Source organism: Zea mays, chromosome 6 (assembly GCF_902167145.1).
Source record: "Zea mays cultivar B73 chromosome 6, Zm-B73-REFERENCE-NAM-5.0, whole genome shotgun sequence".
Lineage (NCBI taxonomy): Eukaryota > Viridiplantae > Streptophyta > Magnoliopsida > Poales > Poaceae > Zea > Zea mays.
In genome coordinates, this window is record NC_050101.1 from 105,413,153 (window position 1) to 105,468,199 (window position 55,047).

The 55,047-nt window shown below is 44.5% G+C and overlaps 3 protein-coding genes across 12 annotated transcripts; 2 read left to right on the top strand and 1 right to left on the bottom strand.

Moving 5' to 3' along the window:
- The first annotated feature begins 10,148 nt into the window (after positions 1-10,148).
- Positions 10,149-14,917, top strand: LOC100272962 (uncharacterized). Of its 10 annotated transcripts, none has more exons than XM_020538832.2 (12): positions 10,149-10,383; positions 10,677-10,840; positions 11,877-11,940; positions 12,039-12,147; positions 12,246-12,399; positions 12,960-13,085; positions 13,248-13,371; positions 13,453-13,529; positions 13,631-13,683; positions 13,773-13,827; positions 14,327-14,508; positions 14,596-14,917. In XM_020538832.2, exons 2-12 carry the CDS (start codon positions 10,724-10,726, stop codon positions 14,630-14,632), a joined length of 1,098 nt encoding a protein of 365 aa, XP_020394421.1. In that variant the 5' UTR covers positions 10,149-10,383; positions 10,677-10,723; the 3' UTR covers positions 14,633-14,917. The 10 variants fall into 10 exon arrangements, with proteins under 10 accessions (XP_020394421.1, XP_020394426.1, XP_020394423.1 ...); XM_020538837.3 differs by having other exon boundaries at positions 10,167-10,441; XM_020538834.2 differs by having other exon boundaries at positions 10,172-10,383; positions 10,674-10,840.
- Positions 14,918-16,286: 1,369 nt separating this feature from the next.
- LOC100502196 (uncharacterized) lies at positions 16,287-18,096 on the top strand. Its single transcript, NM_001196673.1, has 3 exons — positions 16,287-16,423; positions 16,493-16,896; positions 17,394-18,096. Exons 1-3 carry the CDS (start codon positions 16,348-16,350, stop codon positions 17,877-17,879), a joined length of 966 nt encoding a protein of 321 aa, NP_001183602.1. The 5' UTR covers positions 16,287-16,347; the 3' UTR covers positions 17,880-18,096.
- Positions 18,097-50,560: 32,464 nt separating this feature from the next.
- On the bottom strand, positions 50,561-51,205 carry LOC103631258 (oligopeptide transporter 4-like). Its single transcript, XM_008652207.1, has 2 exons — positions 50,931-51,205; positions 50,561-50,714 (listed from the first exon to the last, which is right to left on the bottom strand). Exons 1-2 carry the CDS (start codon positions 51,203-51,205, stop codon positions 50,561-50,563), a joined length of 429 nt encoding a protein of 142 aa, XP_008650429.1.
- Between the last annotated feature and the right edge of the window lie 3,842 nt (positions 51,206-55,047).

A 55,047-nucleotide genomic window follows, 5' to 3' on the forward strand; every position in this document is an offset into this window, starting at 1 on the left:
GAAAAATGTGAAAAATTATCTAATGAGCTAAGCACTTGCCATGATACTATTGCCAACCTTAGAAATGAAAATGCTAAACTAATTGCTAAGGTTGATTCTAATATTTGTGATGTTTCAATTCCCAATCTTAGAGATGATAATGTTAACTTACTTGCTAAGATTGAAGAATTGAATATCTCTCTTGCTAGCCTTAGAAATGATAATGAAAAATTAATTACTAAGGCTAAAGAATTAGATGTTTGCAATGTTACAATTTCCGATCTTAGAGATAACAATGATATCTTACGTGCTAAGATTGTTGAACTTAATGCTTGCAAACCCTCTACATCTACCATTGAGCATGTTACTATTTTCACTAGATGTAGAGATGTTAACATTGATGCTATTCATGATCATATGACTTTAATTAAACAACAAAATGATCATATAGCAAAATTAGATGCTAAAATTTCCGAGCATGACTTAGAAAATGAAAAATTTAAATTTGCTAGAAGCATGCTCTATAGTGGGAGACACCCTGGCATCAAGGATGACATTGGCTTCCAAAAGGGGGGACAATGTCAAACTTAATGCCCCTCCTAAAAGATTGTCTAATTTTGTTAAGGGCAAGGCTCCCATGCCTCAGGATAACGAGGGGTACATTTTGTACACTGTCGGTTATCCCGAGAGCAAAATTAGGAGAATTCATTCTAGGAAGTCTCACTCTGGGCCTAATCATGCTTTTATGTATAAGGGTGAGATATCTAGTTCTAGGCAATCAACCCGTGCAAAATTGCCCAAAAAAACTCCTATTGCATCAAATGATTCTAAAATTTCATTTAAAACTTTTGATGCATCTTATGTTTTAACTAACAAATCCGGCAAGGTAGTTGGCAAGTATGTTGGGGGCAAGCACAAGAGGTCAAAGACTTGTGTTTGGGTACCCAAAGTTCTTGTATCTAATGTCAAAGGACCCAAAACCATTTGGGTACCTAAAATCAAGAACTAAATTTGTTTTGTAGGTTTATGCATCCAGGGGCTCAAGTTGGATCATCGATAGCAGGTGCACAAACCATATGACAGGGGAGAAGAAGATGTTCTCCTCCTACGAGAAAAACCAAGATCCCCAAAGAGCTATTACATTCGGGGATGGGAATCAAGGTTTGGTCAAAGGATTGGGTAAAATTGCTATATCACCTGACCATTCCATTTCCAATGTTTTTCTTGTAGATTCTTTAGATTACAACTTGCTTTCAGTTTCGCAATTATGTAAAATGGGCTACAACTGTCTTTTTACGGATACATGTGTCACTGTCTTTAGAACAAGTGATGATTCAATAGCATTTAAGGGAGTGTTAGAGGGTCAGCTATACTTAGTAGATTTTGATAGAGCTGAACTCGACACTTGCTTAATTGCTAAGACTAACATGGGCTGGCTCTGGCATCGCCGACTAGCACATGTTGGAATGAAGAATCTTCACAAGCTTCTAAAGGGAGAACACATTTTGGGACTAACAGATGTTCATTTTGAGAAAGACATGATTTGTAGCGCATGTTAGGCAGGGAAGCAAGTTGGTGTTCATCATCCACACAAGAACATTATGACGACTGACATGCCACTCGAGCTCCTACACATGGACCTATTCGGCCCGATTGCTTACATAAGCATCGTCGGGAGTAAGTACTGTCTAGTTATTGTGGATGACTATTCTCGCTTCACTTGGGTGTTCTTTTTGCAAGAAAAATCTCATACCCAAGAGACCTTAAAGGGATTCTTGAGACGGGCTCAAAATGAGTTCGGCTTAAGGATCAAAAAGATTAGAAGCGACAACGGGACGGAGTTCAAAAACTCTCAAATTGAAGGCTTCCTTGAGGAGGAGGGAATCAAGCATGAGTTCTCTTCTCCCTACACCCCACAACAAAATGGTGTAGTGGAGAGGAAGAATCGAACTCTATTGGACATGGCAAGAACCATGCTTGATGAGTACAAGACTTCGGATCGGTTTTGGGCTGAGGCGGTCAACACCGCTTGCTACGCCATCAACCAGTTGTATCTACACCGAATCCTCAAGAAGACATCATACGAACTCCTTACCGGTAAAAAGCCCAATGTTTCATATTTTAGAGTCTTTGGTAGCAAATGCTTTATTCTTGTTAAAAGAGGTAGAAAATCTAAATTTGCTCCTAAGGCAGTAGAAGGCTTTTTACTAGGTTATGATTCAAACACAAGGGCATATAGAGTCTTTAACAAGTCCTCTGGATTAGTTGAAGTCTCTTGTGACATTGTGTTTGATGAGACTAACGGTTCTCAAGTAGAGCAAGTTGATCTTGATGAGCTAGGTGATGAAGAGGCTCCGTGCGTCGCGCTAAGGAACATGTCCATTGGGGATGTGTGTCCTAAGGAACCCGAAGAGCCACCACAAGGACAAGATCAACCATCTTCCTCCACACAAGCATCTCCACCAACTCAAGATGAGGATAAGGCTCAAAATAATGAAGGAGAAGATCAAGAAGTTGAGCCACCTCAAGAGGAGAGCAATGATCAAGGGGGAGATGCCCATGACCAAGATGAGGAAGATGAACAAGTTCCAAGACCGCCACACCCGAGAGTCCACCAAGCAATCCAACGAGATCACCCCGTGAACACCATCCTCAGCGATATTCAAAAGGGGGTAACTACTCGATCTCATGTTGCTCATTTTTGTGAACATTACTCTTTTGTTTCCTCTATTGAGCCACATAGGGTAGAGGAAGCACTACAAGATTCGGATTGGGTGGTGGCGATGCAAGAGGAGCTCAACAACTTCACTAGGAATGAGGTATGTCATTTAGTTCCACGTCCTAATCAAAATGTTGTAGGAACCAAGTGGGTCTTCCGCAACAAGCAAGATGAGCATGGTGTGGTGACAAGGAACAAAGCCCGACTTGTGGCCAAGGGATATTCACAAGTCGAAGGTTTGGATTTCGGTGAAACCTATGCACCCGTAGCTAGGCTTGAGTCAATTCGCATTTTACTTGCCTATGCTACTTACCATGGCTTTAAGCTCTACCAAATGGACGTGAAAAGTGCCTTCCTCAATGGACCAATCAAGGAGGAGGTCTATGTTGAGCAACCTCTCGGCTTTGAAGATAGTGAGTATCCTAACCATGTGTATAAACTCTCTAAGGCGCTTTATGGGCTCAAGCAAGCCCCAAGAGCATGGTATGAATGCCTAAGAGATTTCTTATCACTAATGGCTTCAAAGTCGGAAAGGCCGATCCTACTCTATTTACTAAAACCCTTGACAATGATTTGTTTGTATGCCAAATTTATGTTGATGATATTATATTTGGGTCTACTAACGAATCTACATGTGAGGAATTTAGTAGGATCATGACACAGAAATTCGAGATGTCGATGATGGGGGAGTTGAAGTATTTCTTAGGATTTCAAGTGAAACAACTCCAAGAGGGCACCTTCATTAGCCAAATGAAGTATATTCAAGACATTCTAAACAAGTTTGGGATGAAGGATGCCAAGCCCATCAAGACACCCATGGGAACCAATGGGCATCTCGACCTCGACACGGGAGGTAAATCCGTAGATCAAAAGGTATACCGGTCGATGATAGGCTCTTTACTCTATTTATGTGCATCTCGACCAGACATTATGCTTTCCGTATGCATGTGTGCAAGATTCCAAGCCGACCCTAAGGAAGCTCACCTTACGGCCGTAAAACGAATCTTGAGATATTTAGTTCATACTCCTAAGTTTGGGCTTTGGTACCCTCGGGGATCCACATTTGATTTGATTGGTTATTCGGATGTCGATTGGGCAGGGTGTAAAATTAATAGGAAGAGCACATCGGGGACTTGCCAGTTCTTGGGAAGATCTCTGGTGTCTTGGGCTTCAAAGAAGCAAAATTCTGTAGCTTTTTCTACCGCTGAAGCTGAGTATATTGCCGCAGGCCATTGTTGCGCGCAATTGTTTTGGATGAGGCAAACCCTCAGGGACTATGGTTACAAATTAACCAAAGTTCCTCTTCTATGTGATAATGAGAGTGCAATCCGCATGGCGGATAATCCCGTTGAGCATAGCCGCACTAAACACATAGCCATTCGGTATCATTTTCTTAGGGATCACCAACAAAAGGGAGATATCGAGATTGCATATATTAATACCAAGGAACAATTAGCCGATATCTTTACCAAGCCACTAGATGAACAAACTTTTAACAAACTTAGGCATGAGCTAAATATTCTTGATTCTCGAAATTTCTTTTGATGTTTTGCACACATAGCTCATTAATATACCTTTGATCATGTCTCTTTTATATGCTATGACTAATGTGTTTTCAAGTATATTTCAAACCAAGTCATAGATTGAAAGGGAATTGGAGTCTTCGGCGAAGACAAAGGCTTCCACTCCATCGAAATTACTCATCCTTCGCCGTCGCTCCGAGCAACTCTTCGCCTTTGGTATAATCTTCACTCGTATTATGTTCGCCAAAGGGGGAGAAATTAGTTAAAAGGGCTTATATTTCACTCAAGTATCCGTTTTTGGCGATTCATGCCAAAGGGGGAGAAAGTATTAGCCCAAAGCAAAAGGACCGCACCACCACCTATTTTCAAAATTTGAGTTAAGAAAGAAAAAGTCTTGAAATGATGAATTTTTCAATTGATATCTTATTGTATTAAAAAGGGGGAGAAAGTAGTATTTTCAAATTGGTATCTTAAAACCCTCTTGAACACTAAGAGGAGGATTTTATTGAGGGGGAGTTTTGTTTAGTCAAAGGAAAAGCATTTAAAACAGGGGGAGAAAATTTCAAATCTTGAAAATGCTTCTCAAAATCTTATTAATTTACCTTTGACTATTTGCAAAAGACTTTGAAAAGAATTTACAAAAGAATTTGCAAAAATAAAACATGTGGTGCAAGCGTGGTCCAAAATGTTAAAAATAAAGAAACAATCCATGCATATCCTATGAGAATTTATATTTGCTCAATTCTAAGTAACCTTTGCACTTACAATTATGCAAACTAGTTCAATTATGCACTTCTATACTTGCTTTGGTTTGTGTTGGCATCAATCACCAAAAAGGGGGAGATTGAAAGGGAATTAGGCTTACACCTTTTTTCTAATTGATTTTGGTGGTTGAATTGCCCAACACAAATAATTGTACTAACTAGTTTGCTCTAGTCTATAAGTTTTACAGGTGCCAAAGGTTCACAATAAGCCAATAAAAAGACTAAGAAAGGGTTCAAACAAAGAGAGCAAAAGACATCCCAAAAGGCACCCTGGTCTAGCGCACCGGACTGTCCGGTGTACCACCGGACAGTGTCCGGTGCACCAGGGAATTCGAAGCTGAACTTGCCACCTTCGGGAAAATGGGAGGCCGCTCCGCTATAATTCACCGGACTGTCCGGTGCCACACCGGACTGTTCGGTGTGCCAGCGGAGCAACGACTACTTCACGCGCAACGGTCGACTGCAACGCATTTAATGCGCGCATGCGCGCGCAGAGGACAGAGCACGCACAGTTGGCGCACCGGACAGTCTACAGGACCTGTCCGGTGCACCATCGGATAGCCCAGAGGCTCCACCTGTCAGAGCTCCAACGGTCGAACCCCAACGGCCTGCTGACGTGGCTGGCGCACCGGACAGTGTCCGATACGCCATGCGACAGCAGCCTTCCAACGACCATATTTTGGTGGTTGGGGCTATAAATACCCCAACCACCCCACATTCAATGGCATCCAAGTTTTCCACCTTCAACACATTACAAGAGCTATAGCATTCAATTCTAGACACAACCAAAGAGATCAAATCCTCTCCCAAGTCCGGAATCACTCCAAATCAAATAGTGACTAGAGAGAGCGACATTTGTGTTCATTTGAGCTCTTGCGCTTGGATTGCTTCTTTTCTTTCTCATTCTTTCTTGTGATCAAACTCAATTGTAACCAAGGCAAGAGACACCAATTGTGTGGTGGTCCTTGCGGGAACTTTGTGTTCCGTTTGATTGAGAAGAGAAGCTCGCTCGGTCTAAGTGACCGTTTGATAGAGGGAAAGGGTTGAAAGAGACCCGGTCTTCGTGACCACCTCAACGGGGAATAGGTTTGCAAGAACCGAACCTGGGTAAAACAAATCATCGTGTCTCGCTCTTTATTTGCTCACGATTTGTTTTGCGCCCTCTCTCTCAGACTCGTTTATATTTCTAACGCTAACCCGACTTGTAGTTGTGCTTAAGTTTATAAATTTCAGATTCGCCCTATTCACCCCCCTCTAGGCGACTTTCAAATATCATGAACCTGTGGATCTGGAATAGCAGCATCCTAAAACATAATGTCATCCTCATCTAAGTTTTCCACCTGTAGACTTACTTTATCTAGAACTGAATGTTGGACATTAGATGAACGATTAGCATAGTACATTTTAGATTCTTTGAAAACAACACTTCTACTCAACACGACCTCCTTGGTTTTGGGGTTCCACAATTTATATCCTTTTACCCCTGAACCATAACCCAAAAAAGACACACTAAACTGCTCTAGACTCTAATTTTCCATTATCAACATGAGCATAGGCAGTGCAACCAAAGACCTTTAAATGTGAATAATGGAAGGTGATCAATTAATTAAATAACATTTTGTGGAAGCTGCTTGAGCCCAAAAATGTCTATCCATATCAACATTGAACAACATGCGACGAGCCTTGGAGATGATGGTCATGTTCATCCTTTCTGTTACTCCATTCTGGTGTGGGGTATATGGAATGGTGTGGTGCCTCATAATACCTTCCTATCTGCAGAAAGACTTAAAAGCATCTGAACAAAAATCCATGCCATTATCATTACACATAACATTTACCTTCTTCTCGGTCTACCTTTCTACCATAAATTTCCAATCTTTAAAAGCATCATATTTGTGTTTCAAAAAATAAGGCCACACCCTTCTCGAGTAATCATCAATAATTGTAAGCATATAACGACAACCACCAAGAGAAGTTTTCCTAGAGGGTCCCAACAAATCATCATGCACATAATCCAATGTCTTTACTTTTATTAATAGCATTATTAAATTTTACCCTCTTATGCTTACAAAAAATACAGTGCTCACAGAAATCCATATCCTTGCTGTTATATCCTTTGAGAAGGTATCTCTAGCTCAACTCTACCTTGCTAAGATCACTTTTCATATGCCCAAAAAGCATATGTTATATCTTAGAATCAATGCACTTATCAGACGTAACAACAGTAATGGGAAAACAACATCATCGGCAATATCAACATGTTTAGAAATATCAATAGCATCAGAAACGACAACAACGATACCAATAATAGTATCACCTCTGAGTACATATAAATTTGCTGCTTTCATATCACCTTTCAAAATAATGAGAGAGCCTTTTGATACCTTCAAAACTCCACCTGAAGTGGAGTACTTATACCCTTTGAGATCAAGGGTACTCAACGAGATGAGATTTCTGGACATGGTTGGAATGTGCCTCACATATGTCAATGTACGAATCATGCCATCATGCACTCTGAACTAAACAGATCCATAGCTAATGACCTCACACGCGGTTTGTCTCCCATTCGCACAACTCCTCCATTCTGCGCAGACTCATAGGTACTAAATATTCTCTATTAGTGAACACATGATATGAGCAAGCAGAATCAAGAATCCATTTTGAGGATTTACCCTGATTAGATATTTCACTAGCAACAAAAGCATTATCATCATCTTTAGATATGTTCCTTTTTGAGGATTTACCGTTTCTTTTTTCTTCGTTCTTCAGCTTCCAGTAATCTTCAATAAAATGATTAGTCTTCTTGCAGTACTTGCAGAACTTATCATTCCTTTGGACTTAGAATGTCATTTGCTTTTCCATCGATTTCCAGGCTTCGAACTTCTGTGCTCATCCCTACCCTGAACTGCCAATGCAGTGAACCATCTGTTTCATCTTCTCTTTCTGCGAAAGAGCCTCACATACTTCTTGTAGGGTTAGTTCATCATGACTGTATAGAATTTGTCGATGTTTTGAATTAGTACTGCGTGCCCTGGTTCAGATGGGTGATGCAAGAAGACACATGTTTTATCCTGGTTCGAACGAGAGAAGGCCCTAGTTCCAGTAGAGGGGGATGAGACTTATATTATCTTGCACCTAAGTGATTGTAGTAGGGTGTACAAGCTAGTCGGGGGAGGGAGTGGATCCCAAGTCCTTGGTGATGATTGAGGCGAGTGCCAATATCTGTTGAGGAGGGTGAAATCCGGTGAAGAGTTCTTCTCGTGCCGTTTGAAGCCCCAGACTCCCATTGTTAGTAGTCTTCGAGGAGTTGGTGGCGTCCTCTCATCGCTGTTATCTAAGCCGAGGCCAGGCTCGGGCGAACGGAGGTTCCTCCTGAGGCCTTGGTCGAGCCTGCGGGGCATGCAGCCGTGCAGCGAGGGGTTAGTACGGTTGTCGGAGTGGCCTCATGCTGGGTTTGCGGGGAGTTATTGCCGGTGCGGTTGACCGAAGTCGAGCTCAGGCGAGGCAGAGTCTTCTCCTGAGGCTGAGGCCATCTTCGAGAGAGACGGAATTCTCTTCCAAGGGTGAGGCTGGGCTCAGATACGTGCATGTCCCATCCGGAGTTGTTCGGGAACAGTGACCGGAGTGGGGGAACAATGTTCGTTATTCTTGGGCGTGCATCATCGTAGTTGGTGAAAGTGGATGGGACCGTGGTCCCATCGCTCCCTGTTTGACTGCGTGACGAATCGTCGCATTTAATATGCACGTCTCCACGGTTCCTATGACATTTGACTGAGGTTGGGCTCGGGGCTGTCCTCCTATCCGAGATGGGCTCAGGTGAGATGGAAACTGCCATTCCATGAAGAGGGGCCCTCGCGCGAAACGAGGATTTCTCCCGAGCGCTGCTTTCGCCCGAGGATGGGCTCGAGCGAGGCGGAGTTTTGAGCGACTGACGAGCGGGGTTTCGGGCGAATCGTGATTCAACCCTGCCTGACTGCGGGGGATGTGTCTAATGATTTTTAGTACTTAGGTGGTAATCATGCTTAGGGGCATAGACAATATGTTGTGGCAAAAGGATCTACACTGGTGAGTTCAACTTCCATCTTGTCAATGTCCCTCCCCCCGAAGTGGAACCTTACCAAATAGCTGAATCCAGCATCCACATCAAACTGCCATTGTCATGTTGAAAAGAGCATTAGATGTCTTTGATGCTGGCTCTGTAGGTGTACCATAGACAATATCAGGGGCTATCAGCTGAGTTGCTCCACTCTTGCCATAAGAAACCTCTTTGGTCACAGCTTGGTTCAACGAGTATTTTCGTTAAGTCACCCAGGTCCTCGAGAGGGTATCATTGTCACTTGTCAGGAGTGATCTTCGGACCACCCATGTTGACCCGACACACCGTCTCCAGTGGCTGTGTAGACAAACCACTGTACTGCTGAACAGGGTTGACCATCTGTGCACTATCAGCGATGAGATCACCTGGGATAGAGACCACGTCAATTGCGTTGACAAATGCTACTCGATTCGATGGCTTCAAGGAGATCACGAGCGTGTTGCGGCTCGCGGGTAATATTCAAGGAATACTCCTTGAAGAAGGGCGTGGTCTTGTCTGGCTGCTGATAGTCACTGAGCAGCAGAACAACTTGGACTTGAACACGGTAAATTTGGCAAGTGAAAAATGATCAATAGCTCTAGTAGGTGAAGGAGAAGTAGAACCCAGTCAGTCAAACTAACATTTTTTTTGAATAAGGTGAGACGATTAAACTTGCGTAAAAATACCAAACAAATTATAAATCAGCTCAGAGAAAGTATTAGTTATGCCCCCACATCTTCTCGGTCCTTCGATTTAGAAAAGGATCCCAAACTTCAGATACGTTCTCGATTCTACGGTGTAGGGATGAGTCCTATAATAGATATGAGTATATGACATTCATTTGCTCCCTATAACAAAAAGATACATTTGAATTCGTATCTAAATTTTACATCTATCATTTGAGAAGATACGAGAAGATATAGGACAAGTTTGAGATTTTATATTTTATGCTAAAAACAAAAAATATTTACATAGCATTTTTTTCTTTTTTAATTCAAAAAAGACAAAATATTTAACCTCCAAATAAATATCCGGATTAATCGCTACTGCTACGGTTTAACGATTGCCAAATTCCATGTAGTCAATGTACTCCTCACTGATATAGAAAAATATATGTTTATTAAAAATAAAAATGTCCGCTGCTTGCTTCGTCCCGTTCTGGCGTTCACACCTCTGGCTGCCTTCATTTCCTGTTGACGACTGAGCGGGCGAGCGCCGGCGCCCTTTGCCAGGTCCGTCGGCCCGTTAGCCGGCGACTAGCGCCTCCCTTTGCCAGGTCTTCGACGTCCCCTTCGCCGTCGACTGGCGCCCAGCAGCCAGCAGGTCCGGTCGCCCCTTCTCGTCCTTCCTGCAGTTCGAAAGCGAGCATCGAAACCCTAAAGCAAGCTACTTGTATTTGAATCTGGCACAATTGCAAGTGTACACATGTATTGTGCCTACTAACTTAAATTTTCTATTTTTTTGGGATTTCCTTAATCCGTTGCACAATTCATGCGGGTTGCTTCAATTTAGGTTTGTATTCTGCAGTCTGCTGCATACTTGTAGCAGTAGCACCATTGAATTGTTTCATGGTTTACTTTTGAAAATAATATGGATAGCTTGTTATTGAGCAGCAGATCCTTTTCTATCTGTCGTGTTCTGTCTGCCTGGTACATTTGGAAGAATGGGGGTTTACCTTAGCACTCCGAAAACTGAGAAGGTATCCGAAGATGGGGAAAATGATAAACTTAAATTCGGAGTTTCATCTATGCAAGGGTGGCGTACAACTATGGAAGATGCTGTAAGTTTCTATTCATCATTTACATTTGCTTCTTGTGATTTTCTTTGTTGCTTGTTCCTAGCCTTATGCGTCTTACCTGGATACTGACACACCGACACAAGTGATGGAATCCGACTCAGACTCGGATATCCAACTCAGCATGATTTTACTCAACTTCCCAATTGTGACTTGGAATCCAATTGGGTGTGAAGAGTCTGATTCGCCAAAAATAAATGTGCTTTCAATGTCCAGGTTACTGGGTGTGCTTATATGGAAACTTGTAGAATGTCCTAGGAAGTAGAGAATAAAGAACTACCAAATATTGGTGCAAAGTCTTTTCACAAATAGTACTCCCTCCGTTCTTTTTTATTTGTCACGGTTTAGTGCAAAAATGAACTAGCGGGCGGCAAATATTTGAGAACGGAGGTAGTATTGCTGTATTTTTTGAATAGAGTGAAGGGTACTGGTGGACAACCACATACATTATTATATAAATAGCTTAGGAGATACCTGGCTACTGACTGTAATTCATAGCAGAGCTATGCACCTGAGAGAAGTGGTGTCTTGTGTTTGTTGAATTTTGAACTAAAACGAATACTTGCCTTTAAGAATAAATTATTCGTTGAACTTAGCCGGGCTAATTCATGAGTTGAATGGTGAGTTTTTGTTTCTGTCTGTGATATCCTGTCCTGATGTTAAGAATGGCATAAAATGGATTATCTCTTTCTTTGTTTTTAGACCACCATATTCTTCAGATGTTGGATTGCTAATGCTTCATAATCTAAACATTGTGTTTGACATTATACTGAAAGATTGGCTATACTCCAACCTTGAAGGCTGGAATCAACTTAGAGGAGAAATTTTGAATGTGCATGAGATATCTTGTTGAGTATAACTGCTAAGGGAGAAGCTGTGACTTTTTTCTTAGCATAGTACTAATACACTTCTTGATATGATTTATCTGAGAGGTTGGAATCTCATAATTTTTTATTAGTTTATTATGATCGTGTTTGTTCAGTATCCTATGCAATTTCTAAGCCTCTATGCAATTTTCCAGCACTCGGCTTTGCTAGATCTCGACAATGACACTGCGTTTTTTGGTGTTTTTGATGGACATGGAGGTAACTAAATGCAAAGAACAGTGCCTTTTCAGCATCTATGGTTGATTCCACATCATACCAAAGTGGGCCATTGACTCCATATTGCTTTTTTGTCTCAGGAAAAGTAGTCGCCAAATTCTGTGCAAAATATCTACACAGAGAAGTTCTCAGGAGTGAAGCCTATGCAGCTGGTGACCTGGGTGCTGCTGTCCACAGAGCTTACTTCAGGTATAATAGCTTCTTTTTTAGCATGTCTACCTTCTGACCACTTCATTGGTAATTTGGAGCAAATGATGTGAACAGAAATTATGATTGTGTTGTTTCAGAATGGATGAAATGATGCGAGGTCAAAGAGGATGGCGGGAACTTCAAGCACTTGGAGATAAGATAAATCAGTTTAGTGGCATAATAGAAGGCTTAATTTGGTCTCCTAAAGCAAGTGATTCAAATGATAGACATGATGATTGGGCTTTTGAGGAGGTACTCGTGGAACTGGCATGGATCCATAATTCTATAATCATGTTACTATGTCATCGAGAGCATGCCATCTGCCTTTTGTATTAATTTGGCAGTCATTGTATTTCTTTCTGAAAGTGATGCATTACTGGATTATCATTAATAAAGTTTGTTTCTCTTTATCTTTTGCTAAAATCATTCATGTGAGAGCAGACTTATGATTCTTGAGTAGATGTGCAACACTGATGGTTTAGGATCTAAGAAGGGCATGCATAAGAATAATTGTTTTCTAACATTTAAAACTGATTCCTGTGCTGCCTAACAATGTTAACTCTTGATTCTTGAAAATGATATCTGTGCATAAGAAGGAAGTCTATTCGTGTAACACCTAAAATTGATGGTTGTGTTGCATAACAATGCTCACTCTAGAAGAGTGGGTTCCAATTTCCTGAATTGGAGTGTCTTGTGATGCTGGAAAGTAATTTTTGGCATTTCTCTTCTCTTTATTGTGAGTTCTTTTGTTGGAAATGGACATTTCAAGCACCCAGCCACCCAGGTAGTCTTATAGAAATTTATTTTATCAGGGACCACACTCTGATTTTACTGGGCCAAATTGTGGGAGTACAGCCTGTGTAGCTTTGATCAGAAATAAGCAACTCGTTGTGGCAAATGCTGGTGACTCCCGCTGTGTCATCTCAAGGAATGGTCAGGTCAGTTGTTGTTACTCCTTTTTCTTTTTTGAGGAAATAGGAGGGGTTACCACCCGACTAGCAGTTGCACTAAAAACAACACGGTACAAAGGTTGTGCTATATTTCGAAATAAAGTTCACGTGTGATCCTCTCATTTTTTTCACTTCTTCCACAAAACACAGGCATACAATTTGTCTAGAGACCATAAACCAGAGCTCGAGGCAGAGAGAGAGAGGATACGGAGTGCAGGCGGTTTCGTTCTAATGGGGCGTGTAAATGGAAATCTAAACTTGTCAAGAGCTATCGGTATTCTTCACTCGCTTCTTCTCGTTCGTACCTGACACCTTACCTGATGGTCTTGCTTGCATATGCCAAATGCCTTTTCAGGAGACATGAAGTTCAAACAAAACAAGTTCTTGCCCCCCGATAAGCAAATCCTGACTGCGAACCCCGACATAAACATTGTGAGCAAATTCTGCAGCTGTCTCGCACCCCTGCTATGCAGTTTACCGAGTTAGCGTTCCCTTCTTGTTGACTGTTATTCTGACTTTGTTCTTTCGTGCAGGTCGAGCTATGTGATGACGACGAATTCATTGTTTTGGCATGCGATGGCATCTGGTAAATTTCTCCCTGATAACAAGGGGTTCTTGCTTCAACATGATTATTGCTTTTGTCAGAAGTAACAGCAGTATCCTCTGGGTTATTAGGGACTGCATGTCAAGCCAGCAGTTGGTCGATTTCATCCGCGAGCATATAGACACAGTAAGTACCAAGCAGTTTAACACTATCTGCCCTTTCGAAAATCGTAAGCACCATCTTCGGATTGCCTTGGGGCTTTCTTTGGCAATTGCTCATGCTGATGCTGTCCTGGCCATATGCTTTCTGGAAACTGAATGAACTGCGTCCTTTTGTATGGTTGGTGATGTGATCCTGATGCTCCTGCGTGGGCATGTTACGGGTCTGTCTCTGTCATTCTACCTCCTGATTGGGCATGTTACTGTTTGCTTTCCTTGTTTATACTTGCAGTGATGGTGGGTTAGCTTTCCTGTTGGATACCTGAATCAGGTTGTCCACAGATCTGGATAAACTGTCGTCCAGCTGCCCCATTGCTTGTTTTTGGTGTTAGATCCTTTCACCTCGGTCTTGTTACGTTTCTAGAAGTTGCGGTTCGAACTTTGTTTTTCTGTTATGAAAGTAATATAAGTGGGGTCATCCTCTTATAAAAAAAAACCTACTCATGGAAAGAGGTTACGAAGTGCAGGAGGAAAGCCTCTCGGCAGTATGCGAGAGAGTGCTCGATAGATGCCTGGCTCCGTCGACCATGGGCGGCGAGGGATGCGATAACATGACGATGATCCTGGTGCAGTTCAAGAAGCCGATTGCTCAGGTCGAGGACGCCAGCGGTGCAGAACCAGCTGGAGACGCTGGGTGCTGTGAGACCCAGTGAGTCACCTCTGATTGTGTTAACTAGCGTTGTTTTTTCTTCACTACCGATCTTCCTTGGACGCTAACCAAGCCTTTTATGACCAGTGGGGCCCACGAGAACGGCTCTGGTAAGCAGGTGTAGCGAAGACGTGGCATGCATGGCTCTCGGAGTCTTGGACTCTTGGTACATATAGGCCTGACGCTGGACATGGGTAAAACGGGAGTACGATAGATGACACCCTCTGTTCCTCAATACAACCCGCTGTTGTGATTTTTTGGTTACCTGACCACCTATCTGTACATTTTTGTGGAAATGATGTTACAGTAATTATTGTCCGGTCAAGCGGACCCCTTTTGAGTTTTGTCATCTACATGTACTTACTCTCGTAGCAGAATGACTGCATGAGCTGACAATTGCACTCCTTTACCCTCTTAGACTCTCACGCTGTCTCCGGTAGGGCAGGGTGATGCGGAACTATAGATATAGATGACACCTTCTCTATCGATTCTTCATCCTAAATCCTTATGTTTGGTCCCTTTTCAGCCTTTCTCCAACCATTTTCTCTATTCAGCTCTTCTTATTTTCTCTATTCAGCTCTTCTTTTACCATTTATTTGAGCTATTTGAATTTTTTGTACATTAGTTTTTGGAGCTCTTCTTTCACCATTTAATTGAGCTATTTGCGTCAATGCGTGTGGGGTTGAGCAATGCATCCACCCATCGATTCCAGGTTTCGTCTTTTTCTGCGCCTGCCTCTGCGGCAGCACAGGCACACTGCCCTGGCAGCACCAGCTAGAGCAGTGCAGCACCGCTCAAAAAGTCGATTTCACGCAGCGCACAGGCACACTGCACTGCACTTCGTACTTCCTCAGTCCCAGTTTTCCTATCGTTTGACTTTTTTGACACTATATTTGACCGACTTGTCTTGTTCAAAAAGAATTTATAATTACTAACTATTTTCATTATGATTTGGTTTATCATATAATTTATTTTAACTATAGATTATTTTTTCTATATTTTTATAAATATTTTGAATAAAACGAGCCGATCAAATTTGGTGTCAAGAAGATCAAAGACATGTAAGTTGAGACAGATAGTACGGTACTAGCTTCAGGTGACTTTTAGACTTTTAAATGGTAATTATAAGTATGAAACTTCTCTAAGATAATATTGTAGCTTTATTTTATCCATTTCTATTTTTTTATTCTCTATCTCTTAAAGAAGACATTTTTTTTTACTCTTGCCAACTCCCATGACACAAGAAGCAAGGAAGTTCTAAATAAGCTCTCGATGCTGCCACCGTCCCATATCTCTCTCTTGCATCGCCGCTGGTCATCCTTCCGTCGTACGCCACCATGCACTGGGCGTATACCGCTATCTTATTGATGAACTTGATTCTTCTTCTTCATGTAAATGAACAAGTTTATTCGCTTTATGAATAAACATATTTGCTATCAGATTAGAATTATATGAGATATATGTTTATGTCTCGTTCTCTTTAAGTCATGAAGTACCTTTTTAAAATTTAATGATTTTTTACTTTTGTTAAAAATTAAATAAATATTTTTCATATTTTAAATCAAAACCCGTCCTTTTAATTGGTAAAAAATAAGAAATAAAATATAAACAAAATCCATTTCAATTTTTAGAGAATAATAATCTGGTAGAGTGGTAGGAAGAAACTATAATTGCAAAACTCTCGGGCACAGTTCCGATCGGGTCCCATCCCAGCGTCCCCCTGGCTGCTGCCACCGGTATAAAAATGCTCGAGCACAGTTCCACTCGGTCCCCCAAAGCCAAAGGGCAAAGGCCCAAAAACCCAGCCGGCCAGAGCCAGTCCCCCACCCCCCAGCAGCCATGGAGTTCGGCTTCCGCGCAGGAAACAGCACGCAGCGCCGCCCTTCCCCCGATCGACGCGTCACAGCACAGCAAGGTAAGCGCCCCCTTCCCATCGAGACCCCAGACTTGCAGCATCTATCTCAAAGTCCCCGGTCCCGCGCAGCCGGACCCTTCCACGGCGACCACCCGCCGCCCTCGCCGTTGCAGTGGGAGGCTGCGGCCCGGCGCGAGCGGATCAAACGCGAGGTGGAGCGCCGGCTCATCGAGGAGGAGGTCCGCCTGGAGCTCGCCCTTGAGCGCGCCCGCCTCCACGGTGGTTTTGGCCCCGCCCCGTTCCTCGGGACCGACGGCTCCGTCGTGCCGGTGCCGCCTCCACCTCCACCTCCAGGCCGGTTCTCCAGGGCCGACGGCCCATCGATGACGCCGGCAATGTCGTGGGACAGCCCTCGGCGGCTCGCGAGATTTGAGCAACCGATGCTCCTCAGTGAGACGGGAACGTGGTCCCTGCTGCCGAAGCCGAGGCATACGCTCCGGCTGCGCGAGATCGCGCCCAGCGAGAGCTCCGAGGTCAGGGAGCACCATTGCCGTTCAATGCCCATGCATGCTGCTTGCTTGTTCGTATTCTTCTTCGACATTTTGGTTGTTCATATTCTTTTCGGCATTTGGCATTAAAGGCGCCTAGCGCTACTGCATTACCACTTTTCAAATTTCTTTCCTTTTTTTTGGTTTGATCTCTTATTGCACTTCCGTTTTACTCTCGATCGCTTTAGAAGCGCAAGCGCTTGCTTTTTTCTTGTCATTTAAAGGCCAATGGTAGTAGTCACTTTCTGTAATAACTGATTACAATCTAGAAGGAAACGTTGCCCATAGATCAAATGGGAGCTTGAACGCTGAAGCCAAATAACAGATCTGATCTGGTGAACTTGTATGGAGGACCAGAGAAGACCGAGTAAACTATTCCATGTGGTGATGTGGATTTCAGTTTCTAGTTATGCAGTAACTTCCTTGTCGCCTTGATCTTTTTCTTCCTGCCCGACTTGACTAACTCTTCCTTCTGTTTCCAGGTTCTTTCATCAGCAACAAAGGCTTCTGGCGTGAAGAGGAAAGCAGCAGCTGCGATTTCCGCAACAACGACTGAACAACAACCAACGGGAGTACAAGACCCGAGTTCCGGGCAATGGAGCTGCGCAATCTGCCAGGTGAGCGCGACCAGCGAGGCCAACCTGAACGAGCACCTCCAAGGGAAAAAGCACAGGGCAAAGCTGGCCCGATGCGGAGCGACCAAGGCGACGACGGATCCTCCTCCTAACAGAAGCGGCGATGGCGCAGTAGCAGTAGCAGCAGGCCCGAGCGACGCGCCGAAGAGGATCCAGATCCTGGTCGACGGGGAGGCGCACCAGGTCGTCCAGAGGAGCAGCTGCGTGTGGTGCGAGCGCTGCAGGGTCGGCTGCACCAACGCCGCCGCCATGGTCGACCATCTGCGGGGCAAGAGGCACAGCCTGTCGAACAAGGTCTGGACGGCGATAAAGGCCGTGAGGAGGAGCAGCTAATACGGCGATAAAGGCCGTGACCGTGAGGAGGAGGCACAATCTTGTCGAATACGGTTGAGCAGGGCCTGTGTTGAGCTTTGGAAAGAAAGGGCACAGACACTAGTTGTTTGACAACTAATGAAGTGTGGGTTTTCATAGACCCTCTTAATTTAGCAGCGGAAAGAAAGACGGTATATTCCTTGCTTGTTATCACTTATCAGACAATCACTTATTCCCTAATCCCGAACCTCGCGTGTGGGGGCTAATCGTTGGGAGTGTGTGTGTGTGTTTTTGGATGGGCTTTTTCCTTGTGATGTTTATGCGGCAGGGTGTGTTCCTCCTGCTCATGTAGCTTTCAGGTCTGATGCTTTTTATGGTTTTGGATGGCTGCGGGAGTGGTAGCTTGTGGCATGCATCTCTTGCGTGCTCGCTGCCTCAAGATCTTTCAGACCTGAAAACAAAACAAAAACAAAACCCAGATGAGCCCACGCGTCGGTCTGTTCTGTTGGTCTTCTCGAGTCTAAGGCTAGCTTGGGCGACGGAGAGCGTAGCTAGCTAGGAGTCGCGCACGGAGACGCCGGCCGCCGCGGCCTCCAGCTGAACGCGGCTGTGCCTTGGCGATGAAGCTGGTAATAAAAAGCGAAGAGGGCGCGGCCGGCCGCCGTGGTCGTGGCGACGCGTGCTTGCGTTCGTGGGAGCGGCGCGCCACCGACATCGTACGGAAGCCGACGACGCTCCTGAATATCCTTCCATCGCAAGTTACCGCCGCCGAGGCCCGAGCCCGACCGCCCGACGGCATGTAAAGCACGCGGCGAGAGAAGCTTCCCCGTTTGCCACGTCCTCGAGAAGACCGCGAAGATACGTCCGGCCGCGCTGTCGATCCCGGCCGCGGCGCCACGCCACGCCTGCGGGGACCGCCCCAAAGGCCAAAACCCAAAACGTGCGCCTTGGCGTGGCTGGCGTGAGGAACCACGTTCTTCCCTCCCCAATTCGCCGTCCGTGATCCAAACGTGCGGAAAAGCCACCCCCAAACCGACGTTTCCTCCTTTACCTCTATGGCTCTATCCCCTTCTTCTCTCTGTAAAACCTTGGCCCACGCGCGGCTCCCACGGAACGGAACGGCTATATCCGGAAGCACTTCTCCCGCAGCTCATTCGCTTCGTCGCGCGTTAACCAGAGACAAGACTACAAGAGACTTGTCGTGCTCCCGCTCCTTCCTTTCCCCGAAACCCTTCCCCGCAAGCTCGCGGCCGCGCTGTGTTCGAATGGCCGTCGGAGGAGGGCAGGAGGCGTGTGTGTGGCGTGGCGTCGCCGTCACCGTCTCCATCGTCGGCTGAGGCGTGGTGCAGGAGGAGGAGGAGCGTCAGGTGCAGCGCCGTGGTGTCAGCAGTGCTCCAGTAACGGCGGATGAAGGTAGCGGTGAGGGAGAAGAACAGCTTGCTTCGGAAGCATAAGCCAAGGGACGACGTAAGCGGAGGCCAAGTGTTTTGATTTCTGGAACTGAGTGGGTTGGTGTAATGGATCGTGAGCCAAATAGGTGTGCGTCAAGAGCCATCTATACAGTAGGAATAGTGGTGTATAAGTTTGTCGTCTGAATTCTGGACAAGTAGAAAGAAAATAATAACAGTTTCCTCCTCACCTTCGCTTCTCACCTCGCTGTGCCGGCCGACCGTCGTTGTGAGGGAGACGGTCCCTGACATTTGATATCGGAGACACCGGTTTTGGGCGGACGACGCCACGGTACTTCACCAGAAACACTCGGATGGCGGGTGCACCAGATCCGGACATCGCGGTGGCTTTGGAAGCACAGTCCAAGCCCCTCGACGCGTAGTCGCGGACCTTGGTGACGCAGTCCAAGTTGCTCCAACAGCTTTGTGACCGACTCGAGTCCCCAGGATTACCGGTGGAGCAACCTGGAGAAGGTGGTCAGTGCGAATGCAGACAACATGGCGGCGTTGCAGGCCAAGTTGGAAGACGACGAAATCGAAGCCTTCCGCCGCGATGTGGGTGACCAAGTGGTGTCGCAGGTCGCGGCAATGGAGGCGGTGGCTCTGGAACGCATCGAGACCATCGCAGCCAACACAACTACGTGTGGGGCGGTGTTGGAGAACGTCAATTCGATCTACGAGTCCAGGCGGTCGTGGATTGAAGGATATATTGAGTCACTGCAGACTTCCGTCGAATCGGATCGTTCAGATCTCCATCGGCTGACCGGTGTCCTCAAACATGGCAGCCATAGCGCGCTTGACAACCAGGCGCCAGAGATGGAGCGACCAACTGCGCTTCAGAATTTCACCAATGGCCTGGTAGGGCATGGCGATGCACATCGGCCTCGGGAGTATGGTGGTGGAGCCTCGTTCTTCCCAATCCATCTCCCGAACAATGGTATGAATCCACCTCTCACCCCTCATCCAGAGCAATATCAGGCTCGTGAGTTTTGGGAGCGTTATCCTTCTGTTGTTGACACGTATGGGGGTTGTTTCCAGGATATGGCTTGCCCTAGAACTTTAGCCAATCTTCCTAAGATCCAATTTCCATCATTTTGGAAAAAATCATCATCAGATGTTGCTTAGATAGTTATTCCATATTCGTCAAACTGCATCAGTAGCTTCTTATGTCGAGGAATTTCACCAGTTAGTTGATCAACTTAATGCTTATCAAACCATGCCTGATCCACTTTGTTATACAATGAAATTTGTTGATGGTCTTCATGATGAGATTAAGGCAGTAGTTATGTTGCAATGACCTCCCGACATGGATAATGTTGTTGTCCTTGCCCAATTGCAGGAAGAAGCTGGAACCCTAGTGAAGAAGAGGCAATCTCGGTGGCAGGATTCTTCCATGGCAATGAAGCATTATAATAAGAATTTTGTGGCTTCAGCTCCAACAACCAGAGATGTCAAGGGAAGCTCTGGAACAGGGGAGGACAAAATACTCCAAGCACATCTTCTGATGATCGGCTCACGTCCTTATATGCTTATCGCAAGGCTCGGGTTTATGCTACAAATGTGGGGCGCCGTTAGCAAGAGGACACAAGTGTGCTGACTTTGTTCAGTTGCACTTGGTTGAAGAGATGTGGAAGATGGTTCAATTGCCTGAAGAAGATTCGGTGGAGGATGGAGCTAATGAGGAAACAAAACTTAATGTGTTGCACCTATCAAAAGCAGCGGCGAATGGCATGGAGGTTCCCCGTACAATGAAATTTGTGGGTCATATAGCTGGCTTGGATGTTCTAGTTCTACTGGACTCGGGGAATTCACATTCTTTTGTCAGTGCTACAGTGGCTCAGTCATTGCCCAATGTGACCATAGTGAGTAAGCCTTTCTAGGTCCAAGTGGCAAATGGATCTCAATTACAGTGTACTCACCAGGTGATTGATGCATGTTGGTCTATTAGTGGTGTTTCTTTTTCATCCACATTGAAGGTGTTGCCCTTGCCCACTTATGATCTTATTATTGGTATGGATTGGCTGGAAGCTCATAGTCCCATGTGGATCCATTGGTCACATAAATGGTTGTGTATTCCTCTTCGAAATTCTACTGTGATGTTGAGGGGTATCCAAGCTTCGGTGGTGCAGACATCCCTGATTCAAGTATGCAGCCTTCAGGACTTGTCGGATAAGGAGCAGTCAATTCTTAAGGGACTTCCTGATGATATTCAACGACTTCTACACAAATATTCGACAGTGTTTGATGTGCCTCAAGGAATGTCACCCGTTCGGGATTGTGATCACAAGGTACCATTGCTACCAGGGGCTCAACCTGTCCAGATGAGACCCTATTGTTATGCTCCTGCGCTCAAGACTGAGATAGAACAACAAGTCCCTGATATGTTGGAGACAAGGATTATCCAGCCAAGTCAGAGTGAATTTGCTTCTTTTGTGATTCTAGTTAAGAAGAAAGACAACACCTATCGATTTTGTGTTGATTATTGCCACTTGAATGCCCTGACGGTCAAATTTAAATTTCCAGTACCGATCATAGATGAATTTCTTGATGAGTTGTCAGGAGCTTCTTGATTTACTACTTTGGATCTTTGAGCTAGATTTCATTAAATTCAAATGAATCCGCAGGACCAGCACAAGACGGTGTTTCAAACTCATCACGACCACTATAAGTTTCGAGTGATGCTTTTTGGACTTTCTAGAGCCCCTGCTACTTTCCAAAGTGCTATGAATTCTACGCTGGCCCCACTTTTGAGGAAAGGTGTGCTTGTCTTCTTTGATGATATCCTGGTTTTATAGCCATACATGGGCCGAACACTTACATATTTTGCAGCGGGTGCTTCATATTTTGTCTCAGTAGTGTTGGTATGTTAAACTCTCTGTAAGTCGCCTAGAGGGGGGTGAATAGGCAAAACCTGAAATTTATAAACTTAAACACACACTAAGGCCGGGGTTAGCGTTAGAATTAAATTCAAGTCCGAAAGATTGTTTCTCTTGCTAAGAGTTGCTCAAAGGACGCGGATGACGTATGGGAGCAAACTCAAATCAATACTAGCAAGGAAACGTTAGAGAGAGAAACGAGGGAAAACAAATTGAGCGAGAATTAAAGTGAGTAGACACGGCGATTTGTTTTACCGAGGTTCGGTTCCAAAGAACCTAATCCCCGTTGAGGAGGCCACAAAGGCCGGGTCTATTTCAACCCCTTCCCTCTCTCTCAAACAGTCACTTAGACCGAGTGAGCCTTCCCTTAATCACACGGGTCACTAAGACCCCGCAAGAACCACCACACACTTGGTGTCTCTTGCTTAGCTTTACAAACCACTTGAGAAATGGAATGAGAAAGGAAGAAGGCAATCCAAGCGACAAGAGCAACAAAAGAACACAAATGGTCCTCTCACAAGCCCTTAAGCACTAGCGTTGATTTTGGGAACTTTTTTTGAGTGGATTGATTGCTTTGGTTGTGTCTTGGAGTGTTGCACTTTGCTCTTGCAATGAATGGGAAACTCAGAATGCTTGGATGGCTTTGAATGAGGTGGTTGAGGGGTATTTATAGCCCCCAACCACTTCCTAGCTGTTGCTGGCGATGGGCGCACCGGACAATCACTGTTCACTGTCCGGTGCGTGCCACGTCAGCGCATCCGTTAGGGTTTGGAGCAGTTGACCGTTGGAGCGCCTTGTCGTCTTGCTGCACCGGACAGTTCGGTGCCACACCGGACAGTCCGATGACCTCTGACTTCTGCGCTCTGACTTCTGCTGCGGCACTGTTCACTACTGTAGCGTTTTGCAGTCGACCGTTGGCGCGCAGGGAGCCATTGCTCAGGGGATTTCTTGGACTTGCAGGCTATTATCGAAAGTTTGTCAAAAAAATTGGGATTGTTGCGATGCCACTTACGGAGTTGCTGAAGAAAGGAGTGTTGTTTATGTGGACTAGTGTGCATGATGAAGCTTTTTCTACTCTCATACAGTCTCTTGTCTCAGCCCCAGTTTTGGCTCTTCCAGATTTTTCAAGGCAGTTTGTTATTGAAACGGACCCTTTGAGTTTGGGCATTGGTGCAATTTTGTTATAGAATGGCCATCCTCTTGCATATGTTAGTAAAGCGCTTGGAGTTAAGAATCGAGGTTTATCAACATATAAAAAGGAATATATGGCAATTTTGGTGGCAGTGGACAAGTGGCGTCATTATATACAACATACAGAGTTCCTTATATACTTGGACCATCGCAGCATGTCTCATTTGACAGAGCAACGTTTGAGAACGCCATGGCAACACCGTGTATTCACTAAGCTGCTTGGGCTTCAGTATCGAATTGCGTATAAAAAGGGTGTCGACAATGGGGCTGTTGATGCTCTATCACGCCGACCAGTGTCCGAGTCCGAATCCTCATTGTTCGGTATTTCTTCAGGCACACCACACTGGTTGATTCAAGTGGTCGAGGGATATTCCAGTGATCCCCATGCGCAACAGTTATTATCTGAGCTGTCGGTAACCGGGTCTTCTCACAACCATTTTGCTTTGTCTCAAGGCATTTTCAGGTACAAGGGTCGGGTCTGGCTAGGGGCTAATGAGAGCTTGCAACTCCAAGTAATTCAGGCCTTACATGACAGTCCAGTGGGGGGACACTCTGGCTTTCGTGTGACATATCGTCATATCAAACAGTTATTTGCTTGGGCGGGAATGAAAGCACGTATCACGTCTTATGTAATGTCTTATGAAGTCTGCCAACAAGCTAAGCCGGACATGAATCGATACACAGGGCTTTGCAGCCTTTGCCAGTGCCTGAGCATGCCTGGCAGATTATCAGTATGGACTTTATAGAGGGTCTTCCTCGGTCTGGTAATGCTAATACTGTGCTAGTAGTGGTTGATTGGTTCTCCAAGTATGCGCACTTCATTCCCTTGTTACACCCATTCACTGCTATCAAGGTGGCTCAATTGTATGTGGATTCAGTATATTGGCTCCATGGACTGCCACATTCTATTGTTTCAGATAAGGATCAGATTTTCACAAGTAAGCTTTGGCAAGAGCTGTTTAGGCTGGCTGGTACCACTCTTCGAATGAGTTCATCTTACCACCCTCAAACGGATGGACAAACTGAACGTGTTAATCAATGTTTGGAGACCTTTCTTCAGAGTTTTGTCCATGCTTGCCCGTCTAAGTGGATTCAGTGGCTGTCACTAGCTGAGTATTGGTATAATACAACATTTCATTCTTCCTTGGGTAGATCTCCCTTTGAGGTGCTTTATGGGCGTCAACCACGTAATTTGGGTTTGTCCCTGGCTGATGCTTCGGTCCAGCTTGACCTGCAAACTTGGCTTACTCAACGGGAGCTGATGGTAAATCTTGTCAGGCAACACCTCTTGCGGGCTCAGCAGCGTATGAAATCGCAGGCTGATAAGCGTTGTTCTGAGCGAGAGTTTCAAGTGGGTGATAAGGTTTATCTTAAACTTCAACCATATGTCCAGTCCTCCATTGCTACAAGGGCTAATCATAAGCTGAGTTTTAAGTATTTCGGCCCTTATACAATACTAGAAAAGGTTGGCAAGGTCGCTTACAAACTCCAGCTTCCTCCGACAACAGCTGTTCACCCTGTTGTGCATGTTTCTCAGCTTAAAGGGTCAGTGCGGACTCAACAAGTGAGTACAACAGTGCCTGGTGTGGATGACCATATTCAAGTACCACTCTGAGCTTTTGACCGTAGGGTAATTCATCGTGGATCATCTTCAATTCAACAAGTGCTTATACAATGGTCAAATAGTGATGAAGCCTTGTCGACTTGGGAAGATGAGGAAGCTTTGCGGGCGCGATTTCCAGATGCACCCGCTTAGGGGCAAGCGGGCTTTCAACAGCGGGGGAATGTCAGCAGTGCTCCAGTGACGACGGATGAAAGTAGCAACGATGGAGAAGAACAGCTTGCTTCAGAAGCAGAAGCCAAGGGACGACGTAAGTGGAGGCCAAGTGTTTGGGTTTGTGGAGCTGAGTGGGTGGTGTAATGGGCCGTGAGCCGAATAGGTGTGGGCTAAAAGCCATCTATAGAGGAGGAATAGTGGTGTATAAGTTTGTCGTCTGAATTTTGGATAAGTAAGAAGAAAATAATAAACAGTTTTCTCCTGGTGTTCGCTTCTCACCTCGCTGTGCCGGCCGACCATCATTGCGAGGGAGACGGGTCCCTGACACGTGGGCGAGGCTGCCGACGGACCGGCCAGGGACCCCTACCGGACGCTGCAGCTACGCCTGGGGGCCTCCCGCGGTGAGGTCAAGAAGGCCTTCCGCCGCCTCGCGCTCGTGGTGCGTACTGCGTGCGCGCGCAAGCGCAACCCCTCGTTGTCTTCCCCGCTTCCGCGCCAGTGCCGTTGGCATTACTGTGGCATCCTGATTACCCTTTTCACTTTCACCCTGACGCAGGGGTGGAGCCACGTTGGTCCAAGTGTTGTCCATGGACAACAATGCTTTTAACAGAAGTCCATAATATTTATTAGTGTTCACCATAGATGACATCAGCCTATAGTGTAGTTGGACATCAATCCGGCCTCTCTCAGTCCAGGCCCACATGCCATTTTCTTTTGACTAGCCCATCCGTAAAGACGTAAAGTTCAAGCCTGCTGCGTTTCAAACACTAACGTGACTAGCCCATTGCCCATCGGTGACGCTTGAGCAGCCAGACCTGCCCGCCGCCTGCTGTTTCATTTTCTTTCTCCTGTATCTCACACCAGCAAGGCAGCAACTACAGACTGGAGCCGCCGCCAGCAGCCAGACATGCTCGCGCTCGCCGTGATTGACAAGGAGGCAACCGACAGTTTGGTTTTCTAATACCCTAGCGGTCACGATCGTAGGTACAGGTTGAGTATTTAATTTCTTTCTATACCCTAGTTGCTTAGCGCAGTGCGTACGCGATCTCAGGTACAGCCACAACCGTACATGTTGAGTATTTAATTTTTTTCTATACCCTAGTTGCTTAGCGCAGTGCGTACATGTGTAGACAGTTAGTAATTTAATTTGGCAAATTTTATAGGAAATATGAATATGATGGAACGATTCTTGAAGAGAAAATTACCTCCATCAACTAGTGGTGAAGGATCTTCACATAGAGATCAAGGCGCATCAAACATTAATGTTCCGACTCGTTCTTCTTCAATACTGTCACCAAAAGATGTTAATTTAGAAGAACTTTCGTATGATCCGGCTGATAGAAAAAGAATAATAGAGTATCCTAGCATTAAGCTACAAGAAGAGATAAGAATGAGATATTTGATTAGAGGTCCTCATAGACCACAACCTGGTTTCAGTTATCCTCAAACAATCTTAGGAAAAAGGGCACGTCGATTTAACCCATCTCTCAGTACAGGCAATATGTGATAATAATAAATCACAACCTGGTCATGAAGGACATACCTTCATCATTTCAATATGTGATAATAATAAAGAGCAAGAATATGTGAAACATTAAGAGAACATGAATAATCATATTGAATCATTGGATTACTTATATTCTCATCATATATTCATGAACAAACATTATTAATATTGAATTACATTTGTACCTTCGGTTTGACGGAAGGCAAGAGTCCAAGAATGGTGTGCGAGTGATTACAGGTCAGCGTGAACAGTACGATGTTATTGTTTATCTATTTATAGGCACAGGACGCAGCATGTGTAAAATTACATCCATGCCCTTGACATTTACTATTAGTTAAGGGGTAATCTATCGAGGACTAGACAACCTTTTCCTCTTTAGGTCGGTTTCATTTTCCACCGCTAAGCCGAAGCTTCTCCATTCATAGCTTCGGAACTGGTTCATCCTTCTCCTAGACCGCGCCCTTCATACCGTGCACACCTTCATCTTAAGGCCGAAGGTTCCTATGACAATATATTATACTTGGAAAGCATGTTAGTCGTGTTTTTGAGGACCTTCAAAAGACGAAGGCCCCCAACAGTAGCCCCTCGCAGTATTAATTTATTCTTATATATAACAAATTTAGACTGCGACGTGAACGAAGGCCTTAAGCCGAAGGTTCGAAAAACACCTTCCCTTCGCTAGAATAGCGAAAGTCAATGATAAATGGGGTCCACCAAGTTGCTGTGCACTAGGCGTATAAATAGAAACCCACAACAGCGGCATTTGGTACGTTATTTCTGTTGTTTGCGCTGTTTTCTCAGGTTTTAGTTCTCTTGCTTGACTTTCGAGCTTCGCAAAACACTGAAGTTTTGAAGAAATGTCTGAGGAGAAGAAGGTGTCTGAGGTGACGAATGTGGCCAAGGAGAAAAAGGTTGTGGACACTTTTATCGCTGGGTTTTATGAATCTATGGCCAAAACGAATATAGAGAAAATTACCAAGTTGACAATGGAGGATTTATCTGAAGATTCTGATGACAGTGACGATTTTGATGTGGAAATTGGAGATGAGGATTCGGAAGATCGACCCTGGCGGCCAAGCCATACTATCTTCGGAAAGTCAACCATTAAACAGAGTCAAGTTGACGCCATGAGGGGAAGGTACTTTCGTGATATGACGATTGTGAGGGTTGGAGGAGATAGCACCGCCCCTGCTCCTGAAGAAAATGAAGTTGTTATTTACCGAAGCTTTTTGAAAGCAGGCCTTCGGTTCCCATTAAGCAAATTTGTGGTTAAAGTGTTGAACATATTCCAAATCTTTCTTCATCAAATTACTCCTGAAGCTATAATTAGAATGGGGATGGTTGTTTGGGCTGTAAGAAGCCAAGGGCTGGAGCCGAGCGCAAAATGTTTCTGCAGCATGCATGAGTTATTGTATGAGATGAAGGCTACTGGCAAGAACAGTATCACAACAACTTCGGTTGTTATGGATTTATTGCTCGTCCTAGCGCAAGCCACCCGATTCCAACATTTCGGAAAAGATGGCCTGGAGCCTGGATGGAGGAATGGTTTTATGTCAAGTATGATCTGGTTAAGAGGGAGGACATTAAGGAAATCATCCAGCGCACCATCTGGTCTCGCTTCGGCCTTCGAAGGCCAAAGGTGGCTATTGACAGTGATGTCGAAGCGTGTCAAAAGGCTTTCAGCACTGTCTGTGCTTTTATTGGCACAAGAGATATAATTCAAGAGCACATAGCCTACAGAGTGTGGCCACTTGTGGATAGCTGGGAGATGCCAAAGGAGACCGCTGCTGAATCCAGCGAAGGTGGATTAGTTCGATTGAAATATACCTTTAGATACAGAGAGAAATTCGACGAACCAAATGATGACTGGTTGAAATGCATTGAGGCTACTAGCGACGAGTTGCTTGGGACTTATACCAGGGCCGAAGATGATGCTTTGCCCTCAGCCTTAAGGGGTCAGAGCAAGAAAAGATTAAACAGGGTTTTTGATGCAATTGGCTTCATATGCCCTGATTACTGCTACCCCTTGCGAAGGCAAGGAAAAAAGACAAAAACTGCCGCTCCGACCACCACTGATGTGCCGAAGGGCAAGGAAATGAAGGTTCTGACCTACCGGTCACAATATATTGAAATGGCCATAGTGCCTGAATTTGGTGAAGGGACTTCCTCCACTGTCGAAGCGAATCAAGCTGCTTCCGCCGAGGCTGAAGCCAAAGGATCGACTGCAGTGCCGAAGGTGCCTATAGTCGGGTCAGCCGAAGCCGAAGATGTTGTGGCCAAGGAGCCAGAATTGGAAAAAACAGTGATGCTGTCAAAAATTCTGAGTCCACTGGTAGAGGCAGAATTGCCGAAGGTGACAAAGGCTCCTGCCACAACTCCCAAGAGAAGGAGAATGGCCAGCATGCTAGACGCTGTTATAGAAACCACAAAAGCATTAACTCCTGCTCCCGCGAAGAAAGTTGCCGAAGCTGCTACGGCCGAGGCTAAAGCCGAAGCTGTGCCTTCAGTGTCTGTTGAGATGAAGCCCACTGCAACTGAGGAAGGGGCTGAACAAGAATCTTTAGGGTTTGACATAACTATGGAAAAAGAAATAGCTGAAGAAGCTAAATCTCCTGATCCCGAAGCTCTATCCGAGAATTTTGATTTTATTATTCGTCATGCTTTGGGAAAGAGGTTGTGTGAAGGGGAGATTGCAGAGGCCAATCATTATGCCCAAAAACTAAAATACCCGAAAGGGGCCTTGGTGTTCAATGGTACAGACAAAGATGATTTCTTATACTGTCTCCTGGACAACAAAGAGATATCTATCTGCCGGGAGATGGCTAAAAGTATGGGATTTCCAAAGCTCGAGGTTGGCCTTTCCGCCATGTCAAAGGATGACCTCGCGGACAGCATCGCATACAACAGCCTGAAGGTACAAAAGTTGTAAACTTAAAATTTAAGAATTTGAGAATAATGTTTTTATTCTCATGCTAAACGTTTATCCTTCTTTTTCGCAGGGCTTAATTCTGAGCAACGCCCTGAGGGCTCAAAAGAATGCGGAGGATGAAAGTTGCACAATAGCTCTTGGCAACCTTCGATCAGAGGTAATTCAGCTGAGAAACGAAGCCCTGGAGAAGGACAAAATTCTAATTTCATTGGTGAATAAAGTGAAGGAAGATGAGGCAAAATACAACGCCCAGGTCGAAGCTCAAAAAGCTGAGGTTGAAGACCTTCGGAAAAAACTTGCCGAAGCCAATGAAAATTGTGCGGTCGCAAAGGCTAGCCAAGAAATTAGCGAATGGTGGAAGACTAAGCTAGAGAAAAATATTGAGGAGCTTCGTGAATCCAAGGAAAGATGTTTTGAGAAATCCTTGGATTGCGTGAAAAAACTAAAAACTAGCCTTTTCAATGTGGGTGCTTATTCCTCTAAGGAAAACCTTATCTGAGGCGACCTCGAGGGCGTTATTGAGTGGATAAGCGGAGAAGCCGAAGCTTTCAAAGAAATCCTGAGTGATCGTGGGGATATTTGTGCTTTTTCCGGCGCTCGGGGCATTGCGGCTATTCTGGAGAAGGATGGGTGCGGTCACGTCAAAGCTACAGCTCAGGACGAAGCTACCTTCTCCATAAACGACACAAAAGACCCTTCAGCCGAAGCGACTTTGATGGGCGGAAAATTTTATTCTGATGTCTGGGTGAACGGTGGCCGAAAATTGGCCAACGAAATTATAAAGAAGAATGAAAAAGACACCCATGACGCCCGAGAAGAAGCTAGGCGAGCTGAAGAAGCTGCTGAACGCAAAAGACGCATAGGTATCATTTTTTAATGTAGCTTCGACACTTACTTTGTGACTTCGAACTAATAGTTTGGCTACTACAGCTGAACTGTCGCCACTGCCGGAGCCATACAACCCGCTGGCTGATCCGGACATGAAGGAGGCATTGGATGCAATAAACATTGCTAATTCTATTATCGACGAAGTTGTCGACAAGTTATTGAACGAGGCCACGGAAAAAATTCTTAGGGAAGAATAGACTTTATTGTAATAATACTTTGTAATGTTTGATGTATGGAACAATTAATGGGACATGTAAATTACTGTAATATATTTCTTTACGATGCATGAAATTTACACACATACCGTTTTTGAGCCTTCAGCGAAAAAACACCTTCCCTTCTTTTCATCCTTCGTAAAGAAAGAAGCCCCTTCTATGGAAAGTCTGATAAAACTGTATTTCCCGAAGTTTACTTCGTGCCTGAGCACATTTCCATTTTAACAAGGTATTGCCGAAGATTTGCTTCGTATCCAATCTTTGTGCTGTTGATGCGATATGATGTATGATGTAATGTTATGCGAAATGATGTGATGCCATGATGCAAAATGATGGCGATGCCAAAGACACACGCGCGTGCCCACACTGGAATACACAAGACTCTGCATCTCCTTAGGAACGTCTTTTGAATCTTTTAAGCTCTGCATCCCTGTAGGAACGACTTTTGAGCTTCTTCACCTTCTATTTTGGTGGCATTTAAGCTCTGCGCCCCCTTAGGAACGACTTTTGAGCTTCTTCACCTTATATTTCGGTGGTATTTGGCTCTGCATTCCCTTAGGAATGACTTTTGAGCAGAAAACTTACGCTGCGCTCCCTTAGGAACGACTTTTGACAACTTTGGAACTTAATCTTTGGCTCTGCATTCCCTTAGGAACGATCTTTGAGCAGAAAACTTACGCTGCGCTTCCTTAGGAACGACTTTTCGTAGCTTCGAAATTTACTTTGTACTCCCTTAGGAACGACTTTTTGTAGCTTCAGAAAGCTGTGAGGAAGGCATTTTTTACTCATTGATGCACACACAGTTATTACAAGAAATCGAAATTTAGTCCTTCACTACTTGTTTCTTACAAAAAATAAAATGGCTTAAAAGATAAAGGTATGCTATGATTAGGATATTCTTCAGTAAATGTGCTTTGATTCTGGCACAGTATTGTTGACTGTATGAGCTTCGGACCCTTCCCGGAAGTCGTGCTGCTGTTGGGCATGTTGGTGCCCTTCTGGCTGCTGGCTTCGGGTGTGAGTAGGTGGCAATGGTGGTGGTAATGGGAGCTGGGCCTAGGAAGCTTGTGAATGACTTGCCGAAGCAACAGAAGTCGCAGGTTGATTACCTACGTATTCTGGTACGTAGGGAGAATAGCATGAAGCAGTATGTAAGACCTGCTTCGGCTGATTCTGCCGCGCCTCTGCTTCGGCAATCTCCTTTTGCTTCTAAATGGTGACCTGGCATGTTCTTGTAGTGTGGCCCTTGTCTTCACCACAGAATAAGCAATAGAGCTTTCTGGGTTGATCCCCATACCTTCCTCTGAAGCCCCTACCGCCTTTGCCCCTTGGGGCTGGTGGCCTAAAAGAGCTTTGTTGTTGTCCTAAGGATTGGGAGCCGTGTTGTGGCCTTTGAAGCTGGCTTCCTCTGTCATCACTCTGGCTGGAGTTATGGATTGATCTGACATGCCTAGGGTGGATTCTTCCTCTGAAGCCCCTAGTCATTTTAGAAAACCTGTAGGCTTCTTCCCTTCTTTGGCGAAAATCATTATCAGCCCGGATGTATTCGTCCATCTTCTGAAGAAGCTTCTCCAGGGTCTGAGGGGGTTTCCTGGCAAAGTATTGAGCCGTAGGTGCTGGCCAAAGCCCTTTTATCATGGCCTTAATGACAATTTCATTAGGCAATGTGGGCGCTTGTGCTCTCAGACGCAAGAACCTTCGGACATACGCCTGGAGGTATTCTTCATGGTCTTGCGTGCACTGGAACAAAGCTTGAGCAGTAACCGGCTTCGTCTGAAACCCTTGGAAACTGGTGATCAGCATGTCCTTCAGCTTCTGCCATGATGTGATAGTTCCTGGCTGGAGAGAAGAGTACCAGGTCTGTGCGACATTTTTGACTGCCATGACGAAAGATTTCGCCATGACTGCAGTGTTGCCCCCATATGAAGATATGGTTGCTTCATAGCTCATTAGAAACTGCTTCGAGTCTGAGTGCCCGTCATACATAGGGAGCTGAGGTGGCTTGTATGATGGGGGCCATGGGGTAGCCTACAGTTCTGCTGACAGAGGAGAAGCATCATCAAAAGCAAAATTTCCATGCTGGAAATCATCATACCATTCATCATCATCATAGGAATTGTCCTGACGAAGCTCTCTGCGTTGAGGTCTTCGGTCCTGGTCATCTTGGGTGAGATGACGCATTTCCTCAACAGACTCATCGATCTTCTTCTGAAGATCAGCAAGACGAAGCATCTTCTCCTTCTTCCTCTAGACCTGTTGATGGAATGCTTCGAGGTCCCTGATTTCTTGGTCCAACTCCTCCTCTTGAGGCGTTGGACTTGTAGCCTTCCTTTTTTGGCTTCTAGCTTCGCGTAGTGTTTCTTGGTTGACGTCCAGTGGCTACAATGCAGCCCCCAGCGCTGAAGATTTCTTCGGCGGCATGACGAAGGTCACAGCTTGCCGAAGGTGGTCGAATGAGTTCATCGGAGGTGGGCGCCAATGTTGGTCACTTGTTCTCAAATGCTATGAATTAAGAACAAGGCAACACAAATGTTAATGGTTAAAGACCTTCGTCCTTCGAAGATTATCTCCCTTGGGATATAATAATCTTTAGACGAAGGTCATGAAGGACATACCTTCATCATTTCAATATGTGATAATAATAAAGAGCAAGAATATGTGAAACATTAAGAGAACATGAATAATCATATTGAATCATTGGATTACTTATATTCTCATCATATATTCTAACCATCTTTTTTAAGAATGGAGAGAATCTAGTTGTGTAGATAATCTAAGTATTGTGGACATTATAGGCGAAGGAGTATGAAGTGGTCTAAAGAGTTTAGGATCTAGAAAGCGACGGATTCCTACTTTCGTGACGACTCGACCGATTTTATATTCATGTTGATTTTGGACGGTTTTTACCAAAACGATTCATATAGAAGCTGGCTAAAAAGCTAGTGTGTTTAGTGGTCTGCAGCAGCTTTTGGTCGCCAGAGACTGAAAAAACCCCAAACCTAAGTCTCCAACCCACCGACGTTGTTGGTCACTTGTTCTCAAATGCTATGAATTAAGAACAAGGCAACACAAATGTTAATGGTTAAAGACCTTCGTCCTTCTAAGCATTATCTCCCTTGGGATATAATGATCTTCAGACGAAGGTCATGAAGGACATACCTTCATCATTTCAATATGTGATAATAATAAAGAGCAAGAATATGTGAAACATTAAGAGAACATGAATAATCATATTGAATCATTAGATTACTTATATTCTCATCATATATTCATGAACAAACATTATTAATATTGAATTACATTTGTACCTTCGGTTTGACAGAAGGCAAGAGTCCAAGAATGGTGTGCGAGTGACTACAGGTCAGCATGAACAGTACGGTGTTACTGTTGAGAGCACCTAGAGGGGGGGGGGGTGAATAGGTGATCCTGTAAAAATCAAATACTAATAACCACAAACTTGGTTAAGTGTTAGTACGGCTAAGTAGCGAGCTCTTGCGAACACACAAGTAATCACAGAGAAGGAATCACAAGAGACACGTGAGTTTATCCCGTGGTTCGGCCAAGTAACACTTGCCTACTTCCACGTTGTGGCGTCCCAATGGACGAGGGTTGCACTCAACCCCTTTCAAGTGATCCAATGATCAACTTGAATACCACAGTGTTTTTCTTTCTTAGTGTTGGGGACTTGTTCTCAAATACTATGAATCAAGAACAAGGCAACACAAAATGTTAAATATCAAAAGGCCCTTCGTTCTTCAAATCATTATTTCCTTTTGGACATAATGAATTTAAGACGAAGGTCATGAAGGCCATACCTTCATGATTATAATAGAAAATGAAAAACATTCAAACAAAATATAGAAAGTGACACAATTATTGTAAACATTATTATTAATCTATTTCTTATTTTTATTACTTATTTGAACAAGAATAAATTACAAGTATACCTTCGGTTTGAAGGAAAAGGGTACAAGCGTGACGCAAAAGTGAATGCCCAGTCCGCGTCAACAGTACGGGAATATTGTTCACCTATTTATAGGCACGGGTCGCAGCCCATGCAAAAATACATTAATGCCCTTTACATTTATCAATAACTCTATGATAATTCTTCGAGGTTTAATCTGGTTTTTCATCTTTAAGTCGGTTTCCCTTTCCGTCGTTACTCCGAAGCTCTTCTACACACAGCTTCGGCTCTACGCCAACCTTCGTGTTCTTTGTGCTTCTTCATACTATGGCTCTGATCCGAGTCCGAAGATACCTGTTAATGTACTTTACTCCAGAAACATTGTTAAATTATGATTTTTGAGGACCTTCGGAAGCCGAAGGCCCCCAACAGTAGCCCCTCGCAATATTAATTTGTCAGAATGATAAATTCAGATTGCGAAATGGACGAAGGCTATGAGCCGAAGGTCCGAAAAAACACCTTCCCAAAAAAACACCTTCTTTTTGCTAGAATAGCAACAGTCATCGACAAGTGGGACCCTCCAGTCCCCGACATAATGGGTGTATAAATAGGGCTCGCCACAATTTATTTGGCACGCTCTCTTGCCATCTGTTTTGCCTGCTCAAATAGTTTTTTGCCTACAAATATTTGGTTGCCTCCCTAGTTTTAAGCTTCGGAAGCGAGAGGCAAGAATTCCGAAGGAATGTCTGAGAAGAAGAAAGTTGCTGCCGAAATGAAGCTGAGCCTTTCTGAAGAAATGCATCTGGGTTTTCTTGAGTCAATGGCAAAGACGAATATGGAGAAGATTACAAGGGAGATTTTAGAAGGTTTATCTGAAGATACTGGTGATAGTGACAGTTATGATGCAGACAGTGGGGGTGAAGATTCCGAAGATCGGCCATGGCGACCAAGCCATTCAGTCTTCGGAAAATCAACTACTGGGCAAAGTCACCTTGAAAACATGAAGGGGAGATACTTTCAAGATATGTCTATTGTGAGAGCAGATGCCGGAGAAAGAACTGTGCCGACTCCCGAAGATGATGAAGTCGTTATTTTCCGAAGCTTTTTAAAAGCTGGGCTACGATTCCCTCTAAGCAGATTCGTGGTAGAAGTTCTGAAAATATATCAGGTTTACCTTCATCAACTTACCCCTGAAGCAATAATAAGAATGGGAATCTTCGTCTGGGCTGTGAAGAGTCATGGTCTAGAGCCAAGTGCGAAAAGCTTTTGCAATATACATGAATTGTTATATGAAACGAAACCCTGGGGTAAAGAGCAATATCATAACAACTTTGGTTGCTACAGCTTCGGCGCTCGCTCTGGATCAAGCTGTCACGTGCCCACCTTTCGTAAGAGATGGCCCGAAGAATGGATGAAAGAATGGTTCTATGTAAAAAATGATTTGAAGGTTCGAGAGGATATTAAGGATGTCATCATGTGCCCCATCTGGCAGCGCTTCGGACTCCGGAAACCGAAGGTAGAAATGGATGAAGCAGCCGAAGAATGCCAACGGGCCTTCGGCGTAGTCTACTCTTTTATTGGGACAAGGGATTTAATACAAGAACACATTGCCTTCAGAGTATGGCCTCTTGTAGATAATTGGGAAATGCCGAAAGAAACTGTTAAAGAAACTGACGAAGGTGGGCTAGTCAGGCTGAAGTATACATTCAAGTATGGAGACAAATTCGTTGAACCAGATGATGATTGGTTAAAGAGCATTGAGACTGTAAGTGATGAATTGCTTGGGATATATTCGAAGACCGAAGATACTGCATTGTCAGCAGCCTTCGGAGGCCGAAGAAAGAAAAGACTGAACCGAGTTTTTGATGCAATTGGGTTCGTGTACCCCGACTACCATTATCCAGTGCGGGGGCAGAAAAGGAAAGGTACATCTTCTGTGAAAGAAACTGCTTCAGCTGCTCCTAGCGAGCCAGCGCCGAAGAGAAAAAGGGTGAAAGTTCTCACACACCGGCCACGTTACATTGAACTAGCCACAGTGCCTGAATTCGGCAGTGAAACGTCTTCGGTCCCCGAAGCTAAGGAATCAACTCCGCTGCCAGGAGTCAAAGAGCTGGCCGAAGTGCCAACAACAAAAGAATTGGAGGAACCAAAGACTCTGTTACCAGAAACCAAAGAGCTGGCCGAAGCGCCATCGACAGAAAAGATGGAAGAAGCAAAAGCATTAACTGAGGGAGCGAAAATATCAGAAATTTTAAGTCCTTCAGAAGAAATTGAAGCAGCAAAAATTAAAAAGGGGCCAACAGTGACTCCAAAAAGAAAAAGAATGGTTAATGTGTTAGATGTTTTGGAAACAATTAAACTTCCAAGCACAACCCCAAAGAAGACTGCTGAAACTTCTGAGGCGCTTGCTGAAGTATCCGTTGCTAAGGCTCCGAAGCAACAGACTGAGGTTGAAACCGGGCCTTCAGAACCAACCAAGGCAATACCTTTGGAAGCAGAAGAAGCAAAAATTGCAAGGGCAACTGAAGAAATGAAAATATCAGAGCCTACTTTGGTCAAAGAAATTGATACTGCTGTCCCCGAAGCATCTTCCAAAATATACAATTATATTATGTGTCATGCTTCGGGGAAAAAGTTATCGGAAGAAGTTTTTGAAGCTAATCACTATGCCAAAGAATTGAAATATCCGAAGGGGGCACTAGTGTTCAATGGGACAAACGAAGAGGATTTCCTATACTGCCTCCCAGACAATAAAGAATTATCCGTCTGTCGGGAGATGTCTAGAAGTATGGGGTTTCCGAAGCTCGAAGCTGGATTATGTGCTATGACGAAGGAGGATCTTGCGGATAGTCTTGCGTACAATAGCCTGAAGGTATGGGAATTGGATGTTTACAAATTTTATAATTCGTAACTCATTCTTTTATTCTTATACCAACCTTTTTTACATATAGGGTTTAATTTTAAGCAACGCATTGAGAGCACAAAAGAGTGCCGAAGACGAGAGCTATGAAATTGCATTTAACAACCTACGATCAGAAGTTATTAAACTGAGAAATGAAGCTCTGGAAAAGGATAAAATTCTGCTTACATTGGTGGACAAGGTAAAAAAGGACGAAGATGCCTCAAAGGCCCAGGCCGAAGCTCAAAGACGTGAAATTAAAGATCTTCAGAAACAGCTAGCTAGAGCTAAAGAAGAGCGGATACTTGAAGAAACAAAACGAGAGCTTAGTGATCAATTGGCCAATCATTTAGAGATAAGTGTTAAAGAGCTTCGTGCATCCCAGAGGAAATGCTATGTTAAATCCATAGAGTGCGTCAAAAAGATAAAATCTAGCTTCGCCAGCGTTGGCGCGTTCTCTAGTGAAGAGAATTTTTCAAGAGGCAATCCTGAAGGTCCAATGGAATGGATCAGTCACGAAGCAGAGGCCTTCGAGGAAATCCTGAATAGCCGTGGTGACATCTGCGCTTTTTCGGGTGCTAGGGGGATTGCTGCTGTTTTGTAGAGGAAAGGCTGCGAGCATGTAAAATCCTTAGCGCAGTCCGAAGCTACCTTGTCCTCTGAAGACATTAAAGACCCCTCACCCGAAGCAAGCATGGTCGGTGGGAAATTCTTCACCGATATCTGGGATAACGGCGGTCGAGAATTGGCGCAAGAAATTATTCAAAGGAGTGAAAAAGGCATCCACGATGCTAGAAAAGTAGCGGAAGTTGCCGAGAAAAGTACAGAGCTCGAAGGGCAAATAGGTATTAATTAGTGGTTTTTATCATGCTATAATTTTTAATTCCAGACTCTGTTCGCAGTTTGTAATAGTAATATAGCCGTATCTTTTCTTCCCTCAGAACCTGCTGAGGCATCTCCGGGCCCCCACCCGAAGGGGGACGACGAAATTAGAAAAATGGCCGAAGCCATTATGGACAAGGTTGTCAACCAACTATTGAATGAAGCTGCAGAGATAGTGCTTAAAGAGGATTGAATGCTATTATAGAAACATTTGAAACGTAAAATGTGTAATATATTGTAACTTTACATGTAATATATAATTTATTTATAGTTTAATTCTTTACGATGCATGAAACTTTGCATACATACCATTTTTCTGAGCCTTCGACGAAAAAACACCTTCCCTTCTTTTCATGCTTCGTGAAGAAAATCTTTTCTATATCACAAGAATTTGTTTACTTCTCTGATAAAAACATCCAAGCTTCGTGAACTATTCTCCGAAGCTATAAAAAAGTTTTGTGTTGCCTCTCCAATGAGGCTACTCTTCATCTCGATTCGTCTTGTGCCTTAGCACGATTTTCTCTTTTCCAAAATATGTTCCAAAGATCAACACTGTATCCCCTTCTTGTTCCAGATGCACTATGCTGTATGATGCTTATGTTATGCAAAAATGATGTGATGATGTAATGGTATGCAAAATGATATTTGTGCCATAGATACATATCCCTGTAATAAAGCACACACACTTTTTATATCAGCGCTGACTTTTCATTGTAAGCCTCCCTTAGGAGCTTCTTTGCCTTTTACTTTCAGCGGAATCAGCGTTTATTTTTCGTTGTAAGCCTCCCTTAGGAGCTTCTTCGCCTTTTACTTTCAGCGGAATCAGCGTTTATTTTTCGCTGTAAGCCTCCCTTAAGAGCTTCTTCGCCTTTTACTTTCAGCGGAATCAGCGTTTATTTTTCGCTGTAGGTTTAGAAAACTTACACTGCGCTCCCTTAGGAACGACTTTTTACTGTTTGGAACAATTTGTACTGTGTCCGTTAGATCAAATTTTTGATAATACAAAGGTCCTTCAAATCAGCATAAGTTAGTATGCTTCGGCAACTCAAGCCTATGGAAAAAGACATATTTTTATTATGGTAAAAGAAGAAAGTATTACAAGGAATTGAAATTTAATAAAAAACATTTAAACTCTTCATAATTGTTCCTTATTAACAAAAAGGTAATACTGAATGTAAAAAATGCAAAAGGACTGCTGTTGAGGTAGGATATTTGTCAACAAATGTGCTTCGACTCTGGCACAGTGCTATTGACTGTGCGAGCTTCGGACTCCTCTCTGAAATCCCTCTGAAGATGGTTGTGTTGACTCCCTTCTGGCTGTTGTCCTCGCTGGGTCGGCGGTGGCGGTGGAGGTTGCTGCCAAGATGCTTGGGGTTGGCTTGCCGAGGCAACAGAAGCTGCAGGGTGGTTGCCTACATATTCTGGAATATAAGGCGAGTGATACGAAGCAGTATGCATGACCTGCTTCGGCTGACTCTGTTGCGCTGCTGCTTCCGTTATTTCCTTCTGCTTCTGGATGGTAACATGGCACATCCTGGTAGTATGGCCCTTGTCTTCACCACAGAATAGGCAATATATTTTTCTTGGCTGGTCTCCAAACCTTCCACCGAAGCCCCTGGCGCCTCTGCCCCTTGGCGCTGGCGGTCGAAAAGAACTTTGTTGTTGGCCCGAAGCTTGTGAAGAGTATTGTGGCCTTTGCTGTTGGCTCCCTCGATCATCAGTTTGAGTAGAGTTATGAATTGACCTAACGTGCTTCGGGTGGAATCTTCCTCCGATGCCCCTGGTCATTTCAGAGAACCTGAATGCTTCCTCCCTTCTTTGGCGGAAGTCATTGTCAGCTCGAATGTATTCGTCCATCTTCTGGAGCAGCTTCTCCAACGTTTGTGGTGGCTTCCTGGCAAAGTACTGCGCTTATGGTCCCGGCCGAAGCCCCTTAATCATGGCCTCAATGACAATTTCATTGGGCACTGTTGGCGCTTGTGCCCTCAGGCGCAGAAACCTCCGGACATACGCCTGCAGGTACTCTTCATGATCCTGGGTACACTGGAAGAGAGCCTGAGCGGTGACTGGCTTTGTCTGAAATCCTTGGAAATTGGTTATCAACATATCCTTCAGCTTCTGCCATGAGGTGATTGTCCCTGGCCGGAGGGAGGAGTACCAGGTCTGAGCGACACTCTTGACGGCCATGACAAAAGACTTTGCCATGACTGCAGTATTACCACCATACGAAGATATAGTTGCTTCGTAGCTCATCAAAAATTGCTTCAGGTCTGTATGACCATCGTACATGGGGAGCTGAGGTGGCTTGTAAGACTGTGGCCATGGTGTAGCCTGCAATTCTGTTGAGAGAGGAGAAGCATCATCGAAAGCAAAATTTCCATGATGGAAATCTTCATACCAGTCGTCCTCATTGTGGAAGCCTTCCTGATGGAGCTCTCTGCGTGGAGGCCTTCGGCTCTGATCATCTTGAACAAGATGACGAACCTCTTCAGAAGCTTCGTCTATCTGTCTCTGAAGGTCAGCTAGACGAGCCATCTTCTCCTTCTTGCGCTGCACCTGTTGCTGAAGGATCTCCAGGTTTTGGATCTCCTGATCCAAAACATCCTCCGGGGGTGTCGGACTAACAGCCTTCCTCTTCTGGCTTCGGGCCTCTCTAAGAGAAAGGACGTCCTGATTGGGATCCAGCGGCTGTAAAGTACCAGCCCCTGTCGCTGAAGCTTTTTTCGGCGGCATGACGAAGGTGATGCTTGCCGAAAGAGTTCAAAGCTTAAGAGATGGAAGTGAGTTCACCGGAGGTGGGCGCCAATGTTGGGGACTTGTTCTCAAATACTATGAATCAAGAACAAGGCAACACAAAATGTTAAATATCAAAAGGCCCTTCGTTCTTCAAATCATTATTTCCTTTTGGACATAATGAATTTAAGACGAAGGTCATGAAGGCCATACCTTCATGATTATGATAGAAAATGAAAAACATTCAAACAAAATATAGAAAGTGACACAATTATTGTAAACATTATTATTAATCTATTTCTTATTTTTATTACTTATTTGAACAAGAATAAATTACAAGTATACCTTCGGTTTGAAGGAAAAGGGTACAAGCGTGACGCAAAAGTGAATGCCCAGTCCGCGTCAACAGTACGGGAATACTGTTCACCTATTTATAGGCACGGGTCGCAGCCCATGCAAAATTACATTAATGCCCTTTACATTTATCAATAACTCTATGATAATTCTTCGAGGTTTAATCTGGTTTTTCATCTTTAAGTCGGTTTCCCTTTTCGCACTTCTGGATGGTAACATGGCACATCCTGGTAGTATGGCCCTTGTCTTCACCACAGAATAGGCAATATATTTTTCTTGGCTGGTCTCCAAACCTTCCTCCGAAGCCCCTGGCGCCTCTGCCCCTTGGCGCTGGCGGTCGAAAAGAACTTTGCTGTTGGCCCGAAGCTTGTGAAGAGTATTGTGGCCTTTGCTGTTGGCTCCCTCGATCATCAGTTTGAGTAGAGTTATGAATTGACCTAACGTGCTTCGGGTGGAATCTTCCTCCGAAGCCCCTGGTCATTTCAGAGAACCTGAATGCTTCCTCCCTTCTTTGGTGAAAAAGAAACGGCGGAAAGGGAAACCGACTTAAAGATGAAAAACTAGATTAAACCTCGAAGAATTATCATAGAGTTATTGATAAATGTAAAGGGCATTAATGTAATTTTGCATGGGCTGCGACCCGTGCCTATAAATAGGTGAACAGTATTCCCGTACTGTTGACGCGGAGTGGGCATTCACTTTTGCGTCACGCTTGTACCCTTTTCCTTCAAACCGAAGGTATACTTGTAATTTATTCTTGTTCAAATAAGTAATAAAAATAAGAAATAGATTAATAATAATGTTTATAATAATTGTGTCACTTTCTATATTTTGTTTGAATGTTTTTCATTTTCTATCATAATCATGAAGGTATGGCCTTCATGACCTTCGTCTTAAATTCATTATGTCCAAAAGGAAATAATGATTTGAAGAACGAAGGGCCTTTTGATATTTAACATTTTGTGTTGCCTTGTTCTTGATTCATAGTATTTGAGAACAAGTCCCCAACAAAGAGTATTTTAGACAAATCAAAAATTCTAACTCTACTATTTTCAAAATTCTCAAGTGGTAGCTGATCCATTTGCTTTGGCCTTAATTTCTCCCCCTTTGGCATGAAGCGCCAAAACGGGATCATTCTTGGCCCTTTAACCCCATTGCCTCACCAAAAATTGTCAATTAAGAGCAAAAAGGCAATAGAAGCATAAGAATGAACTTGGAGGTGAGTACACCAATACCGGAGTGCAGTGGAAGTCTTTGTAAAGTCCAAGTTCACCTTTCTCTTTTAATGCACCTTTGAGACTACATTAAGTAAACTCAAACACAAATGTTAGTCTCAAAGGGTCAAGTTGTAGCAATTCTCCCCCTAAATATGTGCATCACTCACACATGGACTTGTAAGGTCCGGGGATCCCTTGCACAACTTGAGCACCATAAATAAACAACAAATTTCATAAATGCATAAAGTAACTTGATTAAAGGCATAAAACACATGTATGCTATAAATCAATCCAAGTTACGCGAATCTAGGACATTGAGCTCACTACGCAGCCTGCAAAAGGTTTTCTCATCTAAAGGCTTGGTAAAGATATCGGCTAGCTGGTTCTCGGTGCTAACATGATATACTTCGATATCTCCCTTTTGCTGGTGGTCCCTCAAAAAGTGATACTGGATGTCTATGTGCTTAGTGCGGCTGTGTTCAACAGGATTCTCCGCCATGCGGATTGCACTCTTATTATCAGATAGGAGTGGGACTTTTCTCAGATTGTAGCCAAAGTCCCGGAGGGTTTGCCTCATCCAAAGTAGTTGTGCGCAACACTGTCCTGCAGCAACATACTCGGCCTCAGCGGTGGATAGGGCAACGGAGGTTTGTTTCTTAGAACTCCAAGACACCAGGGACCTTCCTAGGAATTGGCACGTCCCTGATGTACTCTTCCTATCAACCTTGCATCCAGCATAATCAGAGTCTGAATATCTAATCAAGTCAAAAGTAGACCCCTTTGGATACCAGATCCTGAAGCAAGGCGTAGCAACTAAATATCTAAGAATCCGCTTAACGACCACAAGGTGACATTCCCTTGGGTCGGATTGAAATCTAGCACACATGCATACGCTAAGCATAATATCCGGTCTACTAGCACATAAATAAAGCAATGACCCTATCATAGACCGGTATGCCTTTTGATCAACGGACTTACCTCCTTTGTTGAGGTCGACATGTCCGTCGATTCCCATTGGCGTCTTTGCAGGCTTGGCGTCCTTCATCCCAAACCTCTTGAGAATATCTTGAGTGTACTTCGTTTGGGAGGGGAAGGTGCCATCCTTGAGTTGTCCCACTTGGAACCCAAGAAAGTATGTCAACTCGCCCATCATCGACATCTCAAATTTCTGTGTCATCACCCTGCTAAACTCCTCACAAGACTTTTGATTAGTAGAACCAAATATTATGTGATCGACATAAATTTGGCACACAAAAAGGTCATCGTCACAAGTCTTAGTGAAGAGAGTGGGATTGGCTTTCCCAACCTTGAAAGCATTAGCAATTAAGAAATCTCTAAGGCATTCATACCATGCTCTTGGGGCTTGCTTAAGTCCGTAGAGCGCCTTAGAGAGCTTAAAAACATGGTCGGGATACCTGTCATCCTCAAAGCCAGGGGGTTGTTCCACGTACACCTCCTCCTTGATTGGCCCGTTGAGGAAGGCACTCTTCACATCCATTTGAAACAACCTGAAAGAATGGTGAGCGGCATAGGCTAATAAAATGCGAATAGACTCTAGCCTAGCCACAGGAGCAAAAGTCTCCTCAAAATCCAAACCTGCAACTTGGACATAACCTTTTGCCACAAGTCGAGCCTTGTTTCTTGTCACCACCCCGTGCTCGTCTTGCTTGTTGCGGAACACCCACTTGGTTACCACAATGTTTTGCTTGGGACGTGGCACCAGGCTCCAAACTTCATTTCGCTTGAAGTTGTTGAGCTCCTCCTGCATGGTCGACACCCAGTCCGGATCTTGCAAGGCCACTTCTACCCTGAAAGGCTCAATAGAAGAGACAAACGAGTAATGCTCACAAAAATTAGCTAATCGTGAGCGAGTAGTTACTCCCTTGCTTATGTCACCCAGAATCTGATCAACGGGGTGATTCCGTTGGATCGTCGCTCGGACTTGAGTTGGAGGGGCTGGTTGTGCTTCTTCCTCCATAACTTGTTCTTCTTGTGCTCCCCCTTGATCACACGCCTCTTCTTGATGAACCTGTTTATCATCTTGAGTTGGGGGGTGCACCATCGTTGAGGAAGAAGGTTGATCTTGCTCTTGTTGTTCCTGTGGTCGCACATCTCCAATCGCCATGGTGCGTATTGTGGTCGTCAGAACATCATCTTCATCTATATCATCAAGATCAACTTGCTCTCTTGGAGAGCCATTAGTCTCATCAAATACAACGTCGCTAGAGACTTCAACCAAACCCGATGATTTGTTGAAGACTCTATATGCCTTTGTATTTGAGTCATATCCTAGTAAAAACCCTTCTACAGCTTTGGGAGAAAATTTGGAATTTCTACCTTTCTTCACCAAAATGTAACATTTGCTCCCAAATACACGAAAGTATGAGATGTTGGGTTTGTTACTAGTCAGAAGTTCATACGAGGTCTTCTTGAGGAGGCGATGAAGGTAGAGCCGGTTTATGGCGTGGCAAGCTGTGTTCACAGCTTCCGACCAAAACTGCTCAGGCGTCTTGAACTCTCCAAGCATCATCCTTGCCATGTCGATAAGCGTCATGTTCTTCCTCTCTACCACACCATTTTGCTGTGGTGTGTAGGGAGCGGAGAGCTCGTGCTTGATGCCTTCCTCCTCAAGGAACTCCTCCACTTGCGGATTCTTGAACTCAGACCCATTGTCGCTTCTAATCTTTTTCACCTTGATCTCAAATTCGTTTTGAGCCCGCCTTAGAAAGCGCTTAAGGGTCCCTTGGGTTTCTGATTTATCCTGCAAACAAAATACCCAAGTAAAGCAGGAAAAATCATCAACAATAACAAGACCATACTTACTTCCCCTGATGCTTAGGTAGGCGACGGGTCCGAAGAGGTCCATATGTAGTAGCTCTAGTGGTCTTGATGTTGTCATCACATTTTTGTTGTGATGAGTGCTTCCCACCTGTTTTCCTGCCTGACAAGCTGCACAAGGTCTGTCCTTTTTGAAGCATACATTGGTTAGTCCTAACACATGCTCTCCCTTTAGAAGTTTATGAAGGTTCTTCATTCCAACATGTGCTAGATGGTGATGCCACAGCCAGCCCATACTAGTCTTAGCGATTAAGCATGCATCTAGATCGGCCTCCTCTTTCGAAAAATCCACTAAGTAGAGTTTGCCATCTAGTACACCCTTAAAAGCTAATGAACCATCACTCCTTCTAAAGACAGATACATCAACATTTGTAAACAAACAATTGTAGCCCATGTGGCACAATTGACTAACAGACAGGAGATTATAGCCTAGCGACTCTACTAAAAATACATTAGAAATAGAGTGCTCATTTGTGATGGCTATCTTGCCCAAGCCTTTGACCTTGCCTTGGTTCCCATCTCCAAAGATAATCGTATCCTGGGAATCCTTGTTCTTGACGTAGGAGGTGAACATCTTCTTCTCCCCCATCATGTGGTTTGTGCATCCGCTGTCGATAATCCAGCTTGAGCCCCCGGATGCATAAACCTGCAAGACAATTTACGCTTGGGTTTTAGGTACCCAACTCTTGTTGGGTCCTACAAGGTTAGTTACAATAGCTTTTGGTACCCAAATGCAAGCCTTGTCTCCTTTGCATTTGGGTCCCAATTTTTTAGCAACCACTTTTTCATTTTTACATGAAAGAACAAACTTAGTGTTGCAAGTATGAAAGACAATAGTAGGTTTATTACACATTTTCCTAGGAGCATGAGACACAAAATTTCTCCTAGGCCTACCATTAGAACTTGAAGCAAACATAGCATGTGAATCATAGGCATCATAATCATATCTCCTATTATGACTAACAATTTTCCTATTATACATGAAAGCATGATTCTTTTGAATGCTACTAGCCATAAGGGCCTTCCCTTTCTCCTTGTTGGAAATGGGAGCCATTTGGCTTGTTAAGTTCTTGGCTTCCTTTCAAAAGCCAAGTCAATCCTTAATTGAGGGGTGTCTACCAATAGTATAGGCATCCCTAGCAAATTTTAGTTTATCAAAATCAACTTTGCAAGTCTTAAGTTGAGCATTAAGACTTGCCACCTCATCATTTAGTTTAGCAATAGAAGCAAGATGTTCATCACAAGCATTGATATCAAAATCCTTGCATCTATTGCAAATAACAACATGTTCAACACATGAACTTTATCTATTAGCTACTTCTAGCTTAGCACTTAAATCATCATTCAAAGTCTTTAAACTAGAGATAGATTCATTGCAAGTAGATAACTCAGAAGATAGTAATTCATTCCTCTTAATTTCTAAGGCAAGAGACTTTTGAACACTAACAAATTTGTCATGTTCCTCATATAGAATGTCCTCTTGCCTCTCTAGTAGTCTATCTTTTTCATTTAAAGCATCAATCAATTCATTAATTTTTTCTACTTTAGTTCTATCTAATTCTTTGAACAAGCTAGTATAATCTACTTCATCATCACTAGAATCCTCATCACTAAAAGTAGAATACTTAGGGGTTTCTCGAATGCTTACCTTTTTCTCCTTTGCCATGAGGCAAGTGTGGCGTTCATTGGGGAAGAGAGAGGACTTGTTGAAGGCTGAGGTAGCGAGTCCTTCGTTGTCGGAGTCGGAAGACGAGCAGTCTGAATCCCATTCTTTACCTAGGTGTGCCTTGCCCTTCGCCTTCTTGTAGGCCTTCTTCTTCTCCCTCTTCCCGTGTCTTTCTTCTCCCTGGTCATTTTCATTGTCGGGACATTGAGCAATAAAATGACCAGTCTTACCGCATTTGAAGCAGGAGCGCTTTCCCCTTGCTTTGTTCTTGTTGGGGTATTCCTTGCGTCCTTTCAATGCGGTCTTGAAGCGCTTGATGATAAGCGCCATCTCATCTTCGTTGAGGCCAGCGGCCTCCACTTGTGCCACCTTGCTTGGTAGCGTCTCCCTGCTGCTGGTTGCCTTGAGGGCAATAGTTTGAGGCTCGTGGACGGGGAGTGGACCGTTTAGAGCGTCGTCCACATATCGGGCTTCTTTCACCATCATGCGCCCACTCACAAACTTTTTGAGTATCTCCTCGGGCGTCATCTTTGTGTACCTAGGATTTTCACGGATGAGGTTCACAAGATGAGGGTCAATAACAGTAAAAGACCTGAGCATAAGTCGGACGACGTCGTGGTCCGTCCATCTCGTGCTCCCATAGCTCCTAATCTTGTTGACCAGGGTCTTGAGCCTATTGTACGTCTGTGTTGGTTCCTCTCCCCTGATCATGGCGAACCTTCCCAGCTCGCCTTCCACCAACTCCATTTTGGTGATCATGGTGGCATCGTTTCCCTCATGTGATATTTTGAGGGTGTCCCAGATTTGCTTGGCGTTGTCCAAGCCGCTCACCTTGTTGTACTCATCCCTGCACAAAGATGCTAGCAAAATAGTGGTAGCTTGTGCATTTTTATGAATTTGCTCGTTAATAAACACGGGGTTATCCGTACTATCAAATTGCATTACATGTTCAACTATCTCCCAAATACTAGGATGGAGAGAGAATAGATGACTACGCATTTTGTGACTCCAAAAAGAGTAGTCCTCTCCATCGAAGTGTGGAGGTTTACCAAGAGGTATTGAAAGAAAGTGAGCATTGGAATTAAAAGGAATACGAGAATAATCAAATGAATAATTTGAATTAACCGGTTTCTTTTTCTTGTCGTCGTCGTCTCTTGGTGAAGAAGAAGATTCATCGCTGTCGTAGTAGATGATCTTCTTGATGTGCCTCTTCTTCTTCCCATCTCTTTTCTTATGACTCGAGCCTGAGTCGGTTGGCTTGTCGTCTCTAGGCTCGTTGAGGAAGGACTCCTTCTCCTTGTCGTTGACCACCATCCCCTTTCCCTTAGGATCCATCTCTTCGGGTGATTAGTCCCTTATGTGAAGAGAACGGCTCCGATACCAATTGAGAGCACCTAGAGGGGGGGGGTGAATAAATGATCCTATAAAAATCAAATACTAATAACCACAAACTTGGTTAAGTGTTAGTACGACTAAGTAGCGAGCTTTTGTGAACACACAAGTAATCACAGAGAAGCAATCACAAGAGACACATGAGTTTATCCCGTGGTTCGGCCAAGTAACACTTGCCTACTTCCACGTTGTGGTGTCCCAATGGACGAGGGTTGCACTCAACCCCTTTCAAGTGATCCAATGATCAACTTGAATACCACGGTGTTTTTCTTTCTTAGACTTTCTCCCGTTTGCGAGGAATCTCCACAACTTGGAGCCTCTCGCCCTTACAATTGATGATCACAAAGAAGCACGGAAGTAAGGGAGGGGAGAGCAACACACACAAGACTCAAAGCGAGAGCACAATCACGCACACAAGTCACAACTCGAGCTCAAAACACAACACAAGGAGTTCTCAACTCAAATGGAGCTCAAGTCACTATCTCAAAGAATAAAATGCGTGAGTCTTGGAGTCTTAGGATCTTTCTTGTAAGCTTGGGTGCCTCCTCCATGCGCCTAGGGGTCCCTTTTATAGCCCCAAGGCAGCTAGGAGCCGTTGGAGGCCAACAAGGAAGGCTATCCTTGCCTTCTGTCGGATGGTGCACCGAACAGTCCGGTGCACCACCGGACAACCACTGTAGCATGTCCGGTGCGGATCTCTTTCCTGTTCTGGCGCAGCCGACCGTTGCAGATTCCTGGCAGTTGGCGCACCGGACACTGTCCGGTGCACACCGGACAGTCCGGTGCCCCCTGCCGACCGTTGGTGCAGGCCACACGTCGCCCGCGGAATGCGCGGACGACCATTGCGCTGGCGGCCGTTGGCTCAAAGGACAGTCCGGTGAATTATAGTCGTATGTCGCCAAACATTCCCGAGAGCGGCCTGTTCACCGGAGTTCAGCCTGGCGCACCGGACACTGTCCGGTGCACCACCGAACAGTCCGGTGTGCCAGACTGAGCTGAGTCTTGGCTGTACCAAGCCAAGTCTTTTGCATGTCTTTTCTTTTCTTCTTTTCTCTGTTTCTAGCACTTAGACAGATATATTAGTACACAAAAACCAAAGTACTAAGTCTAGAAACATAGCTTTGCTTTGATTATCACTTCTCTCTTTATTTAGCACATGAGAGCTTATTTAAATGTGTTGGGCACTTAATCACCAAAACATAATAGAAATTGCCCAAAGGAACATTTCCCTTTCAACTGTTCATCTATTTATAGGCACATGACGTAGCCTGTGTAAAATTACATCCATGCCCTTGGCATTTACTATTAGCTAAGGGGTAATCTATCGAGGACTAGACAACCTTTTCCTCTTTAGGTCGGTTTCATTTTCCACCGCTAAGCCGAAGCTTCTCCATTCATAGCTTCGGAACTGGTTCATCCTTCTCCCAGACCGCGCCCTTCATGCCGTGCACACCTTCATCTTAAGGCCGAAGGTTCCTGTGACAATATATTATACTTGGAAAGCATGCTAGTCGTGTTTTTGAGGACCTTCGGAAGATGAAGGCCCCCAACAGACGCGCCCTCCTACCCACCCGCCGACGCGCCCCTAACCTCAGCCATTGATGCGCCCTTTTCCTAATCCATCGGCACCCGCTCTCGATCTCGCAGCGATCGATGTGCCTTCGCTATCGATTGGAACCCACCCGCGCGCCCTGCTGGTCACCCCTCGTGGTGATAATAAATCTATACTACTCCTTAAGACAGTAGTGTAGGCGTCCACATCCCTGTAGTGCACGGTTCTTCCCCCTCTCCTCCGCGATCCTCCCCAGCGCACAAATCTTGTCTCCGCGACGGACGCCTCCGCCCCACCCTCCTCCCCACACCATCTGTGCCGCCATCATCGGATCCGCCCCAACAACGAACGCCTCCCTCTCCTCCAAGATCCTCCCCAGCGCGCAAATCCTGTCTCCGTGACTGATGCCTCCACCCCACGCTCCATAGCTATAATTAGGTGAAGTCGGCGTTGGCGAAGATGTATATGAGCATGTGCTCCTTGATGTTGAAGGGCCCCGGGTTGAGGCTCCACGCCCTGCTGCCCAACAGCGCGGGCGCCCGGAACCTGGTATGCGGCAGCACCCGGGCCATGAAGTGGCCCACGGGAGTTAGCGGCTCTAGGAAGTTAGCGGCTCGCTTGACCGAACACACGGGTCAGCATGTGAAAGATAACTTCCTACAACTTTTATAAAAATATCGTAGGAAGTTATGTTTATTACCTAGAGCTACCAGTTCCCTCTCGAAAGTTATTTATTTCCTACGGTTTGTTATAAAAGTTGTAGGAAGTTAAAAACCTAGGAAGTGTATGATTTTGGTGTAGTGAAGCGACGCCACCTGCACCGTGAACTGCGTCACCACCAGCGGCTCCGTTCGGTATGAGAAGAATTGGTTGAGGAAGCTCATGAGCGCGCACGACAGAAGCCCGATGCTCCACATCCGGAACATCCACACCGGCAGCGACGAGTCATCCGTCGTCGGCACCGTCAGTCGCACTTGCTCTATCGGTGACGTCTCCTCGTCATCGTCGAGGATGCCCTCCTCCTTCACGGCGGCGGCAGCCTCGGCCAGACCCAGCTGGTCCATGCCTATCTCACCCATTGTTCGTGGGCGGATTCAACAGTGCCAAGCTGTATTCGCGGTGCCTGCGTGTGCTTTCCTTTGGTTTGGACTGGTCCGTGCCCCCTTGCTCCCACTCTCCCCTCCCTCGACCCTCTCGTCTCTCCTCCGCCCTCGATCTCTGCTCCAAAGAAACTTCTCCTCCACCTCCTCCCACGCCGTTATCACCCCCAAGATCCCACCTGCTGGGCCCTAATTCCCGTCGCAATACACCGCATTAGGCGTGCGCGTTGTGCCACCGCCACCGGGATAGCGTCTCGGATCTGACCGGCGAGTCGGTGGCGAGGCCATGGGTGCGTCTGAGAAGTGGCCGCGAATCTAAGGAGAGCACAGAAGAGCGCAGCGAGGAAGGAGCCGGGACGAATGGCGCCGACGCGGGGCGCTAGAGGCAGGGTGCGTCTGTCGGTGATGAACGCGCTGGAGATCCTGCGGGAGACCGTGCGGGTGCTGCGCGGAGACCCGCACGCGTTCACGTCCATCCTCTTCTGCTGCTCTGCTCGGCGTCCAGGTGCCTCCTATTGTCCGCGGCTGCCTCTTCTGTGCTCTCGACTGCTAAGGGATGGTACACTTTCATAAAGAAAGCATCAAGTTGCTGGGGAAAAGAAAAGAGTGAATTTTTCAAGCTTCGACTATGGATGGCCATTTCGTTGCTGTTCTTTTGTTGAGATTGGTTTAAGTGTTGTCTCTGGTTTTCGTTCTTCTTTCTGACTACTCTCAACCCGAAATAAGTGAGGATAGGATGCTTGATTACAGATTCATAATTATTTTTCTGTTACAGTTTGTTGTTACCATTGACATTCTTTTATGTTCCCTTTTCTAATCATTAGATTCTTGGCAAATATATTCTTCTTACTGAAGTAAGAATTAATGAAGTTAGTATCCATTTTAGATTTCACCGGTGGTTCTAATAAACCTTTAAGGGCTTAAATAATAGTAATTGTCATAGTAGAAACACTTTGAACAAGTTGTGTGAGTGTTGTTCTACACGATTTGATTTTAAGTGATTCATATAGATATAGTTTATCCTGCTGGACAAATAATCAATATGCATTTTTTATTTAGGTTGAACCGTCTCCCACAAACGGTACTCTGAGCATGGATGCAATCATGAACAAGAGCACTCATCTGGACATACTGCCTTTGCCTAGGGATAATTCAGTTGATAGTGGCCAAGAAGATGGAGGCTCTCGGGAGTTTGAATTCAAGCCTCATCTCAATTCTCAATCGTTACTTTTTTAGAATTCTTTAGCACTACAGAACACAACAACTTGAGGATCCTGTTTATATGTGAAGTACCAAAAAAACTTCATCTTGTATATCAGCAAATGGAGTTTAAGCATTTTTTGTATGATACCATTAAATATAATGTACAAAATTATCTTTAAGCTTACCACTTCCTTTTAGTAGCATGATGCTCGCTTATTGTTCAATCCTTATCTTATTAGTATTCAGAGATACAACTAACTGGTTTCAATGTTTTACATTCTAGATAGGACCATAGGTAGGGATGACAACGGGTCGGATTATGTTCAGGTATAGTAATACCCGACCCGATGTTGTACCCGAGTCTTCTACAAATATCCATACCTACCAAGCCAATCGGGCGAGAAACTGTACCCGTATCCATACCCACCGGGTATCTGTCGGGTATCGGGTATCCGGTGGATATGTTTTTTAGACTAAATAACATTTAATTATTGTTATAATAAATGTTAAAATAATTTAGTTTTCATCTAATCAACTATGCAACACTGAGAAAGACAATATTTGACTAACCGAAGGAAACTTGGAGAAAAAGGGACACCGAGGGAAGCTGGAAGGATCATCGGAAGGCGCAGTCGGGGTCACGGGTAGCCAGAGATCGAGCGTGAGACACCAGAGATCGATCGAGACGCCGGAGTCGGAGGAAGCTTGGGCGGGATGGGGCGCGGGGCAGCGCATGTAGATCCTCGGCGGGGCTAGCCGACATGGTTGCGCACTCGCACAACGTCGAATCATAGGTGGGGCGGGGTGTGGTGGTACGGTGAGGTTGTTCACTTGAGCTTGTCTGCTTGTACCTTGAGCGGTGGCAGCCAAACCACTAAAGGCGTGAAGCTCGAGAGGACATGAGATGAATGGAATTAGGGATAGTGTGGCCGGGTGGGAGTTATGGTTTTTGTTGGCTCCGTCTTTTCATGGGCTTTAAATTTTAGTAAATATAACTTATTTAAGAATATATATTGATATCTCGGGTATCCACCGGATACCCGCGGGTAAAATATTATACGTGTACCGTACCCGATGTATTTCGGGTATCCGACCCGACAGGACCCGCGGGTGATTTTTTCTACCCATATCCATATCCATCGGGTACGAAACCCACGGATATCCATATCCACGGGTCTAACTGCCATCCCTAACCATAGGAGCTCTATATTGCATTCTGGTTAATTGATTCTTTTTATTTTTTAGGTTCTAAACACCCCCTTTCTACTGTGTTCTACTTACCGTTTTAATATCCTATTTACATCTACTGCTCCTACTAGCCTATTGTAGCAGTTGTGATTCTTTTAGATATCATAACTTGTTACATTCTTAATTTGTTCCCATAGGTATGAATTTTAGCCAAAGAAGGAAATGGTTATTTGAAGCTTCTTGTTTTGCCTTAAAATATGCTCTCTTTTCATTTCCTAAAATTGAATCATCTCTTTTATTAAAACTCCATGGCGTTTTAGCCTCTCTCCAATATTTAACTCATTCATAATCCAGATGGTGAGTTAACTTGTGCAATGCCAGAAGTGCCATAGGAATGGAGTGATGCACAGGGATCTCAAACCAGAAAAATTCTTGTTTGCAAACAAGGAAGAATCAGTTGCAGTTAAGGTCATTGATTTTGGACTGCATGTAGTTTTCAATCCAAGTGCAATTTATTTTCCTTTGTCTATTCGTCATTTTCCTTCGTTAGTCATTGCCAATAATGTCATCTTGTTGACAGTATGATCATGAAGCAGTTGCGCCAGGTGAGAATTAAGATCGCTCTTCCTCTTGGTCCTGGTGTATTTGTTCGTTCCCAAGCTTCATACCTTTTTATTCTGGGGACTTCCCATTTTAAAAATAAAAAAAATGTTTGGGGCATCATGTGACATTGGGCGTGGTTGGCGGATCCAATATGGTGAAGATTAGCGAGCAGCTCGATAAAATAGGTGACGAACATAGGCGCTCAAATTTGGACTTGCATGAGTTCGTTGCTCTATCATTATGAGTGGCCCGTCTTTGCACTGATGGTGATGCACTCTGCAATGTCAGAAGTAATTGGTTTTCGCTTCTTCTTTTTTTGTTTTTGCAGTTATTACTTATTATGACTACGTCTTCTCCGGAAACGGTCCGGTTGCACACAAAATGGGCAACTAATTGGAACCCAAGTAAGTCTTTGGGCACCTTACATAGTTACATATACTATCTTAACATTGAATACCAGGTACAGAGCCAATTGCCTCACTTAAAATTGACTCACAGTTACAACATGTTTTGTAGAATGAGTTTTTGTTGGAGCTCAGGTTGTGGGTTTAGATGCATCAAGTCTGATTGTATTCACTTTGGGAAGGGCACATGGATTTAGTGATGAACACATCCTTATGAAGTCCCAAGTCTTAATAGATGTTTTTGCTCAATGGCTTTAGGTGAGTACCAATGTTTACAACAAACTTTTGGTGATTATTCACCTTTCACATATCAATTCTTAGTTTCAACAGATTATTCACCTTTTGCCATTACAACGAAACACTAAAAATGTAATTTAAAAATACATTTTTTGGCTAATGTAGAAGTTAATAGAAACTGTGAAA

Coding starts and splice junctions, on each gene's coding strand:
- LOC100272962 (XM_020538832.2), top strand. CDS start 10,724: ATGGGGGTTTACCTTAGCACTCCGAAAACTGAGAAGGTATCCGAAGAT. Junction 12,148..12,245: donor GTCCACAGAGCTTACTTCAG/GTATAATAGCTT, acceptor GTGTTGTTTCAG/AATGGATGAAATGATGCGAG. Junction 13,828..14,326: donor TCCGCGAGCATATAGACACA/GTAAGTACCAAG, acceptor TACGAAGTGCAG/GAGGAAAGCCTCTCGGCAGT.
- LOC100502196 (NM_001196673.1), top strand. CDS start 16,348: ATGGAGTTCGGCTTCCGCGCAGGAAACAGCACGCAGCGCCGCCCTTCC. Junction 16,424..16,492: donor ACGCGTCACAGCACAGCAAG/GTAAGCGCCCCC, acceptor GGTCCCGCGCAG/CCGGACCCTTCCACGGCGAC. Junction 16,897..17,393: donor CGCCCAGCGAGAGCTCCGAG/GTCAGGGAGCAC, acceptor TTCTGTTTCCAG/GTTCTTTCATCAGCAACAAA.
- LOC103631258 (XM_008652207.1), bottom strand. CDS start 51,205: ATGGGTGAGATAGGCATGGACCAGCTGGGTCTGGCCGAGGCTGCCGCC. Junction 50,715..50,930: donor ACGGTGCAGGTGGCGTCGCT/TCACTACACCAA, acceptor AGAGCCGCTAAC/TCCCGTGGGCCACTTCATGG.